At 38.0% G+C, this 72,089-nt stretch overlaps 1 protein-coding gene across 1 annotated transcript; it reads right to left on the bottom strand.

Moving 5' to 3' along the window:
- Window positions 1-23,252: 23,252 nt before the first annotated feature.
- EIF3E (eukaryotic translation initiation factor 3 subunit E) lies at window positions 23,253-62,664 on the bottom strand. The gene is made up of 13 exons (XM_056111156.1): window positions 62,524-62,664; window positions 56,679-56,793; window positions 54,814-54,931; window positions 52,230-52,272; window positions 51,257-51,361; window positions 45,052-45,177; window positions 43,883-44,007; window positions 37,834-37,960; window positions 36,897-36,998; window positions 35,413-35,522; window positions 25,038-25,140; window positions 24,624-24,758; window positions 23,253-23,435 (listed from the first exon to the last, which is right to left on the bottom strand). Exons 1-13 carry the CDS (start codon window positions 62,611-62,613, stop codon window positions 23,397-23,399), a joined length of 1,338 nt encoding a protein of 445 aa, XP_055967131.1. The 5' UTR covers window positions 62,614-62,664; the 3' UTR covers window positions 23,253-23,396.
- Window positions 62,665-72,089: the final 9,425 nt, after the last annotated feature.

Genomic DNA, 72,089 nt, shown 5'->3' with positions numbered 1-72,089 from the left:
TCCATAATAGCACTTAAAATAAAAATAAAAAAATTTATTTTTCAGTTCTAAGTGCAGGATCAGAGATAGCACAGGTAGGGTAAGCACACTGCCACGTGGCCTGGATTAGATTCCTGGCATTCCATAGCACCTCCACAAGTGATCCCTGATTGTGGAGCCAGACTTAAATCCTGGGCATCTAGGGCATAACCCCAAAGTCAATCAAAACCAAACCAAAATGAAGCCAAAAACAAAGAAATAAATAAAACGAACCCAATTCTAAGTGTATAATTTGATCTTAAAAGTATAGTTTTACAAATTTGAGTCAATTGATGCCGAATTTTTCTGTAAAGAGCATATGCCGAACAGGGCATGTAGTGATCAATGAATGAAATTCAGTATTAGAGGGCTTGGTCCAGAGAGAAGAGGACGCAATTTGATAGCAATAATGAAAACCATTACAGAGTACTAACCCTGTGCCTGGCCAGGGGAAAATCAAGAGAGAACAGAGAGAAAGAGAGAGGGGGGGGGGTAACAAAAATATATTAAAAGCCGGCATTGGGGTTTTGTTGTTTTTACAAATTTGCTATTCAATTATTTTTTTAGGGTGACTTTTTTTGCAACTTAAAATCCACTTACATTGTTCAACATATATATCCACCCCATTTAATAGTTATAACTGACACATAGCTTTGTATTAAAATATCTAAGCAAATAATCTGATATGTAAATATGTATATATTATACTGATTATGCCAGCACTGCTGCTCTTCTCTCTTTGAAGTCTTCCTTTATCATTTCTCTGCACTACTTTGCGAGCTCGGATGTTTGTTTACAGTTGCCTGAAGGCTTGCATCAAGCACATTGGCGAATAAGCTCAAGAGTTTTCTAAGACAGGCATTTTTTTGTGGCTATCTCTCTCTTGGCCTTCCTCTCACAATCATGGAGGTGCCGAAGCAGTTGATCATATTCCTAAGTCAATGTTATCAATGACGGTATCTTCCCATGTTGCCACAATAGTGCAAAAGAGCTCCCAGTTGGTGGTTGTTCTGGGAGTTCTCTTCTTTAAGTTTGCAGCCCTTTCTCCCCACTCTGTGAAGTAGAATTTTGCACAAAGGAGACGGTGGTCCGATACCGTTTAAAATTTTGGGACAACAGCGACATCAGTCAGGCAAAACAGTCGATTTAATATGATGTGGTCAATTTTGTTGTGGAACCGTCCATCGGGAGACTCCCATGTCCAACGTCTAGATTCGGCCTTCTGGAACTGTGAGTTACAATGGATGGTCTTGGTCGAAATGATGAACTCTCAGACAGTCTCTCACCCTTTTTGTTCCATTCTAGGCCATGGGTCCCAATGTGGAGTTCTTCGGCTGATCTCGGTCCTATCTTGGCATTAAAATTGCTGACAATGATCTTGTAGAATGTGTGGTCTTCTTTATAGAACTTCTCCAGCTCCATGTAGAACTTCTCAATTTATCCTTCATCATATTGGATGTTGGTGCGTAGACAATGAAGCTAGAAACTGCTGGCAGTGAGCCACATCTATTCAAGTGTAATCACCTGATTTGGGTTGTTAGGCATTAGAATGAATCAATGCTCAAGGCCAAGTTCGTGTTGACAAGGACACCGACACCACCAACACCTCTTTTGTCACATGTTCCGAGGAACAGTTCTTTTTCAGTGTCGAAAACAGTGTGATGTGATTGATGCCTTCTCGTCTCGTCAGACCAATGATGTCACATGTGATCTTTCTGCTTGTACCATAAGGTCCTCGATGGATGCATCCGATGCCAGTGTACATGGATTGAAAGTACAGACAGTCATTTTTGTCTTTCTTCGTTGTGGCAGCCTAGTTTGGCCTTGAGATTTTAGCAACCTCTCCTTCTCATCCTTCTTTACACTGCCATATTGGTGGCTCAGGGGAATGAGACCCATTGTATTTACTAGTTTTGGCATACTGAATACAGCACAAATAGCTTGCAAGGCTCTGCCATGTGGGTGGGATATTCTTGTTAGGTTGCTAGGCTCTCCGTGAGGAATAGAGGCTTTTAGGGCGGCTTCTAATCACCCCCTTGTAGTTGTTCCCATGGTTCAAACCACGTTTGAACCCTATCAAATATGTTTTGATAAACATACCAAAACAAACCAATCCTTTGTTGCACTATTGTGGCAACATGGGAAGATACCATCATTGATAATATTGACTTAGGAATATGATCAACTGCTTCAGCACCTCCATGATTGTGAGAGAAAGGCCAAGAGAGAGATAGCCACAAAAAAATGCCTGTCTTAGCCTCTCCATGATTGTGAGAGGAAGGCCAAGATAGAAACCCAGGAAGATGAGTAGTAAGTGTCTTACAATGTGTCACATGGAAGCTTTGCAGCTGTGTGGTCCGGAAAGCATCCTGTAACGTGGTGACAGCTGGGTATTGGAGGTAGTGGAGGTAGAGAAGCGATAAAGGAAGACCTCAAAGAGAGAAGAGCAGCAGTGCTGGCAGATGAGGCAGAAGCCGGGATATGCATTTGCAACGCCCACCTGTCCTTCGCCAACTACAGACCAAAATGACTGCCCTCCAACATCCTGATGGATCTATCACATCTACTAGAAGGGGAATAGAGAAGATTATACATGACTTCTACTCAGGTCTCTTCAATAGCCACATCCAACTTCCCATATACCAAATTCCACAGGATAGATATGTCGTTCCCAAGAGTCTCCCTTCCAAAATCCGACATGTCATTTCCTCGGTAAAGAAGCAAACAGCACCTGGCCCAGACAAGGTCAGACCCAGACACCTGAATAACCTGCCGTCCGTAGTCATCAATACACTGGCTCGGCTCTTCACATGCTACCTGTCTGAATGCAAGGTTCTGTCCCAATGGAAAACCAGACTGTACTACTGTACAAGAAGGGAGACATCCATGACATTGGAAACTATTGCCCAATCTGCCTGTTGTCTGTCGTCTACAAGCTGTTCACTTGAGTCATCCTGAATAGGATTGGCAGAACACTAGATGAAGGACAACCATGCGAGCAAGCCAGGTTCCGAAAAGGATTCAGCACCATCGACCATATCCACATGATAACCAAGTTCAATGAGGTTTCTTGGGAGTTCAAGATGCTGCTCTGTCTAATGTTCATTGATTTAAAGAGGCCTTTGATTCTGTTGAGATGGAAGCAGTCATTGAAGCCCTAGCCAAACAGGGCATTCAAACTTACTACATCAGGATCCACTGTTAGCTGTATGTATCCTGGTTCACCACCAGAATCTCACCATTCTACAAAGAAGTGATCATCCATGTCAAGAGAGGGGTTTGGCAGGGTGATACCATTTCACCGAAACTCTTCAGTGCCACCCTTGAGAACATCTTGCAACGACTGAAAAGGGAAGAAATGGGAGTGAAGATAGACAGTCGGCAACTACACCACTTCCGCTTTGCTAATGACATCATTCTAATAACACCAAACATTAGCCAAGCAGCACAAATGCTGGCCGACTTCGACCGTGAGTGTGAAAAGGTCAGATTAAGCCTGAATTTCATGAAGACAATGTTTATGGGAAACAGTTTCTTTCCTGATGTTCCATTCGTTCTCAATGAAACGAACATCTCCGAATGCAACAGTTATGTGTATCTAGTTTGAGAAGTCAACATGATGAATTACCTGGCACCTGAGTTGTACAGAAGGAAGAGAGCAGCTTGGAACGCCTTCAAGAGGGTCAAAGAAATAGCTACGAGATCGAAGAACCTCTGGTTCTGGGCACATCTCCTGATTCTACTGTTCTTCCTGCATTAACATACGCCTCAGAGAACTGGACCCTACAAAAAACAGGATGAGAACTCTACTCAGGTCTCCCAAAGAGGAATCAAAAGAGCTATGCTTGGAGTATCATGCTTCACTCAAAGGAGAGAAAGAATCTGGAGTTCCGACCTCCATTGACGGTCAAGAACCAGGGATGCTGTCTCATTTGTCAAGTCGTCGAAAATCAGATGGGCTGGACTTGTAATGAGATTTGGAGAGGACTGCTGGACTAGAGCTGTTAATGACTGGATTCCATGGGATGTCGAAAGATCGCATGGCCGCCCACATAGAAGATGGTCAGACATCTTCATCAAGACCCTGAACAATCAGTTTGAGGCTCTTCATGTTCCTAGAGCAAGCAGATGCCATTGGGCTACACTAGCATGTGACAGGGATGTATGGAGACATTATGGGTGTCCGCTCAAGCAAATTGATGAGTAACAGGATGTCAAGTGTTCAAGTGATACTGATTATGCTAAATTTGGTTAACTGTTCTCTCTACCTCCGTCTTATTCCCCTCCTCCACTTTCGTAACCTCAGCTATGTTGTCAGAGTCCAGGAGTTTGTTTTTATCACTCACTGTTCATTTCCTAACTCCGTTTCTTCATATGACACAGATGAGAGATCATTCAGCATTTGTCCTCTCTCTAACTTATTTTGCTTCTAGGACAGTGGTAGTGCGTTTGCCTTGCGCACAGCCAGCCCGGCCAAGCTAGGTTTGATTCCTCCACCCCTCTCGGAGAGCCCGGCAAGCTACTGAGAGTATCTCGCCCACACAGCAAAGCCTGGCAAGCTCCCTTTGACGTATTCAATATGCCAAACACAGTAACAACAAGTCTCAAAAAACGGAGATGTTACTGGGCCCGCTCGAGAACAATGGGAGGACAGTGATAGTGATATATCATGATCCCTCTAGATCCACCCAACTTGTAGCAAAAGGCAAAATGTCATCCTTTCTTGTAGTATCATAGAATATCATTTAATTATTTGTGTGTGTGTGTGTGTGTGTGTGTGTGTGTGTGTGTGTAGAACACTGTCCTTCCATTGTTCATCAATTTACTCGAGCGGGCCCAGTAATGTCTCCATTTTGAGACTTGTTGTTACTGTGTTTGGCATATCGAATACGTCACAGGTAGCTTGCCAGGCTTTGCCGTGCAGGCGAGATACTCTCAGTAGCTTGCCGGGCTCTCCGAGAGGGACAGAGGAGTCAAACCTGGCTTGGCCGGGCTGGCTGCACGCAAGGCAAATGCCGTACTGCTGTGCTATTGCTCCAGCTCATATATATATATGATCAAGTGAGATATATATATATCTCACTTGATCACTTGACATCCCGTTACTCATCAATTTGCTTGAGTGGGTGCCAGTAACATCCCCATTTATCCCTGTCACGTGATAATATAGTCCAATGGCATCTGCTTGCTCCAGGAACACGAAGAGCCTCAATCCGATCATTCAGGGTCTTGATGAAGAAGTCCGTCCATCTCATAGGTGGGCGGCCACGTGATCTTTTGATGTCCTGTGTGATCCAGTCAATAACAGCTCTAGTCCATTGGTCATCTCCAAATCACATTACATGTCCAGCCCATCTGATTTCTGTTGCCTTGGCAAACGAGACAGCATCCCTGATTCTCGATCATCGATGGAGGTCGGAACTCCAGATTCTTTTTCTCACTTGAGTGAAGCATGATACACCAAGCATAGCTCTTTCAAATCCTCTTTGGGAGACCCAAATAGCCTTCTCATCCTGTTTTCATAGGGCCCAGGTCTCTGAGGCATATGTTAATGCAGGAAGAACAGTGGAATCAAAGAGATGTGCCAGGAGCTGGAGGTTCTTTAACCTCTTTGCTATTTCTTCAACACTTTTGAAGGTGTTCCACGCTGCTCTCTTCCTCCTGTACAACTCAGGTGCCAGGCCATTCATCATGTTGAGTTCTCTACCTAGATTCTTGACATAACTGCTGTATTCGGAGATTTTCATTCTGTTGAGAGCAAATGGAATGTCAAGAACAAGACCGTTTCTCATAAACATTGTCTTCATGAAATTCAGCTACAGTCCGACATTTCCACACTCATGTTTGAAGTTGGCCAGCATTTGTGCCGCTTGGCTAATGTTTGGTGTTAGAATGATGTTATCAGCAAAGTAGAGGTGGTGTAGTTGCTGACCGTCTAACTTCACTCCCATTCCTTTCCATTCCAGTCATTGCATGATGTTCTCTAAGGTGGAACTGAAGAGTTTCAGTGAAATGGTATCACCCTACCGAACCCCTCTCTTGACATGGATTATAACTTCCTTGTAGAATGGTGAGATTCTGGTGGTGAATCCTTAATAGAGCTCCTGGAGTATCCTGATGTATTGAATTTGAATTCTCTGGCTAGGGCTTCGATGACTGCTTTAGTCTCAACAGAATAAAAAGCCTTCTTTAAATCAATGAACGTTAGACAGAGCTGCATCTTGAACTTCTGAGAAACCTCAATGAGCTTGGTCACCACTGGATATGGTCGATGGTGCTGAATCCTTTCCGGAACCCAGCTTGCTCTCATGGTTGTCCTTCATCTAGTGTTCTGCCAATCCTATTCAGGATGACTCAAGTGAACAGCTTGTAGATGACAACAGGCAGATTGGGCAATAGTTTCCAATGTCATGGATGTCTCCCTTCTTGTACAGTAGTACAGTCGTGCTGGTTTTCCATTGGGACAGAACCTTGCATTCAGACAGGTAGCATGTGAAAAGCTGAGCCAGTGTATTGATGAGTACTGACGGCAGATTCTTCAGGCATTCAGGTCTGATCTTGACTGGGCTGGGAGCTGTTTGCTCTTTACCAAGGAAATGGCTCTCAGTTTTTCCCCATTGAGGATGATGCTTGCTGTAGGCTTGTGGTAGATGGCTTTAATTATGTTGAGGAAGGTCCCCTCTATACCCATTTTGGCTAGGGTTTTCATCATAAAGGGGTGCTGGATCTTATCAAATGCTTTCTCTGCATCTATTGATATGATCATATGCTTTTTATCTTTTCTTTTGTTGATATGGTGGATTATGTTGATTGATTTCCGAATGTTGAACCATCCTTGCATCCCTGGGATGAATCCTACTTGGTCATGGTGTATGATCTTTTTGATGAGTAGTTGGATTCTATTTGCTAGTAGTTTGTTGAGGATCTTTGCATCTGTGTTCATCAGGGATATCGGCCTGTAATTCTCTTTCTTTGTGGTATCTCTGTCTGCTTTTGGTATCAGTGTGATATTTGCCTCGTAGAAACTGTTTGGAAGTGGAAATGGCATGTTGGACTTCAGAAGGGAGACAGTTGGGAACGACATATCCATCCTATGAAATTTGGTATGTGGGCAAGTGGACGCGGCTATTGAAGAGATCTAAGTAGAAGTCATGGATAATCCTCTCCATCGCCCGTCTGGAAGATGTGATAGATCCATCAGGACGTCTGAGGGCAGTCATCTTGGTCTGTAGTTGGTGAAGGACAGGTGGGCGTTGTAAATTCTTTTCCAGGTTCTTCCACATCAGTCAACCCTGCTGTTCTACTCTCTTTGAGGTCTTCCTTTATGGCTTCTGGGAACGGGTTTGTGAGCTTGGATGTTTGCTTATGGTTGCCTGAGTCTCATGCTAAGCCATGTTGGTGAATGAGCTTGAGAGTTTTTGAAGACCGGCATCTTTTTAGTGGCTATCTCACTCTCGGCATTCCTCATAGAATCATGGTGGTGCTGAACCAGTTGATCCTATTTGTCAATGTTGTGAACAATGGCTTTTTCCCATGTTGCAGCAATAGTGCCAAAGAACTCCCAGTTGGAGGCCGTTCTGGGAGTTCTCTTCTTAAACTTTGCAGCCCTTTCTCCCTGCTCTGTGAAGCAGAATTTTGCATGAAGGAGACGGTGGTCCGATCCCGTTAGTAATTCTGGGACAGCAGCAAGATCAGTCAGGCAAAAAATGACGACTGAATATGTGGTCAATTTCATTGTGGAACTGTCCACGGGGAGACTCTCCGATTCAGGTTGTTAGGCATTACAACGAATCAATGCTCATGGCCAAGTTCATGTGACAAGGACACTGACACTACTGATGCATCTTTTGTCACATATTCCAAATAACATTTCTTCTCCAGTGTCAACAATGGCGTGATATGATTGATGACTTCTTGTCTCGGTCAGACCAATGATGTCATACTTGATCTTTTGCGCTTGCACCATCAGGTCCTCCACTACCTCCAGTACCCAGCCTCTGCCACACTCCAGGCCGCTTTTCGGAATCTCTGGACAAGCCTAACCCATGAGTGAATCCCCACAGAACGAGGTAAGCGGAACTCTGTAACGTTGGACTCCAGGATCAATGGGACCTAGAAACAGAGATCCTCTGCCTGCTCCCACCAATCTCCAGTGACCCAGGGATCACACCCAGAAGCCCCACCCTGCTGGTACCAGATAAATACCTCATCAGCAGACCTCCACTACCTCCACTACCCAGCCACTACCTGCACTACCCAGTCGCCACCACGCTCCAGGCCGCTTTTCAGACCGCGCGGGCTCGACACATCATAAGACACTTAATAACCATCTTCTAAGATTACTACACTGTATTTGATGAGGTTTGAACCATGGTAATACCTGCAGGGGTGATTAGAGGCCGCCTTAAAAGCCTCTATCCCCCTTGGAGAGCCCGGAAAGCTACAGAGTGTATCCCGTCCCCACAGCAGAGCCTGGCAAGCTATCCGTGGCGTATTCGATATGCCAAAACCAGTAAATACAATGGGTCTCATTCCCCTGACCCTGAAAGAGCCCCCAATACTTCAGCATTAAGAAGGATGAGGAAGGAGAGGCTGATAAAATCTCAGGACCAAACTAGGTTGCTAAACCAAAGAAGGACCAAAATGACTGTACAACTGTACTTTATCTTTCCCTCTCCCTCTCCCTATCTCTCTCTCTCTCTCTCTCTCTCTCTCTCTATATATATATATATATATATATATATATATCCATTAATCTGTCATTGGATTGGACATCTGATTCATTTCCCAATCTTGGCTATTATAAATAGTGTTAGCAATGAACAAAAGTATGCATATATTTTTGTTTTTGTTTTGTGGCCACACCGAACTGTGTTCAGGACTTACTTTGGGCCATGAGTTCAGGAGTTAACCTGACAGAGTTTGAGATACCATATGCAATGCCAGGTCAAATAAAATTCGAAGGATCAAATTCAGGTCAGCTGCATGGAAGGCAAATGCCTTCCCTGTTGTATTATATCCCTCTGGTCACAATGTGCATATTTTTTTTTCAAATTGTTTTGTATTCTTAAGATAAATTACAAGTATATTAACTGGTTCATATGGCAACTATAATTTTAAGTTTGTTAGAGGTCTCTATACCGTTTTCCATAAAGATTGAGCTCAACAACAATCTGGCCAACACTGAATGCTTCCTTTTTCACTGCATCTGCAATAGCACTGGCTGCTTCAGCGGGGTTGATATAGGCCATTCTCGGAACTTCAGGATATATCACAGTCATTTTGATTTTCCTTTCCCTGAAAACAGTAAGGGAGAATACTTTCTTCTCTTTATTGGGGGTAACACGGTTTACCCCCATTTCCATATTAGTCTTTTATCCTTCTAAGACTCTACACTAGCCCCATCTTCAGAGTGCCAGCAACAACCCTTCACTACTGACTCAAGGTTCCTTCTTCTCCTTACTTTGCAGCCTTGGTTCACTATTCCGTTGGTGATTTATCAGGTTCTGTATTCATTGGGACAGTCTAGTCCCTTGCTTAATTTCTTTAGACAGGAAATATGAACAGCAGCATTTTTTTTTCCTTTCTGACTCACTTCACTTAGCGTGATACCCTCCAATCACATCTAGGTTGTTTCATCTTTTCTCATGGTCGAGGCACTATGTTAGTTGGTCCACATGTTTTGTTTCACTTAGTTCATAAACCTACAAAATAAATATACAAAATAAATATTGAAAACTGTCTTAGGAGAGGTTAAGTAACCTGCTCAAATACACAGTATATATCTGGCAAAGGATTCAAACCTAATTCTTAAACACTGTTATTATATATACTGTGGAAAGGGTGGGGAGAAGGGGTAGTTGTTTAGACAGAGGACACAATAGGGAATGGAGGAAAGATAGAGGTCTGGTATTTAAATGACAGAATCTGTATTCATGAGAAATAAGAAATGATGAAAGGTTGAGAGACAGAATAAAGAGTGCAAGACTTAATGCCCTTTTTTTTTAATGGCTTGATTTTTGCATTGCTGATGGTGATATCCAATATCCCCTAAGTAAAGAAAATTGGAACATTTAAATTAAACTAAATCAATCTCACCTTATAAAGGAATTGAACATAAAGCGTCAATATCAACACTTACAAGAACAAGTAATGTTCTCAATGTTTCCTTTGACTTGATTTTGATTTCTGGGAAAGTGAAATGAAACATAAAAGACAGCAAAAACACTCTTTTTCACGAAGGGTTTTTTTTTTATTTGTTTGTTTTCTTTTAAATTGCTCATTTAAGGGCACCTTTGCCTTGATTTGATAAAACAGAGTTCAGAAATGGTGAATGGATACTGTTATTTCCTTAAACGTACACACAAAGGTTTAGCCATGCTCTCTTCATGTTTAGAGACATGCAGCGTCTGACAGGAGCGCAAAGAGGATGCACTCTGCTCCTCCCACACCTGATTAAAGGCTACAGGATCAAAGAGAGGGCAGCTCAGAGCAAAGTGCTGCAGACAGGAGCGCCAGGCTGTGAGTGGAATTAATCGCAACCGTTTTAAAGGGTCATCACCATAAAGGGTGCTTATTTTTAGAAACAAGCTTTCCTTTGATACAAAGAAAAATGTTGGCCATTTCCCTTATGTTTATAACAACATTCCAATTTAATCTTCAGTTTAAAAATTCTTTAATTATTGCACAACAATGTTTTGTTGATTGCACAACACCCACATCTCTGTTTGATACTAAAATCTAGATTTTCCTCTGTGTGTGTGTGTGTGTGTGTGTGTGCGCGCGCACGCGCGTGTGCGTGTACATGCACATTCTTTTCCTTCATGGTAATTACATACATTAAAGCTATGGTTTACAATTTGTAATTATTCTCTTCGGGTAAGTTTTAAAATGAATGAAAGGGAAAAAATCTTATAAGGCATCATAGTTTGACTAGTCTTGTTACTTATCCAAATCTTTTTCTGATAATAGCAATGGAACTGGAAATTAGTAGGATATTGTACCAAAAATTTATTTTGAATCCACTCCCCTATTTCCTGCCACTTAACATCATGGACATATATGACTACCAGAGGTTTTCAACCAAAAGTAAGCAATAGGTGTTGAAGTTCATTTTAAACTAATGATTAAAATTCCATACAGAAAATTACATTCTAATCTAAATATCCCTTGCTGACCATTATTGTCACTGAGAAGTCTCAGAAAACATAAGCCAAAACACACAAGCACACTTCTTTTGGTCTAGTCATACATAAAAATGTAGCATAATTATTATCAAATTAAATTTTAAAAAATTTATAAGAGATCTAAGTTTTTTTAAAATACTGAAACCTCCTATAGTATTCAGTAGACAATAATCACTGTATTCACTTTTATTTATAGTGAAATCAAACATTGAAAATAGCACTACCAATTTAGATAAATCAAGTGAAAAGAAATTCAAATCCACCGCATTCTACTCTATACCTTTTTATAACTTTGCATTTCTATTTTGAGCAAATATTTCTCCTAATGCCAATTAACATTTTACTTGTCCTTATTCTGTACTGTTTTAGAAAATCTAAGTGTGAGCTTTTCAAAATAAACAAGCAAACAAACAAAAAACAAGTTTGTCTACTCCTAGAAGACAGAACCAAAAAAACATTGAGTAAATTTAAAAACACACACTCACATTAGTTTTGCTTCTCTACAATTTAGTCATTATAGTAGAATATAAGTTTCAAACACACAAAACCTCGAGTCTCCTGGTGCATCTTGTGTTACCATCTCTTATTCCACTGGCATTCCTGTGTTGGAGCAGAGTGTTCTTAGGATAATTTAGCTTAAAAAAAAAAAAAGAAAGTTACAGTTCTTCCTTGTTGTCTATTCAAATATCCTGAGATGCTGAAGGGAGTGGTTTTACATTTTTTTCCCCTTAGAAGCTCTAAAAGAAAGTAAACTGTTTTATTTCTTTTTCTTTTATAAAACTTTAATGAATGCTATTACATCCAAATTTTCATTGCTTTCTAATTAGAGGACGTAGTCTAAAGAAGATAATTTTGTTATTATGGAGCTATGTTATTATTTTTATTTAATTTACAGTGAACTGTTCTTCGCACAGTTCCTGCATCACTCATGGTCAGTTAAAAAAAATCAGTTGCCACATAATCAAATCATAAACCTGAAGAACAATATATAATTTAAAATGTTATTTTAAGATTATTTAAAATAACAGAAATGGAAATAATGTAAATATGATACATCAAAGTATGAAACAAACAAGAGGAATTATGATTGTTAGTGAACTAGCACTTGAGTTTTATAAGACATAAAAATAAAAGACTCCTAATCAGATCAACAACTGCTAGACAACCAAGTATTTATGTCATCTACTAAAATCTGAAGTATACTGAGTGGGGTGAGCTCTTCGGTGGTTTCTGAATGGAAGTGCCCGGACTAGTTCTCCCCAATAGAAACTGAATTTTTTTAGCTAGAAATGTGCAATATTCAAATCTGTCTTCTTGAGCTTTGTTGCTGTCTGAGTGGTGCTTGCACTGACAACAGTACCAGTGTACTGACCTCTGGATGTCCAAAGATAAAGTTTTGTGTCTCCCATTATGGAGTTCATGTTTTATGCTTTGTTTCTTTTGTTTTTAAAAGTTGTGATTTTAAGCTGATCTCTCTTCCAGGTCTCTGTCATCCAAAGGCATGTGCTTAGAAAACAGCTGGCGGAGGTTCAAGTTGCAAAACTTCAGATTGGAGTAGAGAAACTCTAACCAGCTTACACAGAGATGGACCAACAGCTCAGGCCTACTTAGCCAACTGCATGATGACGCAGCTAATCATGCGCTTCCTCTCTATGCACACCATTTGTTTCTAAAATAAAAACCATATATTTCTCCAACAGAAAACAGCACAAATCACAGTGCTGTTCATCACTTGTACACTAGAATGAATGATCGTGAAGAAATAAATGCCTAAGTATCAACTATTACACCTACTGATTTTTGACAACAAAGAAGAATGAATCACAGTTACTGTGTTTAAGGGGAATTGTGAAAGACAAGAAAAGAATGTCCACAAATAAATGCAATCTGATCATATTTTATTTCCCCAGAACAGTGGCCAAATTTTAACTCCTGATTAAACATCTTTCTGTGATATTTTCCTCCCTCCCTCCCTCCCTCCCTTCCTCCCTCCTTTCCTTCCTATATGCCATTCTCCACTTAAATCCTGTCTCTTATTCTCAGACAGCTGCTGGATAGCAGTGATCAAATGGAATCTCAGATGTACACCTTCCAGCAATCAGAACTGCATATACACACGTAAGTATATTTAGCATATTTACCTGGAGATGTGCCTAAAATGTCCAAGCTGTTTCTCAATGCAAATGTCAACTTCTCTTCACCCCTTAATTGTCCTCAAAACACTTAAAAACAACATTAATCAGTCTGACATTGTTCTCTCAAACTCATCAGACTAAATGAAAGCCTGCAGAAGAGTTGGGGTTTCAGAACCAAAATAGGAGATGCCTTAGATTAATGTTATTTCTTGCAGATTCTAACAGTCAAACAGTTTATTAAATACATGAGATGAAAAATTAACAAAATGTAACAGTGTTTGTGCTACCTCTCCAGGAAGTTAACACTTTTCCAGAGGAGGGCTTGATCTCTGTGAGGATTAAAAATGCATGGGATTAAATTATGCATGGAAAACAAACAGAACAGTTTAACAGCAGCCTACTTTTGAAGGGTCTAATTAAAGTCTCATTGGAAGCTTTAAACATTTCACTCTAGCAGACAGTTTGCTCCTAACCATGGTTACTTTTCTTACTGATGGTATTTACAGTTCAGTATTTTGCTACTGAACTTTGCAGCTGAGGAGAACCTGATTTTGGATTTCAATCATTTCCATGTTAGTAGTATCACTATTTCCAAATGTGTCTCCTTCCCAAGTGTTCTCTTTGAGATAGTTGAGGGTATTTGAGGATACCTTTGCCTCTGCCCTTGTCCATATAGCCACCAGCTGGAAAGCGAAACAGTGTTGATGCATGGGGATCAACAATAGGCTGGCAAGCATCAATATTGTGAACGTTTTAGAACTTTGGATAAATTGAAGAAACTCGATGATTTTAGTGTTTTCAACTGACATCCACTACGAAAAAGCATCTTAATAACAACCCTTCCTAAATCTGTTTTCACATATAACAATCATATGATGTTTGTGTATATGATGTTTTGTGTATCTGTATCTCAGACATCAGACATCAACTGTGACCTAGAGCAAAAAGGACTGTGACATTTTTAAATTTTCAAATAGCCAGAGTAGCTAATAGACTGGGAAATAAGAAAACAAGAAATGCATTACAAATCACCTGATTAGGTCGCAGAATTCAAATTAAGGGTTTTTGACAGGCAACATCATGTCAACTTTTTCTCCTCCAAATATTTTCCAATTACACCATTATGAAAAACATTCATTCAATAATTTATCAAGGACCTACTATGAGTCAGGAATCAAGGTAATGAACAAGACAGATATAATCCATAAACAAATGTGACAGTCTAGGACAAATATTAATAATTATAAAATCAATCATTAATTTCTAAGCGGGGCAAATAATGCAAATGAAACTGCCTTTAATATCACCATCCTCACTTCTTGTATTCTTTAGACTTCTATTTTTTTAATATATCTGCTTTTCTGTCTCCCTCCCTCCCTCCCTCCCTTTCCTTCCTTCCTTTCTTTCTTTCTTTCTTTCTTTCTTTCTTTCTTTCTTTCTCTTTCTTTCTCTCTCTTTCTTTCTTTTTCTTTCTTTCTTTCTTTCTTTCTTTCTTTCTTTCTTTCTTTCTTTCTTCTTTCTTATTCCTTTCTTTTTTCTTTTTATTTCTTCCTCTCAGCAAAACAGTTTTTATAGAAAGAAATTAACTTAGACAAGTGTGAGGGGAGAGAAAGAGAGAGCTGCATGTTCGAAAGAGAACACAGTTTTCTCCAAAATGGAAAAAACCTCTGTCACCTTTCTTGCCCAAGATAGTGACCATCACTTTATGAATGTAGCGGTTTCCAAATTATTCTCCTTATAACTATTCTAGATTCCCTAGTACCACCCATTTCATTTAATAGAACTCGAGTAATATTTCTAATGAAAATACATATAATTTTTTTAAAATTAGCTTCCCATTGCTCTAGCCTAAAAACGGAATCCTTTACATGGCCTAATCATTTGGTACTTGCTTTGTCAATTTAATTTTATGCCCTTCCTAAGCCCCACTGCTCTCTTAGTCCTTCAAAGAAATAACTTCAAAAGGCTGGAGCCATAGCACAGCAAGTAGGGTGTTTGTCTTACCTGGGGCAGATCTGGATGGGTCTCCAGCACCCCATATGGTCCCATGAGTCCCATCACTGGAGTGTCCCCTGAGTGCAAGTCCGGAGTAAGCTCTGAAGGCACCGGTGTGCCTTCAAAGCCAATAACAAAAAGTAGCTTCAAACTGATTTGGATGGTATGAAGAAAACCAGCTTAGGATGTGATAGTATGAAAATGTTGTTGCAAATGTGGATAAAACAATGTAAAAGGTTTGTAAAACAATTCCATAGCACAGCAGGTAGGGCATGTGCAGCCAACCCGGGTTCGATTCCTCCGTCCCTCTCGGAGAGCCCAGCAAGCTACCAAAAGTATCCTGCCTGCACAGCAGAGCCTGGCAAGCTCCCCGTGGCGTATTCAATATGCCAAAAACAGTAAGTCTCACAATGGAGATGTTACTAGTGCCTGCTTGAGCAAATCGATGAACAACGGGAGGGCAGTGCGACAGTGCTACCAAAATGTAATAGATAATTCTTATTATTCTCTTTTGCAATGGTGACTTATGTAAATTTTCTTGATAACCCACAAAATGGTATTCATCCACATTTGAAAAATCAGTGCTTTAAAGAGTAACAATCCTTTCTATACTTTGATGCTTGCCATACTTTCCCCTCTGCATAAGAACAGATTTTGTTTTCTTCCAACCCCACCTTCCATCTATTTCTAGTTCTTATTTTACTTATGCTTTATATCTCAATTCAGATATCAAGGAAAAGTTGACATTTCCTTTCCCAAAGAAATTTTTCCTTAACTCTAGCTTAGGCTTGATTTCTTCTGTTATAGTTTCAGTTTTATTTGCCCATTTGGAAATACATGATTAATTTTATAATTTTTCATGTTTGTCCTAGACTGTCATTTTCATTTGTTTATGGACGATATCTTCTTGTTCACTACCTTAACTCCTGGCTCATAGTAGGTCCTTGATAAATTATTGAACAACCAGGCCCTGTTGAGTCCAGAGTCAGGAATAGTCTCAAGCACCTCTGGCTATGGCTCCAAATACAAGTGAGACTACGGATGTGGCACTGTAGAGAAAATTTCTCTATCTGGGAGGCCTTAGGTAGCAGCAGCACACGCATGAATATTTAGTAGGCATTATCATTCTTTAATTTATAAAAAACAATCAGATTAAAAATATAACTGAAATGAGAAAGTTAATGGGTATTAAACAGAAAATGCGTTAAAATCATGAATAAACTCGAAGTTATACTGAGATTAACCAAAGTGAAATGTAGTAAATGTCAGAGATAAACAATATGAAGGGATATATATATATATATATATTTTTTTTAAATGTTTCTTGTCACGTCAATATTTACTTATTTTGGGCTTTTGGGGTCACACCCAGAAATGCTCAGGGGTTATCCTGGCTCTGCACTCAGGAACTACTCCTGGTATTGTTCAGGGGACCATATGGGATGCCGGGGTCCATATGGGATGCCAGGGACTGAACCCGGGTTGGCTGCGTGCAGGGCAAATGTTCTCCCTGTTGTGCTATCGCTCAGGTCCCAGAGATACTTTTAGTTTTTTCTTTTTTTAATGAATCACCATGAGATAGTTACAAAGGTTTCATGATTTTCAGTCATATGATGGAACACCCATTCCTCCACCAGCATACACATCCACCACCAATGTCCCCAGTACCCTTCCTGCCACCTTCATCCCACCTGACCCCCTGCCTCTATGGCAGACAATTTCCTTCTTACGCTCTCTACTGTTGGACACTGTCATTGTCACTGTCATCCCATTGTTCATCGATTTGTTCGAGCGGGTGCCAGTAATGTTTCCATTCATCCCTGTCACATGCTAGTGTAGCCCGATGGCATATCGGGGGTGGGGGAGAGGGGGCTCTTTCAGGTCAGGGGAATGAGGACCATCATTGTTACTGTTTTTGGCATATAGAGTATGCCACGGGTAGCTTGCCAGGCTCTGCTGTGCGGGTGAGATACTCTCAGTAGCTTGCCAGGCTCTCCGAGAGGGTTGGAGACTTTTGGGGCAGACTCTAATCACCTTTACAGGTGTTCCCAGTCAGGCGTATATGTGGGAAGGATATTTTCGGTAGCCTGCTGGGTTCTCTGAGAGTGAAAACTAGTCAATAAGAGGCCCATAGTTGGGCACTATGGTTTGTAAAACAGATACTGAGAGGCCATCACGTTTGGTTCTTTATCTACTTTCAGCACACATACCCCATTCCAAGCGATCCCCTAACTATCATTGATTTAAAGATCCCTTCCCGATCCCAGCTGCCTTCTCCTCCAGCTCGTGAGGCAGGCTTCCAAATGTGGAGAAATCTTCATGGCTCTTGTCTCTACTGTCTTTGAGTGTTAGTCTCATATTATAATACTTTACATTCCACAAATGAGTGCAGTCATTCTATGTCTGTTCCTCTTTTTCTGACTCATTTCACTTAGCATGATACTCTCCATGACCATCCACTTATAAGGAAATTTCACGACTTCATCATTCCTAACAGTTGCACAGTATTCCACTGTGACTTTATTCAACTGGTCGTCTGTTTTCGGGCACTCAGATTGTTTCCAGATTCTGGCTATTGTGGACAGTCCTGCTATGAACATACAGGTGCAGATGTCATTTCTACTGTGCTTTTTTGCACCCCCAGGATATACTCCTAGAAGTGGTATTGCTGGTGATTTGGAAACTCAATTTCTAGTGTTTTGAAGAATGCCCATATTGTTTTCCAGAGGGGCTAGATCAGTCGACATTCCCACCAACAATAAAAGAGAGTGCCATTCTTTCCTCATCTGCGCCAGCATTGGTTGATTTTGCTTTTTTTGAGGTGTGCCAGTCTCTGTGGTATAAGATGATATCTCATTGTTGTTTTGATCCTCCACATTCCAGTAGGCAGGGGTCACACCCACCAACTGCCCCTGACACCAGGTAATCCCATCAACGGCCAAGACCCAGGGACTATAAAACCCAGCTCCCGGAAGAGAACAGCGCAGAGTCTCCTGCCCCTGCACCTGGCTGTCCTCGCCAGGGCCCTTTGGAGGGGGGCGGGTTGAGTTTCCCTCCCCACCCCAAGCAGAGCCCCGGCAGCCAAAGACCTCCAGAACCAGTCACAACCATGCTGAGACAACTCTCCACACACATGAAGGAACCAGCAGAGGAACACAGGCTTGCAGGTCCCGGGGCTGAGATCTCCAAGCCTGCTCGGGTCACAGCTGAGCATTCTCCACCCAGATCCTCCATCTTTCAGTAGGCAGGGGTCACACCCACCAACTGCCCTGGCGTCATGTAATTCCATCAACGGCCAAGATCCAGAGACTATAAAATCCAGTCCCTGGAAGCACGTGGCCTCATTTGTAGCCACGTGACATCTTATTATCTCGTTCTTACTTTGGACCTGGCAGGCTACCGAATGTAACCTGCCCACACAGCAAAGTCTGTCAAACTCCCCGTGGTGTACCCAATATGCCAAATACAAGTAACATTGATGGGTCTCATTCTCCTAACCCTGAAAGAGTCTTGAATATGGCACTTTTTAAAATCTCAGGGCTAGGACGAAGGAGACCTTACTGGTGCCTGTTCGAGGCAATCGACGAACAACAGGATGATTGGGATCGTGATCATTTTGATTTGCATCTCCCTGATGATTAGTGATGTAGACCATTTTTTATGTGCCTTTTGGCCATTTGTATCTTTTTTGTGGAATTTTCTGTTCATTTGTTCTCCCCAGTTTTTGACAGGGTTGAAGATTTTTTTTTTTTTTGTACAGCTCTACTAATGTCTTGTATTCCTGGATATTAACTCCTTTCTGATGGGTAGCACTGGAGCATTGGGTAAATAATTTTTTCCATTCAGTGGGAAAATTTGATATAATATTTGTACCTGGTGTTAGAGGTCTGCGTTTACTTTTTTGCAAGTAGCTGTCCAGTTTTCCCAGCATAACTTGTTGAAGAGGCTTTTCCTGCTCCACTTCACATTTCTTGCTCCTTTATCAAAGATTAAGTGATCATGTATTTGAGTCTGTGACCAGATATTCAACTGTTCCATTGTTCTGAGGGTCTGTTTCTATTCCAATACCACACTGCTTTAATTACTACTGCTTTGTAGTAGAGTTTGAAGTTGGGGAAGGTGATGCTACCTATCTTCTTTTCCTCAAAAAATTTTTTAGCTGTTTGTAGGGGTTTATTGTTCCATATGAATTTAAAGAGTGTTTTGTCAATTTCTTTGACGAATGTCACGAGTATCCTTATAGAGACCGCATTGAATCTTGCTTTGGGGAGTACTGACATTTTGAAGATGTTAATCTTCCCAATCCATGAGCAGGAAAGGTGCCTCCATTTCCTAGTGTCCTCTTTTGTTTCTTGAAGTAGTTTTGTAACTTTCTTTGATAGGTCCTTTACCTTTTTAGCTAAGCTGATTCCAATGTACTTGATTTTCCTGAGGCACTATTATGAACAGGATCGTTTTTTAAATCTCACGTTCTTCTCCTTATTTGTATATAGAAAAGCCAGAAGGCTCTTTTGGGTGTTGATTTTTGTAGCCTGCTACTTTGCTATACAAATCTATTGTTTCTAGCTTTTTTGTAGAGTCTTTAGGATTTTCTAAGTATAGTATTATATCATCCACAAATAGTGATAGCTTTGACCTCTTACTTTCCTATCTGGATGCCCTGACATCTTTTTCTTGCTATGGTTCAGAACTTCCAGTACTATATTGAATAGTAGTGGCAAGTGGGCAATCTTCTCTTGTCTGTAATCTTAGAGGGAATGCTTTTAGTTTCTCCCATTAAAAACAATACTTGCTGTGGGTTTGTGGTAGATGGCTTTGACTACACTGAGGAAGCTCCTTCAACTCCCATTTTGTTGACTTTTTAACATGAAATGGTGCTGGATCTTGTCAAATGCTTCCTCTAAATCTATTGATATGATTATATGGTTTTTATCTTTTATTGATATGTTGTGTTATGCTCATTGACTTGTGAGCACTAAACCATCCTTGAATCCCTGGGATGAATCCTATTTGGTCATGGCGTATGATCTTTTTGATGAGTTGCTGAATTGTTTGCTAGGAGTTTGTTATGGATCTTTGCATCCATGTTCATCAGGAATATTGGCCTGTTATTCTCTTTCTTTGTGGTAAGGACAGATTTCTTGAGTGAAAATTCACTAACATTGTATACCAAAAGAATATTAATTTCCGTAATTAATTTACTTTCACAACCATGCGAACTATGATGCCTCAATAACAAAATTATTTATAAAAATAAAAACTTGAGAATAAGAAACACCTGAGATAATTTTCCAGAACTAATGCAAGACAATAGCCATTTTCATAATTGGAAAACCCAATCCCAGCCAGAATAAAGTAAATTCACACTTAGACCCATCATAGTGAAACATCAGAATACCAGACCCTAAAGGCAACCTATGTCATGAAATAACTGAACAAGAAAACTTCAAAATATTGTTTGAAATAACATCTAATATTGTAAAGGACAGAATATGAACAAAAAACAAATCAGAAGACAAATGTAAAAAAAAAAAAAAAAAACAACACAGCCTGTCCTCATGTGGGAGGTATTTTGGAGACACTGGAAGAGGGATATGGGCACCTAAGTGGTCTGGGTGGTGTTGGAATAATGTAAGCATGAAAATATCATAACAGAATTGTAAATCATGGTACCTCAATAAAAATGGAAAGGATAAAACATAATATATATGGGGTACATATATGTGTGTATATCTTTATATATCTATAGAGATACATAGATATGTAATGTTTTACACACACACACATATATATATATACATATAAATATATGTGCTATCTATCTATACAGATTAAGAGAACTGAATTGCCATAAGGTCCAGTAATTCCACTTTAGGGCATCCATTCTAAGAACATAAAAACACTCTCAAAGACATGTGCACACCAGTGTTCACTGCTGCACTCAGAAAAATAGCTAAGATACAGAATCAACCTAGAGGTCCAATGACAGATGAATGGATCATTAAGTGTGGTATATGTGTGTGTGTGTATACATATATATGTACGCACACGTACACACAATGGAATACTATGAAGTTGCAAGGTACGACGAAATCATGCAATTTGCTGTAACATGGTTGAACAGTAAGATATCATGTTGATATAAGTGAAGAAAGTGAAGTAAGCCAGAAGAAAGACAAACACTGGATGATTTCACTTATCCATGGAATATAGAATCCTGGTTGAGGAAATGTAGTAAAAAAGGGGATGCTTAAACCAAGATTGACCCCAGTGTTTAGAGAAGAGATGGACAGAGAAGAAAAGAGAATGAGAAGTAATGGGTGAATAGTCATTAGGGCTTTAGTTATACCAGGGATACGAGTGAGAAATCTAGCCATATATATACAAACACAGATTCAACTGAAAACAAGACCTAAGCAGCAACCACTGAAATTTTGTAATGTGCCTGCCAAGTTGATTGGGGTGAGGGGGGATTGGGAGGAGAGTGCAAGTTGGGGTGGGGAGAGAATCTGGGAATACTGATGGAGGGAAGTTGACACTGATGGAGGTATTGTGCTGAATTACTGTATGCCTAAAACTCAACTATTGGTTAACTTTGTAAATCAACAAACAATTCTAATGTTTAATATAACCATTAAAAACAAATATAGCATATTAGTGTGCCTTGGTTGAGTTAGTCATAAAGATATTTAATGATGCCTGAATTGTAACTTTTTGCCCTTTGTCACTAAGAGGAAAAACGTGAAAACATCACTCCCATTTTACATAGCCAAATTATTTATGCAATTCTATGTACAGTTCTATTGTAATGGACCTGTACTTCTTATGTATATAATTAGCTCTACACATGAGGTAAGTTTATTTCTATCCAGTTACTGATTTCCACTTTCCAGTGGAAATGATTTTTACTACTTGTACTGCAAAAAAAAAAAAAATTCATATTTAGCATTCTCACAAACAGTGGTTATAGATGAATAAAAACAGCATTGGCTTACACTGACCTGTAATCTGTCCCCAAGCTTTAGTATCAACCAGGGATCCAGAACCAGTATCAGAGAAATCTGAGCTGTATTCTCAACATCTTTCATTAACGTTAAAAGGAAGCTTGATTAGAGGTCAATGAAAGGGGAGCAGCACGTTTTCTTTCTTTTTATCACTATTTTAAACATTAAAATTTCTGTTGTGCTTTAGTTCAAAAACCAAAGTATACATCAGAGCAGTTCTGAGTAAATAATGCCCAATCACAGCTTATATATTTGGGTATCCAATATAAATAAATGCCTGCAATTTACAGACTTATGAAATTAACCTTATACTTGTATTTTAGCCTAAGGGACCAAGAAGCCACTTGGTTAAGTAGTTAACAGCAGTTTTGATAGCTCCACACTATAAAAACAAGCAAACAGCCTTCAATAGATACTGAAGAATGTGCTCTCTGTGCGCTCTCTCTCTCTCTCTCTCTCTCTCTCTCTCTCTATATATATATATATATATAAAATATAGCAATATTATATAGTTTGATGCAGCAATTAAAATGTATGGAATAGAAGCCTAAGTAACAACCTGTATGGATTTAAAGGGCATTGAGTGCAAAAGCTACCCTCTAAAAACCATAAATCTGAAGCCAGAGGGGTAGTATAGGGTTGATAAGGCTCTCGCCACGCATATGACTAAACCCAACTGAATCCCAGACAGCACACATGTTCCCCCAAAGCCAGGAGCAAGCTCAGAGCACCCCCAGGTGTGGCCTCAAGCCAATAATTAAATATATAAAATTGTTAAATTATAAAAATTATTTTTTAAAAGGGGAGAAAATAGATTAGGCTACATGGTAACTAGCATTTCTGCAACATCTTGTGACCTTATCAAATAAATTGCTGAAACAAACTTATGCTTACACACAAGAAAATTCACCAGATACAACGAAACAGCCAATTTTATTTAAATTTCCAAAATTATATTCAATATGCTAGTTTTTTTTAAATGTCATCCTTTATATAATGGTTTCATTAGTTCATCTTTCTTTTTTTCAGTTTTTTTTCATCCCCTTCTTTACAGGTCTTCAGTAAAAGCCAGAATCTTGAGTAGCCCAGTTTGGAGCCTAAAATATACAAAGAATCATTAAGGTGAAAACAAACATACTTTCTGAAAAAGCTAGCAGGAAAAGGTGATACTGGCATTTTCCTTACATTTTCAAGATTTTTAATCATCTCTGCAGTTACTGAATGTCAGATATCCTACTCAGAATAATATATCATCTAATAAAATTTTTGAATGATCATAAGCTGTAATAAATATGAACAAAAATGATACTGACATGCAGAAATATTCACACAAAAGCAGTTTTCCAGGGGCCAGAGATATGACAAAAGTGGTAGAGAACATTATCTTACATGTGTAAGGTTCTGGGTTTAATCCTTGACACAATGTGACCAACTCCCAACCACCGGCACTGCAGGATATGGTCCCCATGACATACTTTAAAAAAGTTATTTTCCAGATTCAATTATTCTAGACTTGGATGGAATAAGCATGACTCTTTCTTCTTATAAAACTAAGAACTGTTCTAAGGACATAAACTTGCTGCTGAAACCTCAACCAAATAAAGTCCTTGAATGTCCTACAACTGCTTCCTAAAAATTTCCTACCCTCTAGTTACACATAATCATAATGTCCTCTAGTTACACATAATCATAATGTCTAAAGAACTTTGAAAGTGGTTAGGATTCCAAGTATTATAATCACATTGCTTTAATATCACATTCCTTTAATACCTAATCACATTGCTTTATTATCTAACATGTAGGATAATTTCTACCAAAAAGGGGTACAGATATTCTGACATGAATATATATAAGATTAAATTTTATAAAATCCACACTGATATACACAAGATCAATATTTAATGAAAGTGGTTCTTTATATTTAAAAAGAACACACATCTAGAGCACTTGAGGAGATATACATGCAAGTTATCATGTTAGCATCAAAATGTATTGAAAACCCTGAGAAAACAAGTTAATAAAGTCAAAGGAAGAATTAAAGAAAAACTGTTACAATAAACTAGGAACACTATTTTCAGTTTCCTTAAAAATACTGCATAATACATCTAAGAAAAGATTTTCTAAGTTCAGTAGTTTCTAAAACAAAATGTTCATATGCCTAAAAAAATTTATATATATAAAAAAACACATACAACAGATATCAAAAGTTCTTATTTCAAGTCCCTGCAACATTTAACATTACATTAATGCTAAATATCAGAAAGAATAGGAAACGTGTTTCTTACCTCTGATCTACTATTCTGATTAAGTTTCTTCTCAATATTCATGGCCAACATTTGGCTTCTAAATGAGAGGCTTTTAGTTTTTTCAATCACTTGCTGATAGGGTGACACAGCATTGTTACCCATAACCACATGACCCTAAATTGAGATAGAGGAAAACAAATACTGTAATGTGAGTTTCCCAAGTCAGTCATGGGCCTGCCCCAACAACACACGACTGCTGCACATAGTCTTTATGTGATGTGCAATGATAATAACATTCACCCAACAACAAATAGTACACTGCCATTAACCACAAAGCAACAGCAGTCACTAAAACAAAGCAAGTAATAGAATGCCTAATTGGCTATCCCACCCAAATATAAACGAATTAGCAACTGATTACCTAGTGTGTCATGTAACAAGCATAATACTCACCAACTTAGAATCAATCTTCGCATCCAGTCTTGCATTTCTAATCAAATTTACAATCCATCTTTCAGCTTCTTCTGGAGTCATATTCAGTTTATCTGCCAACATACTAATGAAAAAGGCAAAAGATTAGTTGGTCCTAAAAACTTGTATGTACTCATGACTTTGACCCATATCCTGCATAAACATATATTCTCAGCATTCATATATTCAACTCAAAAGTTGGCAAGCCCAACACTCGGCTGTCACTCTCAGGATAAGCAGGAAGTGGTCATAATCCAGGTGAAATGTGCACAAGAGAGTCGCAGTCTCTACACAGACAGACTCCTGACTGAGCGCATCTAAGTCCCACAGAACAGGTTTCCTCTGAGACCAGGCACAAGCAAGGCAAGGATGGTCACTTTTTCTGTCACTGTCACTGTCCTCCCGTTGTTCATCTATTTGCTCGAGCAGGCCCAGTAACATCTCCATCGTGAGACTTGTTACTGTGTTTGGCATATCGAATATGTCACGGGTAGCTTCCCAGGCTTTGCCATGCGGGCGAGATACTCTTGGTAGCTTGCCGGGCTCTCCGGTCACTTTTTCTACTATGTAAAAGTTTTATGAAGTCCTTGCTATACCAATCAGTCAGGAAGAAAAAAAAATCAAAGCCATACAACTAGGAAAAGCTACTAAACTTGATGTTTACAGACGATATGATGAGACCCTGAATATTCCACTAAAAACTCTTAGAAACATGAAGTCAATACAACCAACCAGCATGGTATAAAATCAACATATAAAAATGTTGTATTTCTATATACAAATAACAAACAACAAACTAGAAGAAAATAAGACAATTCCATTTAAACTAGTGTTTCAAAACACCAAATACCTAGGAATCAACAAAGAATGGAAATGGTCAGTAATAACTGTGAAGTCACCATTAACAAAATAGAAGCAGACCAGGAAATGGAAAATATTGCCTATCCAAGGATTAGAAGAATAGACATTGTCAAAACAATCATGCTACTCAAAGCATCATACATATTCAATGCAATTCCTATCAAAATTCCAATGAGATTCTTCAAGGACTTGGAACAAACTACTAAAATTTGTAAGAAATTGTAAAACTCCCTGAATAGCTAAAGCTATTGGGGGATGGGAAGGATGGCATTTCTTAAATTGCAATCATTATATAAGGCATTACTGATTTAAACTGCAATGGAACATAACTGAGAGCCCAAAGAATAACCCTCGGATTTATGGACAGTTAATCCATGACAAAAGAGTTTGGTGCATGAAGTGGATCAAGAAAAGGCTCTTCAACAAAATGTGCTGGGAAATTTACAGGTGTGGAATAACTGCAAAAGTTGAGAAAACTGGAAAAAAAATGGATACATATCTCACACCATAGAAGTTAATTCAAAGTATGTGGAAGATTTTGCATTTTCATTCTCTCCCCCTCCTCTCCGCCCTTTCTTTCATTCTTTCTGGTTTTGGGGCCAGGCATAGTGGTGCTTATGGCTTAGTGCTGACTGTGCTCAGGGATCACTCCTGGCAGTGTACTGCAGACTGTTTGGGGTGCTGGGGATAGAATCCCTGTCAGCTATTTGCAAGGTAAGTGCCCTGCCCACTCACTGTACTCCAGCTGTGAATTAAAGAATTTCAGATCTGGGTCTGAGAGAGATCAAGAGGCTAGAGTGCATGTTTTGTATTCAGGAGGCTCAGGTTCAATATTACATGCTCTCTTAAGCACTGCAGAAAGTGACCCCGAGGAGTAAGCTGCGAGTGGCCCCTAGACACTCTTGGGTGTGGTCCAAGAAATAAAGGTTCCTTTTTCTCCAACATGTGTTCCTTTTTTGTTTTGACCACACACAGCAGTGCTCTGGAGGTACTCCAAGCTCTGTGTTCCTCTGGAGACCAAATGGTGCTGGGGATTCAAACCTGGGATTCCTACATGCAAAGCATGCACTGTATGGCCACAAAATTGTTTCTGTCAATGTAAGCCATCTTATTGTCATAGGTGTCATGGCGATATTTGATTTTCACTTATCTAATAATCTAAGCTATCTATTCAACCCTGTTTAATTTTATTTTTATTTATTTTTTTGCTTTTTTGGGTCACACCCGGCGATGCTCAGGGGTTGTTCCTGGCTCATGCACTCAGGAATTGCTCCTGGCGGTGCTCAGGGGACCATATGGGGTGCTGGGAATCGAACCTGTGTCGGTCATGTTGGCTGCTTGCAAGGCAAACACCCTACCCACTGTGCTATCACTCCAGTCCCCAACCCTTTTAATTTTTAATTGGGTTGATGTTTGTTGTTAAGAACTGTTTTTAACCTATTATACCCATGATGTGCAAATACTATTCAACATGCCATCTTTTCATTCTGCTTATAGTCTCAGGTTAATGTAGTTCATCTTTGCTTAAATTTCCCTTGTGATTCAGGCTGACTCTCCTAAGATATCTCTGATGCTGATGTCATGGAATTTTTCACGTATGCTTTATAGTTTGGGATCTTAAGAGTTAGGGCTTTAATACTGTGATTTTTATTCTTATAAGATAAAATCGCCCTTTCACTCTTATGCATGTAGCTGTCCAATTTTCCCAATATCACTGGAAAGGGCTTGCTACTAGGAAAGTCTGCTATTGAAGAGCTTTCATTTCTCTAGTGTATGATGTTGAAGTTAAATGTTAAAAAATATGTGGGCTTATTTTCAGGCTCTATGTATCTACTTTTATTTCAATACCAAATAGTCTTAATTACCATTACTTTGTAATCAAGTTTGAAGTCAGGTAACTTTATTCTTTCATACTTTGTTCTTCCATTTCTTTTCCACATAGGATTGCTTTACACTACTAGTCTGTTTGTTGGATTCCACATAAGCCCTAGCATTTTGGGGGTTCAATTTCTTCCTAAAATGACGTGTCTTTTATGTTAATTTTCCCCATCCATGCATAAGGAATGTCTTCCCATTCCTTTAGTATCTAGTATACTTTATTATGAAGATCTTTCTTTTTTTTTGAAATCCCTGTATATTTTAGTGTACTGCAGAGTATTTGTCATGGATGCAAGTGTCACTAACTGTATATAGGAATGCTAGAAATTTTCATATACTGATAATACAAGCAGCTATTTTAGTATAGTCACTGTTTCTAATAACTTTTTAATGGAGCCTGGCTTTTCTACATATATTACCATATCATGTGCAAACGATGCGTATCACATGCAAGTGAGCTCTAATCTGATTTACTTTAATTTTCTGAAATAAAAATTAAATATGATTCCTGATTTTGAAGAAAAATCTGTTTTTTATCAGTGAGTATGGTATTAGACCTAGTATACAGCTCTTATTATGTTGAGATACGCACTTTCTACATAAACCACCCTTTTTTTGGGTGATGCTGGGAATAGAATCCAGGTCTGACAGGTACAAAGCATGCATGTGCTTTACCACTGAGCCACATCCCTGGCCCTTCTATCACCATTATTGCTAGGAGTTTTAATCATGAATGGTTACTGAACCTTGTCAAATACTTTCTTAGTATCTAATGATAGAATCATGTTGTTTTTCTCTTATAACAGTGCATTTCATATTGATTTGTATAGGCTAAACCATCCTTTTGTCTCTAAAACAAAACTCATCCACTCGTGACATATGATCTTTTTGAATTCAATTTGCTAGTAGTTATTTTGAGAACGTTTGTATCTAAGTTCAGAGATATTTGTATGCAGTTTATTTTGGAGTGTGTGTGTGTGTGTGTGTGTGTGTGTGTTTCCTTATCTGATTTGGCTATCGGGGTTATAGAAGTCTAATAAAATGTATTTGGAAGTATCCCTTCTTGAATTTTTTGGGAAAAAGTCTGAGAATAGATCCAAGCGTCTCTTAAAAAAAAAATAGAAATGTTGAAGCTGGAGAGAATACAAAGGAGGGAAGATGCCTGCCTTATACACGGCCAACCCCAGTTCAATCTACTGCATCACATAAGATACCCTGAGCACTGTGGGCTTTGTGCCTCCTCCAACACGCTCTGTCAAATTAATCCATTTTCAAAATTTGACTATTGAGCCAGTATGTGGCTCTGTGGTCTTGCATGCATGCAAAGCTCAGGATTAGCACCCAACAATGGGGGTGGGCATGCTGAGATAGTACTTTAAACAGAAATTTTATTTCTAAAAATAAAGTCTGTTTCAAATGTTGTCCTAATAATAACAACACTCTGTTTAAACATACAGGATTTTTCTTTGTGCTTGCCATTTCCAACTCAATAAACAGCACCATCATAGTCTTCTTAGATGCCTCTTCCCAACTGTGGCACATCTCTGAAATTTTCGTCTCTATCTTTCTTAAAGCATTTATATTCTGCACTGACTTTCAGTATCATTCACCAAAATCTTTTTGTTGACTGATATGAATCAAACAACTGATGTACCACACACAGAATGCAACATATTATATACTTTTAAATTAATACCCAGGGAACATTCTAGTTGAAACTAGATTTAATTATGATTTTCTAGTTTCCTAAATAATTTACTTCTTAGACTCCCATTATCTACTTTATCAGGTTAGTCCTACTACAATCCACTAAGCAGCTTATCCTCAAAATATTAACAAAACCTTTCGAAACATTAACAAAACTCTCAAAAGAAAAAAGTAAAAATTCCAACTTCTAAGTTCTTACTCATGGTACTCTACAATTTAGCAACCATCTAGTTTTCCAACCACCCACTAATCTCCTCTATGGCACAACATGCCAGCCAACCAAACCAATTCTCTTCTTTCTGTCATTCATTCAACAAAATATAAACCAGGTTAAACTGCTAGTGATAAAATACAGTCTGTTCCCCACTTCTACCAAATATGAGTTGAACCTCAGAGACTGGAACAATCACACAATGCCCAGATATATAAATATTTTAAGAGGGTGATGAAAAAGTTTAAGAAATTACATAACACACACACACACACACACACACACACACACACAAACACACACAGAGTTAAGGGACGATTTCAAAAAAAGTATTTAATTTCAAATTTTTTAAATAACAGAGCTTCGTTTTCTTAAATATTTCCAGCTATTAATGCCGATTTTTTTCCCCAAGCTTCAATCTTTCATAACCTCTGTCTGCTGGACCATGCCATAGGTCCTTATTCTTTATACCTGTATCTTAAGCAAATAAAGATTTGGGATAGAGCATCTGGCATGACCCTGAATAGCCTTGCTTTCCAGATTTAACTTGACAGGCTTCATTAATCTCAAATACTACTGAGGCATAAAGACATGGAATCTTCTGCTTTTCAATGAAGACTGTGACCAAATGCTTATCATATCCAAAGTACTCTCATCCTTTATAAAGACATACAATGATAAAGGTAAGTGTTAAATGTAGACTGTCCTTAACTATAAGATTAGGAGGAACTGGGATAAAATTTAGAAATTTATCACTAAATTTTCCATCTTAAGTAAAAAGTAAGAACTATACTAATTTATAGTCAGCAGAATTGTGATAACTCTTATCTCCATCTGAAAATAAATCTTCATTTCTCATTAATATCAGAGAGCAAATTAAAATATTAAGCTGCCATGAGGCAATAAAAAATAGAAGAAAAATATAAATTGCCATTTAATAAAATAAGCAAAAAAGCAGACTTCATAACTTAAAAAAAAATATGCAAGAGTGCTGGCAAATACCTTCCATGAAAAGCCAAAACTTAGTCCCAGTAGGGACATAATATTAATGTATGCGCTAACATGTTTATCATACACATTCAAAATATTACTTACACACTATTTTTATCTACAACTAAAAGTTGGTCCAAGAATTACTCTAGAACAGCTTTGCAATTTCAGAAACACACCATATCTGATAAACTATTCAGCTACACTAAATTAAATCCTACCACAGTAATGTTTTGTGACAGATGTTGCATACTTTATGATAAACAGATTTGTAACTTATCCTACTAGTCTATAGGCTTGTATATAAGTGAATAAAAACATTTTTAATATGCATGTTATAAAGATATGACTCTCATATGTACTTACAGCCATTTAGTCAAAAATCTATCATCAAAATGTTCCAAATTGCAAATGGAAAGAATTGCTTAATAAACAATCACAGATTTTATAATACAAATCTAGTCAGAATTTCATATGATTCCACTGGGGCAAACAATGGTCAGAGATAAATCTTTCCCCCATCCCTATTAAAAAAAAAAAAAAAAAAAAAAAAGATCAAATGCTGATTCAGAGAGACCAGTACTTCAGGTAAGGCTCCTGCCTTGTACACAGGCAACCTGAGTTTGATCCTTGTATGTGTATGGTTCCTCAATTCCCAGAAGTGACCCCTAAGAATAGAGCTAGGTGTAAACTAAGCCCTGAGCACAGTCAGGTGTGGCCCCCAAACAAAAGAAACCAAGACCCCCCCCCCAAATCATGTACTATTAGCTAACCTGAGGCAAAGATAGGCCAACATAAGCTGGAGTATTTTGTTTTAATTAGTACAGAGTTACAAGTCTTAGAGTTTAAAGTCCTTTAAAAATCATCTGAGTTTTCTGAAACTATCCATTTAGACCCCCTTCTCTGATTTTCTAATCTATAAATTATGTCCATATCATTCTCTCTTCCTTCTTCAAACTGCCCTTCTTGATCTTTCTTCAAAATACTTAATTTGCAACTTTATATCTACTTTCTACGTTTTTCTAGATTTTAAGCTCTATGAGGGAATACTTCCTACTTTCATCCTAAAGCCAGGACTGAAGGTCACTCATTCACATTGCTGTTATTTCTTTATTGAATAGTTATAGTAGTTCTGCCATTAATCATAGTGTGACCGCAACACACAGCACATTTTACCTCTTTAGGAAGACTGAACAACATCTTTAAAAACAGTTTTGATACATATTTGAAATGATAAAATGAGAGAAGTGGAGACTAAATGAGTAATGTTCTCTATGGACAGCAATGTTCTGCATTTGACTTGATCAGTATATGGTTTGTCAGATACTAACAATGAAGGAAGCCTTAATGACATAGGAGACCTGTATGTGACTCTATTATAGGCTCAAAATTGAAAGTATAATAAAAAAATGCAAAAAAGAACCAAAAAGAAGCTTTAAAAAATACAGGTCTAGGACAGATAGAACAGCAAGTAGGGAATTTGCCTTGCACGCGCCAATCTGGATTCAATCTCTAGCATCCCATATGGTCCCCCCAAGCCACCAGGAGTGATTCCTGAATGCAGAGCCTAGAGTAACCCAAGGAATAACCCCTGAATACAGCCAGGTATGGCCTAAACAACAAATAAAGGAAACAGAAAAAATACAGATGTTTGATATTCCCTCAGAAACATTTAGGACTTGGGATGATTTATTCACTTCTGAATTTGCATTTAGAAGTATGAACCACTAAGTTACATCAATGATTACCCATACCTAACTGCAAAGAATTACTAGAGCTTTAAATGTGGATTTTACAGATTTTTGACTCCAGAAATTTTAATTGGGAAGATCTGGGATAAAGTCAGAGTTATTTCTTTTGTTGTAAAAAAATTCTCCAGATGATGTGGGTGTACAGCTATGTTTTAAAAGCTCAAATTAGGGAACAATGATTTTTTTCCGATATATTTTTAAGACATTAGCTTTTGTTGGTCACTCCAAGACCGACGATACATTATTGTGGATTTCAAGTCCATCTAAGTAAGATGTTTGCTTTAAAAAGTCCAATTTAAATGGTTAATTATTTTCAGCCATATTCCTAGCCCATTAGGGAAGTTTTAAAACATGAAGATGCTGTCAATGTTGTCCTTTGGATAAAGTCTGACTGGACACCTTCCCCCAGCTCTCATTATTGCTTTAAACACTCCCCCCCCCCCCCCCACTAACTTTCTGTTCTCTTTACCTTCTGAAAGCATTATAGTTTAAAGCTATCAAAATACTGATTTTCACTCTATTACTCTAGCAGGCTGTAACCATGTACTTCGAAATGTTCTCAATTCCAGATGTGCTTTCGGTTTAGCACCCTTAAAGCACAGCATAATACAGCATCATGGCATAGCATATTTAGAAAATCTGGTCCAGAAAGAGTTTGTGGTTGCTTTACAGAACATGTATTTCTAAAATAAGATAATACAAAGTCTAAAGCAGAGTATAACAAGGTTTCTTTATCTTCTGGTTCAAATAATGACTAAAAACTTGACATCTGTAGATACAAATTACTCAGACTGAAAAAAAATTAGTAGAGGTGTAGTAATTAATAATGCCAAAGAACTATCAGCCTAGTCTCTGTCATTAAGTAAGATTTAAGCTACTCAATTTCTCTTAGCCTTAAGTTTACTGACTATAAAGAAAGAATTACCACACAACAGTGCTCTACCAAACCAGATTTTGTAAAATTGTGTTTCTTTATAAGCCTTAGGGTTCCATAAAGATGTCTGAACAGCTGGGAGTTGGGGGTTTAAGGAGTTATAGTGCAGACTCCGCAAAGTGAAGAGGCTCTAATTTCATCATCAGTCTGCCTATCTATATACTTTATATTTGCATTCTTATATACCCATGTCTAACATTTCATTTTGAAATAATGTGTTCACAGGCTTACATTTACACCACTTTTTTTTTACAAATATGATTTAAAAACCATGATTTGAGCACCTTAGATCAATGAGTGCTCAACAGATACATGTGGATACTGGAGACTGCACTGAAAAATGCAAACAGAAAACACTGACATCGCTGCAGAAAGTTCTACTGCAGTCCTACTGTAAATGATTAAATGATTCAGTAACTGCTTTTAGGTTATAAGCATCTTAACTTCTTCCCATTTCAAAAATTTTCAGTTATCAGTTGAAGAAAATGAAGCCATCTATGTATTCAAACCATCTAATTTAGTAAATTATTTCTCAACTAGCCAGAAGTTTAAACAACCTAAGAACCAAGACTATCACTAGGAAGTACACAATTTCTGAATTTTAGAAAGTCACCAGAATTTTTGTTTTTGTGCAACTCTGGCAGTGCTCAGAGCTTACCTGACTCTGCACTCAGGAATCACTCCTGGCTGACTCAGGGGGACCATAAGGGGTACTGGGGATTGAACCTAGGTCCGGCATGTGCAAGACAAATGCCTTACCTGCTGTACCATCACTCCAATCCCCCCTCCCTTTCCAAAATCACTACAATTTTAAAGCTACAAGAAACAATCCAAACTCTAAGAACTAGAGAGCTATCAAATAAAATGATCAAAACCCACACTGAAATATTTTAACTCTGAGGTAATGATATATCACACAATAGTTCAGGATAAATGCCAGTGACCAGATTCGAATAAGAAACAGGAAAAATGCAGCAAGGAAAATCAAAATATTAGCACACTTCTTTCACAAGCCCCAATTTCACAGAAAGAAGGGACGGTGAGAAAGGGGAGGAAAGAGAAGAGGAGAGGAGGGAAGAAGAATGCTAGAATTCACTGAATTATTTTCTATTAGCAGACAGAACTAGCTCTATTTTCACTGCTAATAACATACTATAAATCTTCATGCATTCTTTAAGAGATTTCCACTTTAAAAAGTATATGTCTGCTAACTACAGTAAAGTACTAACAAAACTGAAGTCAACTTTCAATTCCCATAGTAATATTTCTATGATCACACTATCCTACCAGAATAACCACTTCAATGACAACCACTAAATTAGGCAAGCAAATCTGTATGCCTTAGCAAAAAGAAATGACACTAAAGAAAACTAGTCTACACACAATTCCTAAGAGGCTAACATTAAAGTAGGTTTTCAACATTTATAGAGTATTTACTGCTTGACTTCATCTGTAGCCCAGGGCATTAGTAATTATTCAAATTCTAATATATAAAATTAGTTTCTAATAAGTTATGTAAGTTTCACAACTTCCCCCCAATAATCTTCTCACACAACAGAGAAAATTTCAACTAAAATTCACTATAATTTTTCCATGTTTCAACATTTTAGGATGTCATAGAACTTTGCTATAAGAGAATTCAAATATATAATTAAATAAAACAAACTCAATTAACTGAAATGATTGCCAAATGTGGTCTTTCAACAGAATTTCCGATTTACTAAGGACTAATTCCTTAATTTGAACCCCTACAAATACCATTCTAAAACTGGTTAATCTTCCCCCTGTCCCAAGGTGTCTTAAGGTTTTCGTTTTAAAACATGCTATGCCACACACAGGAGCTATGCCTCTACAAACCTTTATCTCTATATAAGATAGTTAAATTAGTAGAACATGTCACAATTCAAACAAAAGTTAGCACTTACATACTCATCAGATTTGTTTCAATTAACTGAACTCCTATGTACACGTAAATTTACAGGACTGTAAAAGCAGAAAATGTAAATCAAACCAAGGTGCTCTTACTTAATACTAATACACTGGTGGATGCGACAAAAAGTCTCAAATATGAAGAGACGAGCGTTTTCTATGAAATCCTCGAGACAAGCCACCAAGAAGAAGTCATTTACAAGCACCTATGTGTATAAAACAAAAGAAAATAATGACACAAGTGATTTTTAAAAATTACCACATTTTATTGTTCTATTTCCAATTCTGTCACAAGTATCACCATTTTCACACCACTTTCTAGAACACTGTGTTCAGGTCTCTTATATTTTCATCAATAAGTTATATAAGGAAAAAAAAAACCCCTAATATTCACAATATTTCTCTATTCCATTGAAGACTTTAAGAACTTTGTGACAAAGCTCTCTTGTCTAATTATTCAAAGTGATACAAAGATAACCTATCTTTTCTATTAAAAATAGTTATGAATGAACTAAGGACATATATTTGTTGATGTGGCAGTAAGTAGACAACAAAAGAAAAAACTTTAAGGGATAGCTCCTATTTCACAGACAGCTGTCATAACCAAATGTCCTAACTTCAAGAAAAACTACCAACTGTCCTTCAGTTTCAACTAGATCTAGATACTTGGGGGAGTGGGGGGAGCAGTATTACATAAGTCAGACACGACTACATTAACACGAGGTACCTACACTAGATTCCTATTCATATTTTTTCAATGTTCAAAACTTAACTCTCCCTATCTTCACCTTAGAGAAGTAATATTAGACCTTGATCAAACTCTGCTCATTTGCCTACTAACATCTGAGCTCAAAACTAAACGTAAGTGGCCAATGATTTGACTCAAATGATGGAGCAAAAGTCCTTCCTGTCTGTTCAAGGCCCTGAATTTAGTGTCTGACACCACAGACAGTGGCCCTGCTGGCCCCACATATGGCACCCAGACTTGAACATCCAAGAATGACTTCTAGAACAATAAAAAATAAAATTGATGAGACTTGTGAATTTGGTAAACGTATTAAATATAAACAAATTCTTACATTTACTTAAACTTGCAAATTTATTAAAAATAAACAGCCTCTCAGTTGCTGAGATGCTTCAGTTTCTATCAGAAGATACCAATTATAAAACTCATACTTTAGTAAGCTTGATGGTTTATAATAAATGCTAAATATGATTTTAAAAAGTCCAAAGATGTATAACCCACTTAATTCAATAAATTGAGAATCAAGTCCAAAATGTGCAATTCAATTGTACAACCCTGTCCAAATAGTTGAAATATTTCACAATATTTAAATACAAAATTTATGGGTATAAACTACAAATTTTATAATACATCTAATGTTTCAATAAACTGGAAAAAAGTGCACATGACAACAATATGAAAAACTATCAGTACGGCACATTTCTAAACAATCTCCCATTTTATGATTAGTACTTCTGATAATCAAATTATTTTTTAAAAAACAGTGTAAAGTTAATTTTTAAAATATCCAGAAATTTAAGAGTATTATTAATTTAAGGTCAAATTTTATACTTACTGATTCACATTCTCTCAGCTTTTTCTGAGCCCCATCAAAGTCAAAGTTAACATATAGGCATTCAACAAATTCAGTAATTGGGTCCTTGTATGTATAAGACTCCTATAAAATTACATAAAAGGTCAAGATCTATTTGATTCTAAATTGTTTTAGTAGACCAGCCCAAGAACATACCAATATTCTTGTTTTCTCCTATGTTCCCATTAATTTCTAGTAAACTGTCTTTTATTCTCAAAGCAATTGCTCATATCCTGATTCAGACAACACTAAGCATGCAAGGCCTTCCATAAAAAAGTTCTCTAATTTCTTGTTCTACAGCCTCTCTAAAAGCTTTCATATTTCATTTCAGAGAATATTGTTTCCCTTACTCAATAATCAATGATAAATAGCTCACAAAGAGGGATATTCATACCCTCTGGGTGATTTTTTTAAGTGAATTCTCTTTGTACATAATCTGTTAAGTCAAATATAAAGTTCCTTTTTCTACCCACAGCTATTGCTAAGAAACACTGAAAATCAAAGAGGAGGACTGCAGCTTTTACAGAATTTAATAGACTACTAATGTTGCATGTAAAAATTACTCCTCTGGAATAAAGCAGGTACGGTCATTTCTGGCTCCAGATTCTTTTACTCTTTGTAAGAGCAATACTAATATGCAATGTGTATTAAGTACCCACCTAGCAAGGGTAATACTCATTGATATCACATCTAACACAAGCATATTTTGCACTTAAAGATAGCAAGAGCCCACTGGGGGCTTAATTTTTTTGTAAACTTAAAAAAAGTACTGTATGTCTGAAACCCAATCATGAACAACTTTGTAACTGTGTATCTCACAATGATTGAATTAAAAAAAAAAAACAACTGAATCATACTTTAGAAAAAAAGTTTAAACCTCAAATTTAAAAAAAAAAAGAATGCCAATTTTCATTGTTACCTGTTGAATAACTTTGACCAGATCTTTTAGCACCTGCCGTCGTTTCCGAACATCCTTGTTTGTTATCACTGCTGTAGTCAAATAGCGGAGAATATGTGGACACATTGTCTGAATTGCATTAAGATACCTAAGGAAAAAAATGGAAACCTATTTAGTACTAAAGATCTAATAATCTTATTAGTACTAAATAAACTTATTTAGTACTAATTATAAATATGTTACCTAAACTACCAGTGATACTTAATAAGTTAAATAAATGAGAAGAGGAAATGTCTGACTAGTCTGTTAAGATTGTAATCCATGATTGCAAACACTTAAGAATATCTGAAGCCGGAGAGATATAAGTAAAGCAAGTAAGGCGCTTACTTGACTAGCACAGGGTTGATCTGAGCTGGGTTCCATCCTGGATATCTCATGTGGTCCCCCATCCCACCAGGACTGATTCCTGGATATAGAACCAGGAACTAAGCTCTGAGCCAATACTGAGTGTGAACCCCCACACCAGCATCACCACCGCCTTTTTTCCCTAAAGCTTGTAATTCCAAGGGAAAAAATGTTATCTGGTCCATGGAATCTAAATGATAAGGACAATGCCAGATGTTATTTATTACTCTGGAGTAATAAATTACTCTGGAGTACTCAGGAGATTCATAGAAAAGGCTAATAATCCTGTTATCAATGTTGAGTAAAAGAATTTTAGAAAGTCTTTAAATATGCTATTAGACTGCTTAATACTATGATAATTTTCAGTCACTCACCTAAGAGAAAAAAAAGTGAAAACTTTCTCTGCAGAAATTACTCATCAAAATCGGGTAACTGAACATGTACATTAAGGAATCAAGGGATAAAATACTGAAAATAAGGGAGAAGTAAATTTTAAGACTGCTAAATTAATTGGTAGTGCTTGAATTACAACAATAAATATAGATGTCGGGCAAATGTCAACAACAGTGCAGGGGCTAATTATTCAGCAAATGTTACTACGATTAGCTGGCCACCTTACATCAGAAATGCTTATCCTATAAATTATCCTACTCCATTACCTAAGATAGCTTTCAAATTTTTGTTCAATAAAGAGTAAGTGAGCACCTTTCATGACCAGGTCATGTACTAGGCTTAGGAAACTTTGTCTATTTCCTCATCTAAATATTTAAGTTTCTAACTGCCCACCCAGGTTCCACCTTCTATCACATAACCACTGCCACTTCCTCTTTCCCTCTTTAATTTAAAAGCTCATACCACATCTCCTATCATCTGTACAAACACCGTAAAATGTTTACCATTCAGGTGACCTGAGAATTTTGGTAATTACCTCACATACAATACTATCTAGCTACCTTTGAATTTCCTTGAAACAAGTCTAGTACTAAATAAAATATTCACCCGGGTATGGCAGATTGTACAGGGTTAAAGAGAGAGCACCTAAGTTTGATCCCCTGTACCACAGGGCTTCCCCCAAATATTGCTGTGCACTGCCAGTGTGGTCCAATGGCCCTGGAAGAAAGGGTCCAAGAAGCACCACATCCTCAGGCCCGAGGGCTGTACTGCTGGCACAATAAGCTGTGCATAATCATGAGTGGCCTTCACACTACATACGATGTTTCAAACATGACCAGGAGTAACCCCTGAACAGAGCAAGGAGCAACCCTGAGTACTTCTGGTTGTGGTCCAGCCCCACCCCAAAGTAGAAAAAACAAATTTTTAGAAAAAAAAATTTTTAGAAAAAAGATAACCTAAGCACATTAGCTAACAATTTCATCAGCTGAAAAACTAAGCCTGAGTTTAAAGCAGAATCTTCAAACTGCAATGTTCATTTGGCACAACTTCTTGCCAGGGATTTCACAAACAAGAAAGAATAAATGATTTTCTTAATGTGTTTAAAAAGTTTCCTTGGGGGGGCTGGAGCAATAGCACAGCAGGTAGGGCATTTGCCTTGCACGTGGCCAACCCGGGTTCGATCTCCAGCATCCCATATGAGTCCCCTGAGCACCGCCAGCGGTAGTTACTGAATGCAGAGCCAGGAGTAACCCCTGTGCATGGCCAGGTGTGACCCAAAAAGCCAAAAAAAAAAAAAAAAAGTTTCCTTGGTATTCATGAAATCCATTCATCATTTATCCCAAATTATACAGGGAAGCTCTACGTCAGAATTTCTTTTGACTTATCCTAACTTTATAGTATGTCTTCCTTGTTTTCATTGAAGGATGACTTCCCTGGGAAATAATTTTTATCTGTGAGTATAAGGTTGGGCTTAGCAAAATAAATGATAAAGGTCCAGCAAGTAACTTAGGTTCTGCATGCCTCAATTCAAAACCGAGATTATAGAGGAAAAGTTCTACTTTTAGAAAAAGAAAATAAATTTTTCTATTTTATTGATAAAACTCAAAAAATGTAATAATTGAGTATAGTCTCTTGAAACAAGGATATACTAATGAGGAATACAATTCTTTTATTGGGATAACTTTGCTTTGTGTTCAAAGTCAGAATTCTATTTCACTTGTGTCTCATACAACATTAGTTGCCATCAAAATGAACTCCTGCAAAGTAACATGCCCTGGTATCAGCCAATCTGTTAGAAGAATCCTTGCCAGTACACTGCTTGGCAAGTTGACTCCCCCCACCCCGCCCCACCCCGCCCTGCCCGCTTTAACCCTCTCAAGATACTAACAAAAGACAAATTCCAATCATTTTCATAGCATTTCAAGGGTAGTTTTGAATTTCTTTCATTTTTTGTCACTGTTTGCTCTGGGGCCACACCCAGCTCTGATCAGGGCTTCCTCCTGGCTCTGAAATCACAGATGACTCCTACTTAGCACATGGGACCATACGGGTGCTACAGTTGGAACTCAGTAGGATGCATATAAGGCTAGTACCCTACCTACAGTACTAACTCTCCGTCCCCACCGCTGGTAGTTTTGAGTTTCTGAATCCAAAGAAGTTTCATTTAAACTTTGTTCCTGTTAACCTTCCAAAATCACAAAATCCGTGGACTGACAACAGTAAAACTCACAGGAATAGATAACGTTTACTGATCACACTGCTGATTCAAATAGTAAACCATGAAGTGTTTTCCATGAAAACATAAGTGATGAATAAAGCAATTAATTTCATACTCTAAATGAGTTACACTTTCACAGGCTTTGTAAATTTGTACTATAAACCTTTTTCCTCCACATATATTCATCGTCAAAAATTTAGACACATCTTAAATCCCAATGTGAATTGAACCCTCTACCCTGCCCAGGAGCCACTAGAACAATCTAGAGGAGTTACAGTAGTCTTATGTGCATTCTGGGAGGAACTCAGTTCACTTAAAGGTGGTCTTGGGGGGAAGGGGAGGAATTCTGAGTGCCTTCTGCTCTGAAAAGGGCAAGGTGGGTCAGTAAGTGCAGGAGCCTCTGACTTTTACAGTACTAAATGAGTATGTTCTCAACTTTGAAAGTATTTTTCCTTGCCAGTTGTCCTATATTAAGGTTAATGAATAAATAATCATACACAGGGTAGACACAATATACAAAGCTTTAGGAAATAAACCTAATCTTGTCTTAAAAAAACATTGTATGAGACTAATACCCAAGGACAGTAGAAACGGGCCAGGAGGATAGGTCCATGATTGGAAGCCTGCCTCAGGTGCTGGGGAGAAGGCAGGTAGGATAGAGAGGGAACCACTATGGTAATGATAACTGAAAATGATCACTATGGATAAGAATTGCATGCTAAAAGTAGGTAAAGGAACAAACAAGATAACCTCTCAGCATCTGAATTGCAAACCATAATGTCCAATAATGAGGGAAGAGAGGAGACAGATCTGGGGGGAGGGAGAGAAAGGGAAATGAGAGATGCCTGCTATAGAGGCAGGCTGGTGGGATGGGGTAGCAGGAGGGAAACTGGGTCATTGGTGGTAGTAAATGTACACTGGTGGAGGGATGGGTTTTGGAACATGGTATGACTGCTGAAACCCGATCATGAACAGCTTAACTGTGTATCTCACGGTGAATCAATAAAAGATCATTTCTTTTTCTTAATTTTTTTATTTTCCATTTTAATGAATCATCGTGAGATACAGTACAGATTTACAAATTTGCATGATTACGTTTCAGTCAAAAAAAAAATAAAAACCCAAAACCAAAAATGTAGAAAAAAAGTGAAAGACAGACTAAAAGATAACACATTAAAAAAAAAAAAGACACTGGGATACCAGTAGATGAATTTTTAGACCAGACCTTCATATTTCTTAGGAGATTTTAATTATTTTTAAGGTAAGGTAAGGTAAAGGCCCTCCCGTTGATCGTCGATTTGCTCGAGCGGGCCCAGTAACGTCTCCATTGGAGACTTTGTTGTTACTGTGTCTGGCATATCGAACACTCTCGGTAGCTTGCCGGGCTCTCCGAGAGGGGCGGAGGAATCGAACTCGGGTCGGCCATGTTGGCCGCTTTAAGGCGAAGGCTAAATTACACATTATCTTGCTAACTGGAGTTTTTATTTTATGAGAGAAAAATTCACCTCCAAATTATTAGAATCTTCCATCTCTCTTTTTTTGGGTGGTGGGGGTAGGGTTCTTGGGTCACACCCAGTGATGCTCAGGGGTTACTCTTGGCTCTGCACTCAGGAATTACTTCTGTTGGTTTAGGGGGGAGGTGGGAGGGGAGAGTGTCCATATGGGATGCTGGGGATCAAACCCAGGTCACCCTGTGCAAAGCAAACAACCTACCCATTGCACTGCCCTAGCCACCATTTTCCCTATCTTTAAAACTTCTATGTTAATTTAAGCTGGTAAATTTGCAAAAATGCTGACTGAAACAATAATATGGTCACTTTTAAACTCAAACATATTTAAACAAATACCTCGGAAGAAGCTCAAGATGTCATCATGGGTTCTTCTCTCCCAACATCCTCAGAAATCAGTAACTGAGGTTTTCAGTGTCACGGGGTTAGAAAACGGAATAGGGCAGAAAAGCCGCTCATGCACCTTGGATGCAACCATGTCAGTACCTAGCACCATGCATGGTCCCAGAGGACTGCTAGGGGTCACTCCTGAGCACAGAGGCAGGAATGACCCTGGTGCACTACCAGGTGTGACCTAATTCCTCTGGTTGAATCCATGGCTCAGCAGCTGGTTGCCTGAGATAGCCAGGGGGAGCTTCTGAGCACTGCTGGATGAGGCAAAAAACTCAACAAGACCAGAGAGTTCAAGGTTCACCACCTTCTTTACAGAAGAATTTCATGAGGTGACAAACTGTAACATATAATCATCTATTCCATCAGAAAACCAGGTAGACAAATATAAATCATAAACTTAAGATGAAAAGTAGCTACCTCACTTAAACATGTAATCTAGAAAAACTGCTGTAACAACAAACTTTTAAAGTCTATGGGGAAAAAAGTCAGAATCAAGAAAAATAAATTAAGCCACAATGAAAGTCAAATCTTAGAAATGCCACCAAATGTTATATATGCTCCCCAAGCCATGATCACTGGCAAAAATACTGTGAAGATGAATATGCTAGGGCAACAAAATTTGATGCTGGGTGCCATTAAATAGAAGAAGCAAGAAAATAATAAATCCATACATGTACAGTAAACTTAAGAAAAGGCAAGAATTTATAACAGGAATGAATAGTCAAGAAAAGATTCTGGGTAAAGTCAAAAGATGCTAGTCCCCAAAAGATGAACCTCAACCCTTGTATCATAAGAGCATATACGTACCTTTATAGAAAACAAAAGATTAGAACATAAGGCCTGAAACCAAGATCATAAAAACCTTAAAATTCCTAGAATTACATTCACAAATCACGACCATCCTGTTATTTAGTGACTGCCTCGAGCAGGCCCCAGTAACTTCTCCTTCGTCCTAGCCCTGAGATTTTTTTTTTTTGAAGTGCCATATTCATGGCTCTTTCAGAGTTAGGAGAATGAGACCCATCATCATATTTTCTAATTAACAGCAAATCGAACATGAAAAGAAACACCAGACCGCCAGATAAGCTCATGGGGGGTGGAGAGGACAAACATTCACAATACAAAGCCAAAATTATACAGAAAAATAACTTACTGTGGCTGGTAAAGGAAAAGATCAATAATGTTATCACGCCCTTTGGGGTGGTTGAAGAAAACAAAGAGAGACCAGTGAATGAGCCATGTTCGCTGCTGCAGAGACTGGAGTGGAGAACTCACAGACTGAAGGATCAAAAACAAAGTATATGGGGAAAAATTAATATGAGAAACAAGCAAGGACAAGAAACATTGCTGATCTCATAATTCACTTAAAACAGCATCTTTAGGGCCTGAGCAATAGTACAGTAAGGCACTTGGCCCGGTTCGCTCCCTGGCACCCCACATGGTACCCTGAGTACCACCAGGAGTATTCCTAAAACCAGAACCAAGAGTAAGTCCTGAGCATAGCTGGGTATGGTCCTCAAACAAAAGAAAACAAAACAAACACAAAAAAACCCCTTCTTTCTTCTAAGATATATACAAGAGGTCAGAGAAAGACAGTACACTGGGAAGGACACTTGCCTTGCATGTGGCCAACCCAGGTTCAATCCCCTAGCACCCAGATGTCCCTCAAGCCCAAACTGTTTCTGAGTGCAGAGCCAGAAGTAAACCCTGATCACCCTCTGGGTATGGCCCCAAACCAAAATGCAACAAAACAAAACAAACAAAAAAAAGACAACACCCTCGCCAGCCCCTGAAAATTTACACTGGAAATATATACACTGTAATCCCCTCAATCCTCCACTCTGCCTGATCGCCATCGTTTGAAATTATTCTACGGTTCTCAAGAAAAATTTTCACCAAGAAACTTTTAGTCTGCCACAATTATAAAGACCTCAAGACACTGAAAGACTGAAATTTTTCAAAATATGTGCCCTTAATGAGGCATTAATTTAACGAGAAACATATTTTGTTTAAGATTTTAATAATGGGTGGCACAAACACTATTGTGTCATTTTCATTAAAACAATAAAAAAGGCATTAAAAAACATACAAAAGAAATAAAAACAATATTCCAAAGTCAGAAGAAAGTCTAACGATTTTCTGTAAGGAGAGGCAGTGAAACCTGCTTCTCCACTAACTCACAATGCTATTTTCATAGGACAACATCTAATCCTTTTTGTTTCTTTAGCCTGTTCTTCCTTTCAAAAAGCACAAAATGTATCCTTCATCAGAGATCAAGGACATAGAGAACTTTCAGTAACTGTCTGAAAAAGCAGAACTCACATTATTATCTATGGTTTCTTTCAACCGGGTAAGGTCTTCCATGGCTGCATCCCAATTCTGCATTAAGATTTCAGAAGCCAGTTTCCCCCAGAGTGAACTCAAAGCATTTCTATCTGTTGCTGGAACCTGTTTAAACAAGCATAATTAATTATATTCTGAGTTTTCAAAAGAAAAAATGACAAAATATATTTTACATCCTCTGACAGACCTGTTCCTCTTTCCCCAAAACGTGAGTTATCTAAGTCCATACTGCATCACGTTAACTCAAACAGCTCAATTTAATTCAATTTACTAGAACTGCGAAGGTCTTTGACATTCATTCTAAACCAGAAATTAAAAAGTAACTTAAAACTCAAACAAAACACACCAGTGTTTTAGAATTACCCATTTTGCATAACATATATAACTAAGCAAATTTTTAGGCAGTGAAGTTAGTTATAAAAACAAGATAGTTAAAATATGTTGCTAAAATCAATAGGGTAAGAAATCAAGACTCATAAAACTCCTCTATCATGTCAAGAGAAATTATTTCCAGAAAAAAATTCAAATTAAGACACAAATGAAAGGTAGGCATAAACAGATAAAAAGGTTATCATTAATATCAAAGGAATATAGGGCAAAATGATCTGTCAAATAAACTTAAGAAAAAAACATAAACAACATTTTAATTTTCACTTAAAAATATTTAAAAATGAAATTTAATTTGAGCCAAACTATTCTGTTTGTCATAAAAATCACAGAAATCATACAATATCTCAACAGATAATCTAAGTTGAAACTTTAAATATTATACTAAAACACAGAGTAGTATAATTATAAAATGCTATTAAAGATTGTAATTACAATCTAAATAAAACTTTATAGACAGGATTGGAAATCTTGCACCAATAATATTGCTTTCGATATATGCTGAACCAAACATTTATACTTTAGCTTTCTACATACATAAATGAGGCTAGTTTGCCAGTTATTTCACTCAGCAATGGACAAAAAAATTTAAAAAGGGCGGGGTAAGGGTGGGAAATCCACTTTTTAACAACTCAATACAGGGATTTCATGCACAGCGGGTAGGGCTTTTGCCCTGCATGTGGCTGACCCAGGTTCAATTCCCAGCATTCCCTGAGCACCGCCAGGAATAATTCCTGAGTGCAGAGCCAGGAGTAACCCCTGTGCCAATGCCGAGAGTGACCCAGAAAAAAAAAAATTCAGAAAATGTAAGTTATTATTAAATTAATGTGAATAGAAATTTATTTTTAGAATCAATGTGTTAATAATTAATACAATTATAATGCAAATAAAAATAAATATTTTAAAAAATTCTCTGAATTTTGAGAACAATACTTAGATCTAATTCAGTCTCTATCCATATATTGATAGACTACCTTTGATGGCAGTAACTGAAAGATATTGAATCAAGTTCAGAAAATAGGTAGAACAGGCAAATAACAGAAACTGAATTTTAAGTTTTAAAACACAATCATGAAATGATTACTGCTGTAAAAGGTACGGGCTGGAGCAATAGCACAGCGGGTAGGGCATTTGCCTTGCACACGCAGCCAACATGGCTGACCCGAGTTCAATTCCTCCGCCCCTCTCAGAGAGCCCGGCAAGCTACCGAGAGGATCTCGCCCGCACGGCAGAGCCTGGCAAGCTCCCCGTGACGTATTCGATATGCCAAACACAGTAACAACGAAGTCTCATGATGGAGACATTACTGGGCCCGCTCCAGCAAATCGATGAACAACGGGAGGACAGTGACAGTGACAGTAAAAGGTACACAAATCTTGTACATATTCAATATAACTGTTATAAAACTGGGCGTAATCCAAATGTTCACAATAAACAAATCACATATTTTTGTAATAGACTACTAGTCAGCAATAAAAACGATCAAGCTTTTGATATATACAACAGCATGAACAAATCTCAAGGATTTGCTGGTCAATTTCATGACTTCATCCTTTATAACAGCTACCTAGTACTCCATTGTGTAGATGTACCAAAGTTTCTTTAACCAGTCATCTGTTCTCGGGCACTCTGGTTTTTTCCAGATTCTAGCTATTGTAAATAGTGCTGCAATGAACAAACACGTGGTACTACATGGAAAGTATCATGCTAAGCGAAATGAGTCAGAAAGAGGGACAGACATAGAAAGATTGCATTCATCTGGGGAACATAAAGTAACAAAATAGGAGACTAACACTCAAGAATAGCCAAGATAAATACCAGGAGGTTTACTCCAAGGCTTGGAGGCCAGCCGCATACTCTAGGGGTAAAGGCAGCGCAGAGAAAAGGGAGCACCAAATAAAGGGTGTTGGAAAGATCCGCCCAGGATGGGAGATGCATGCTGAAAGTAGACTATAGACCGAACATGATTGCCACTCAATTCCTCTTTTGCAAACCACAGCACCCAAAAGGAGAGAACAAAAGGGAGTGCCCTGCCAGAGAGGCAGGGTGGGATGGAGGGATGTGGGGTGGAAGGGACACTGAGATTAGTGGTGGTGGAGAATGGGCACTGGTGGAGGGATGGGTACTCGATCATTGTGTAATTGAAACCCAAGCACAAAAATTTGTAAGTCTACAACTGTACCTCATGGTGTTTCACTAATAAAAATTTAAAAAAAAAAAAGAACTTGCTGGTCAAAATAAGTGCAGTACAGCTTACATTATTTTAATATTATACACATATAAAAATCTTAAAGAAAACTATATACACAAAAAGATTAACGTATGAATAAGGTGTAGAATGTGACTGTTAAGAGCTTTAAGAGGTACTTCTGAGGCAATAGAAATATTTGATTTGGTGACGACAAAAACCCATAAAATCAAATTATAATCTAAACAAAAAATTTGAGTATTAAAATCACTGTCACTGTCCTCCCATTGTTCATCGATTTGCTCAAGCAGGCACAGTAACATCTCCATTGTGAGACTTGTTACTGTGTTCAGCGTATCGAATACATCAGTTCGCTTGCCAGGCTGTGCCATGGGGGCGAGATACTCTTGGTAGCTTGCCAGGCTCTCCGAGAGGGGCGAAGGAATCGAACTCGGGTCGGCCATGTTGGCCGCTTGCAAGGCAAACGCCCTTCCCGCTGTGCTTTTAAATTAAAATATTTAATCAAATTTAAGATGACATAAATTTTAAGATATACTATTCTTTTTTTGCAGAACTAATTCCTACATCCCAATTCTGGATTTTTTAAACGCACTAAATTATATAAAACAGGTATCATTTTCACTGACAACACTGAAGACAGTTCACTGATAGGTAGAAAACGTTGGTTCAGATCTTAAGGTCTGGGGCTGGAAAAGTGGCCGAGTGGGAGAGCTCATGTCCATTAAGCACAAACCCCGTGTGGCCCCAAGGGCGCCGTTGTTACAGACCACAGTTGAGCTCTACTTGGTAGGTAAACTCTGGCAGAACTGATTTCCAGCCTGAGCACAGCTGGGTATGTTTCGCATGAAAAAAGAAAAGGTCCTTCAGAAGTTTGCTAAAGTTATCATTACTCAGGCTTTCTTGGGCAGCCAAACAGTCAAGTCCAATACAAGTAGCGAGTATTAGATATATTTAACCAAAAACAATTACAAACAACTGGGAGAAAAAAAAAATCCTAAAAAACAGCAACCTTGGTGTCAAACAGCAATCTTGAATCTTAAAAATCACTTTATTTCAAATAGTTACTTGAAGGGGAAGAGTTTTATTTAGGAGTTAGTTCAAAGACAACAGTGATGAAAGAATTAAACAAAATCACCGCAATACAGTCAAACAACTTCTAATAACAAAATGTGTTTAAAAATGAATACCAAACTTGCCCAACTCTTCATTTCAAATTAAAGTATTCCTTAGAGCACAACTAAAGCTTCACAACCAAACAAGTTGCATCGAAATACTCCTTGGTATAAGACAACAAGTTCTTATAAAAGTAGATCCTAGGGTCACACAGCTTTAATTTATACAACACTGACCTACAATAGGTCACTTGGAGAGTCAAATTCTAATCTCAGAACATAGTTACAATGGTTCTTTCATAGCTTATGTTTCCCTAGCCATAGATTTAAAAGAAAAATGAACCACCAGAACAGAATTTAGAAAAAGACTCTTGAATTAAAAAAATTAAAGGAATAAAATTTTTTTAATATATAATTCATCCCAAATCCAAACAGACTTTTCACAGTATTTCAAATATACATATTTTAGCATAGTACCTATATCTAAATCAAGAGAATAATCTATTTTTTTAAACAACAGTTTAAATAGCTTTTTAGAAGCCTCTATCAATATGCCACATGAAGTGGTCAGCTCCCACCCACCACAAATGTTTTGTGGCAAAAGTGGGGCAAAAATTTAAAAGCTAAGTGTTCATAGTTTGTAAGCACTTATCAGTAATTATGACTTCTCTAAGTGTAAAACTTTTGCATTCAAATCATGGTACTTATCCATTTAACCAAACATCATCTGAGTTCCAGCACAAGGTTTGTTAGGCAAGGCAAAAAGCTTAAAATGCCTCTAGATTTGTTTAAAGACAGAATCTGAACTGGGATATTTATATTACAAAAAAAAAAATAGTACAAAATCACTGAACTTTTAAGTATATACCACTCACTTGTGAAATTTGCCAGACTAACCATATTACTTAAACACAGCGATACTATTAAAACTGAAACGTTACACATGATAGGGTAAAAGCTCTTTGCAGCACACAGCAAGTTTCTGAATCCCTAAAGGTCTGTGAGCTCTGGTACTGCTCTGGCTCCAGTCCATGTCATTACAGTTGGCTCCTCATACCAACCGGCTTTCAAGGGAGGATATGCTAGAAGAGTTTCAATATCTGGATTTCCAGCAGTTACCTTAAGTTTCCATGTCTTAGCAAAATGGCACATTCACTCACTGACCAGCAACAATAAATTTACTGTGCTAGAACGCTAACATGACACTAAATCTTCATTCTCAAAATTCACTCCCAGCATTAACAAATGATATGAATAACCAACTCTTTTCATGTACCTGTAATCATATCAGGCTTCTGATTTTACAATCCTGGTTTAAGCTGTTTACATTTCCAAAGTAATCAACTTTTACTCTCCTAAATCCTTCATAATATTCAAAGCAAAACTGATGGAATTTTCTGATAAGTCACAAGTTTAGCACTACCGATCATTTTCAATGCACCTGCAAATGAACCCCAGCTTGTCTGTACATTAAGTATTTACAAATGAGTAAGAAAAATAATTTCATTCAACTCAAATGTGAAAATAAATGAAAAATCTAAGAACACATCAGCAGTCTAAAAAAGTGAAGTGAAACGCTTTTATTTCTAAGTGTAGAAATTTCATGTATCAGTAACACCAATGTACCTACTCTCTAAAGCGGAAAATGTATAGGAGCCACAAGTCTTTTATGGCATGTGCAATTCAAAAAAAAGACACCTAAACAAATAAATAAGAGGCACAAAAAACACCTCTTTGGAACACAGAAAGTCTGAGTTTGACATGTAAGAATTCATTTTTCAACCTCTAGAATTAAAGAAATTAATTCACACAACTCCCTTTATCTAACGAAAGCATAGAATCTAAGGTGTCAGACAAATGTAGATAGCAAACAGGGTACTTTATGGTTAGCAATTTTCTGGAATAGTGGTATGTAAATGCATTTATCCCCTTCAAAATGAACAAAAAAAAAAAAAGAAAGAAAACCAATCCACATCACATTCTGACAGCTGAAGTAATAGGGATGTTGCAATAAGACTTAAAATCTAATTATCATCAGACTTCCATAATTTAAAACAAATTCAAGGTGGACAGCATTAAAAAAAGTGGAATTAGGATTAATATTTATTTAAGCATTTAGAACTTGCTGCTCACTATGCAGTTCAGCAATATTAAATGTTGTAACAGAATAGACTTATTAAATGGTGGAACTCTAGTTGATACTAAAACCATAAAATTACAAAACAATAGAATACATACAATAGAGATAACAAACTGGCCAGAACTTTTGGGGAACTCCAGGAATAAGTTTAAATCTCCCTCCAAACATTGAAGCCTTAATACAAGCATCCCCCGTTTCTACTTGTCTTTTGTTGGAAAAGCATCTTTCCCCTCCTCTTGCCAACAATCAAAATTTGGCATTTAATGAAAAAATCTAAACCTAAAAATATGTTTTAAGTAACAGAGTGTCTTACAAAAGAGAAGAAAAATTACTTACCAAGACTCTAAAGAAGTAAAGATATTCTGCTGCTCCAGAGTAATTTCCACATTCATACTGGAACTTTGCATACCTGTAGAGTGTATCTAAGTATTCTTGCCTAAACTAGAAAAACAAACTTTCATGAAATTCTGCTTTTCAATTTTGACAGTTTAAAAGTTAACCCATTTCCCTTTTAAATGCCCTTTGTCTCCCAAAATTGCCACCAAAATATAAGTATCATGATTAAATCATTCTATGACCCTTAAACGTACATTAAAAACCTATAGATTCAATATTCCTAATTCTGTCTCAAAAAATTAATTTTATTGCGCTGTTAGCTTGAATTACAGCTCCAAGTATGACATGTGAATCTCTTAGCTGGTGATTAGCTACCAAGCATTATACATTCCTATATAATTTTATGATTTAAATTGATATTAGGATCTCTAAGAAAACTGGCACCAAACTAGAGTTACTGATGAAAGAAAGGTGAAACTAAAAAAATAAGGGCTTAAAATCGAATATAACACCAAATATTCTATAAGGAAATAATCTATATAACAGTAACATGAGAAAATGAACTTGGATGCAAGTTAAAGAATTAAAAATATGCAGTTTCAAACTATGAACTTATACAATGGAGACAAAAATTAAGAGGTGCCAAAGAAAGCCAATATTCCTTTACTTGGGTTTAATGAAGGTTTTGATGTCAAGGACTACTATTTTTTGCCCAAAACAGTTCTAATCCTAATTTAGTTCTTTAACTTATTTGCAAATACATGACAAATAGGAAGGTAATTATTCTGAAACTATCTTTTATTTTGAAAACTAAAAACAATTTCCTAATAGGACCAATTTCTAAAACTTATTTTTTTTAAAGTATCTAATTCAAACATCTGAAAATTCTATGTTGTCAAGTCACAAATCTAACTGCATCACATTATTTTTAAGTTAGCTGCATGACAACAAAACACTTTAAAATGCCACTTACACCATGTTTATCTGCCAGGTAGTCAAAGAGCATCCGACCATCCCTTAATAGTAAAAAAGAAGAATTACACTATTTTAAAGGGTGTAAAAAGTAAACTTTTAAAACTTATAGCCAACCTAAAGGGAGGTTAATTGAAATATTTCAATATTAAATACATATAACACCTCATACTGAAATAAATAGAACACTGCATATTTTGAACATAACGTTCAGAAACTTGGGGCCTGGGATGTGGTTCAAGTAGTAGAGCAGTTGGCTCCATAGTAAAAGAATCTGGGATTGGGGCTGGGAAGATAGTTCAGCAGGTAGGAACATGCCGTGTACTGCAGAGTCAAGCCAGGTTTGATCCCCCCTACCCTATGAAGTCCCTTGAGCTCAGTCAGGTGATCCCTGAATACAGAGCGAGGATTAAGAGCCGAGCAACCCCAGATGTGGCCTAAAGACCAATAAGAAACAAACAAAAGAATCTAGGTTTGATCCCCTACACCAGCAGAAAATAAAAAGGGGTGCAGGGGTGGAATCAGAAACTTAAAAATTACAAACCTAAAAATTCACATCCAAAAATAATTAAATGAATTTCACTCAATTCAGACCTCTATAGCTTTAATGAAAATCACAGGTTCTTTTCCACCACATAAAAACTTTGGAAGCTTTAAAGTAATAAAATCAAAATATGCAAATTATAGTACCTGTTCTCTTTAAGATTAAAAATTTACAAATCATTCCTAATTTGAGTGCTTGGCTATGTACTCTATAAATGTGTAGATTCTAACATAAATATATACTTCAAAAAAATCTACCACTTATGTGCAAAGATAACAAAGACACCTCAGGTATATAATCACCATTTGATGCCTCACTGGGTACCTCCTGGGACACCATGTGCAGTTCAATATAATACGGTCAATGAAATTTAAATATGGAAAACTGGTGGAAAGTCATTTACTATAAAAATAGTTTATGCTGGGCTAGAGTGATAATATAGCAGATAGGATACATGCCTTGCACACAGCCAAATAGGGTTCATTCCCCAAGACCCCATAAAATCCAGAGGTAATCCCTGAGATGTGGCCCCAAAACAAAACAAAAAATTTTATGCTGCAGTGTTGCGAGAGATAGTACAGCAGGTAAGGCCACCAGCCTCACAAGTAGCCCACCAGATTTCAATTCCCAGCATCCCTTATGGTCCCTGGAAGCATGCCGCATGCCAGGATTGATCCCTGAGAGCAGGGAGTAAGCCCTGCGCACTGATGGGCAAGGCACAAAAACAAACAAAAGTAGTGTGTGTGTGTGTGTGTGTGGGGGGGGGGGGGGGGCTGAAACATATTTTGCATGAAAAAGACCTGGTTTTGATCCCTGGTCTTATATGGTACTCTAAGCAGTGACCAGGATGGACCACTGAAAAGGAGCCTCTGAAAATGCTCCAGTAGTAGCCCCAGAGCACCACTGGGTATGGCCCAAAACCGAAGGAATAAAGCAGCTTATAGGCTTAACTAAACAAGTTTTCAAATTTAGTGCTTACTAAACTATATGGAGTCCCCTCATTTAGTGATCAAATCTACCATCATCCATATTCTTATCTCTGTATGTGTAATTGTGAATATGACATAATACAGTACATCACACTATGCCATAATGTAGTAAAGGTAAGTCCTTACTAATTATGTTTCATAAGCTTTAAAAATTTCAGGTGTAACATCTTATATTAAAAAAAAAAAAGCAGACCCTCAAATCTCCTTTTGTTCGACAGCCAGGTCACCTAAGTTAAAATGAAATAACTTTGAAAGAGACGAGAACCTGGTATCTATCTCATACTCAAGGATCTGATCTTAAAAAAATATTTGGCAGTACTTCCCCAAATCACAACTGACAGATTAAATCCAATCTTAAAAAATTTCATTTGATTTTATGTTCTAAGAACTAAAGGTACAATGTGTTAGTATCAGCCGCTCCTCAGCGGAGCATTATAGATTGTTCAAATATATCACAACGGCAACACTCAACTTTAGATTTTGTTTTTAGACATTTCTAAAAACAAATGGTTTCAATTAGAGATATATATATTAAGAGAAAGGAAGGGAACATGGTTTTTCTGGGAGCCAAACAGTAAATCCATTTCCACTAAGGGAGAGTTAGTAATAGAATAACCATATCAGTTTCACACTGCCCTCCTAGGGATGGCATCAAGGCTGGAAGAATATGAGAGAATGCAGCGAGCGTATGATAAAGGGAGCTCAGGTTTCTCTTGAACAGAGCAACAGGTTTAACTAAAAGTTAGATAATTATTATTGGGGGATGGGACACGATTCAACACACTACAGGATGTTTAGCACATTCATCTTCTCTCTTCCTAGGAGCCAGTACAACCCATAGCTTAAGACAACCATAAATTTTCAAGACAATGTCAAATGACCCCAGATGCAGGGAAAACTGCTACAGTATGATCGAATTTGGGTAACTGGTAAAAAAAAAAGTTCTAAATGAGAATTAACATACCACAAACTTTCACAATGAGATATCAGGTAAGTTTGAACTGACACTTGTAATAATTTAAGAAAGAAAATTCTTAAAAAGAAAAGTTCACCTGGTTGACTGCATTTGTCTTGTAGTTTCCGGGTCTTCAAACATCTTCACAATTGGTTCTGTTTCTGCCTGAAGTTGCTTCAGTTGTGCAACAACTGTGGTCCTTTTTTCCCTCAAAGCTAATTAAATGCAAAGAAGCACTGTATTATTAAACAGAGCTGCTCACCCCAAGGAAGTCACTGGAAAGCTTTTAACTTGAATTATGTGTAAATTTATATATGTCCTCACAACTCAGTTAATACCTACAACAGTTTCTTCCTTCTAAAGCTACAAACACCAGTAAAGGAAGTAGGAATCCTGGTCCTGCTCTTAGTTTACCTAAGGGACAGCAGGTGGCTGGAGGGAGGAAGGGGCTGTTGGCAAGAAACAATATATATATATATATATATATATATATATATATTTTGCTTTTTGGGTCACACCCAGTGATGCACAGGGATTACTCCTGGCTCTTCACTCAGGTTATTACTCCTGGCGGTGCTGGGTGACCATAAGGGATGCTGGGAATAGAACCCAGGTCGGCCGCATGCAAGGCAAACATCCTACCTATTGTGCTATTGCTCCAGCACCAAGAAATAATAATCTAATCATTCTTCTACTTTCATCCCACTTCTTTTTATATCTGTTCTGACTCCTCTCAGATAACTATTAATCTACGTATCATACCACAGGTTTTTTTAAGTAGAACAAGTGGGATTTAAATCTAGTACGTAACTTCTATTTTCCACTATAAATGTAAATTTTATACTTTTCAAGCCTATTTCTTTTTAGTATATCATGAGGCCAGAGAAAACTTACACATAACCTCCCCTGCTAGCATGTTGGTTTTAGTTTCCCTCAGGAATAGCTGACCTTTCCACCAAAACTGAAATTTAAAGAGTTTCCCTTATTAAAGTTTCTATATGGGCTAGAGCTATGGCACAAGCGGTAGGGCATTAGCCTTGCACGCAGCAGGACCGGCCGAGCCGGGTTTAATTCCTCCGCCCCTCTCGGAGAGCCCGGCAAGCTACCGAGAGTATCTTGCCCACACGGCAAAGCCTGGCAAGCTCCCCGTGACGTATACGATATGCCAAACACAGTAACAACAAAATCTCCAATGGAGACGTTACTGTGCCCGCTCGAGCAAATCGATGAACAATGGGAGGGCAGTGCTATATGAGAAAGTATAAACCAGAACAATGTTTGTCAAGTACAGTAAGAGACTGTGAATTTTAATTTAAACATAGTATATGAGTCTTCAGAATCTTTTTAAATACTATGTAATATAAATCATGTATTTTCTAAACTTATGGGATATTTTGGGGAGGGTTTGGGAGAGGGGGCTTTTTGGGCCAACCCACCCAGCAGTGTTCAGGAACTAATCCTAGTAGGACTCACTGGACTTTATAAGGCACTGGGGATTGAACCTGAGTTGGCTGTGTACAAAGCAAGCACCCTACCCACTGTACTATTTTCTCTGGTAAGAACCTTCAATTACCACAGCAAACAGGACTTTGGAAAAACTATACCACACCTGTTCTTCAACCTGAGTGCTGAGCTTCCAAAAACTTGCTAATTAATAATTAAGTAGATCTGGAGATGGCCTCAGATATGTATTTCTTAACTGTTCTTTCAGGTAATATTTGTCGTGGGAACAATACTTTTAGAAACTATGGTTATACCCAGAAGCTTCAAGTGGAAAACATTATTTTTCAAAGGCATAGGAGGTACTAAATGACCTCCACCCATATTCAAGATATTGTCAGTAAATCTGATTTTTAAGAACAACTTACAGTCTCATGGTTTTTACTGTGAGAATATAACTTAGAGGCCCATAACTTTCAACCAGAGAATCTGATAGGCTTTAATACTAATGACAAAACTTACCATGAGGAATATCATCAGAATAAAGATTTTTGTACACATCCATAGCAAAGTCTACCATGTTGGTATCACTAAGAAGATCCAATTTGCCTTGTAGTAATTCCTTTTCATTATATATCTGGAAAAAAAAACCCATATAAATAGATGTACATATTGATGTTCCCACCAAAGCTCAACACAAAGACCTTTTACATGAAAATACACTACCTAGATGGTGGAGGGATAGTAACAGCTGGCAGGGCATTTACCTTGCACACATGCATCTGACCCAGGGTCACTATATAGCACTTGCTACATAGAGAGAACACTTAACACTGTCCAGTGTGAAGAAACACTTTTTAAAATACTACTTTAAAAGTACTACCACTGGGTTGGAGCGATAGCAGAGCGGGTAGGGTGTAGGTCTTGCACATGGCCGACCCGGGTTCAATTCCCAGCATCCCATATGGTCCCCTGAGCACAGCCAGGAGTAATTCCTGAGTGCAGAGCCAGGAGTAACCCCTGTGCATCAGGAGGTATGACCCAAAAAGGAAAAAAAAAGTGATTACCATTACCCACTCTCTCATAAGACAAGCAATAAACCTCCACTTTACCTAATAAAAGAAAAATAAAGACACAATCACCCCCACCTACTTGAACACTGTTCCTAGCAGCCTGGAATGGGGAATAAGGTGTGAAGGATCTAACACAAGAGTCTTGCCCAGAAAACACATTTTGTACCATTTCAGCTGCCTCCTAGTCCTCTACCTTTTTAGAATTTGTTTCTACACACAATCATACCTTCTAGAACAAGATTAAGTCCATCAAACTACCACACACACTCGGTAAGCACCCCGAGTTGTCTCTTCACACACAGGTAAATGTGGTAAAGGTAAAGGTAAAGGCCCTCCCGTTGATCGTCGATTTGCTCGAGCGGGCCCAGTAACGTCTCCATTGGAGACTTTGCTGTTACTGTGTCTGGCATATTGAATACGTCACGGGGAGCTTGCCAGGCTCTGCCGTGCGGGCAAGATACTCTCGGTAGCTTGCCGGGCTCTCCGAGAGGGGCGGAGGAATCGAACTCGGGTCGGCCATGTTGGCCGCTTGTAAGGCAAACGCCCTACCGCTGTGCTATCGCATCGACAGTTATTCAAAGCACTTTCACATCTACAAGATGCAGTGAATTAGCCTCTCCTTTACCCTTTCATATTTCTTCAATATACACAATCTCCTCTAATGCTTTCCCATCGTCACCCCTGAAATAAAACTAGCACATCATGTAAGTCAAACGTATTATATTTTCAAGGAACACAGAACCAAGTAAAGCAAACTCACATAAAATGAACTGTATTGATAAGTGATCAGATATTCTACAAAATAATACTGACATTTTTTGATTTAATCAGTTATCAAGACTTCAGAAAAAAACATTTTTATTAAAAATAATTTTGCCGAGAAAAGAAACTTGTATGAAGAGTCGCTATCCATGAAAAGGTGCAAGTGGTTTTACAAGACCAAAACCAAATTCCCTGAACTCTGAACTCTTATAAAAACAGCAGAAGTTCAAGCGAAAAGATGTTCGTAGGGAATTCACCAGAAGTGTAGCAAATGGCAAACATATACTGAAAAAAAATTTCAAGATCAAGAATCATGAAATAGCCTGGTTAAAACCACATCAAAAAACCTTTTTTAAAAAAGCTTAAACAATATCATGTAAAACTAAACATACTTTTCAGCAAAGGATAACTATTTTTAATTTCCTCGAGTTCAAATACTATTTGACCCAGCAATACTCAAGAGAAATGGGTGCATTTATTTAAAAAGCCATTTGTAGAGCATGTTCACAGCAGCATTACTTGTAATAGCTGAAAAAGTATAAGCAAGCTATGGTATACTTGTACAGTGAACCAAAATGAATTTACTACTATTGCTACAAATTACAAAAATGAATGAACTATTATTATCGTTAACAACCTATGGGTTCTCGTAATACTGAAAAAAAAAAAAAGCTATTCAGTGTAGTACATGGTGGTGAATGCCTGATTAGTTTTCTATAAAATTCCAAAGGGGCAAAAGTAACCTACCAGCAGATGTGCCTTTGAGCCATGAGAGGAATGGCGCAAGGAATCAACAGTCAGATTTTTAAGATGTTTGTAAAGTAAGTAAAGTAAAGGCCCTCCCGTTGATCATCGATTTGCTCGAGCGGGCCCAGTAACGTCTCCATTGGAGACTTTGTTGTTACTGTGTTTGGCATATCAAATACGTCAAGGGGAGCTTACCAGGCTCTGCCGTGCAAGATGTTTGTAATGTTTTATTTATTGATTGGGGGAATGGTTGCAAAACCGTGCTTACTGAAAAAAATATACTAATTCACTTTTCTATGCATAATAAGTTGGCTTTGAAAGGTTAAAGCTGAGTTTCAGTCTGCCTCATGAAAACTCTGAAAACATTCTCTTCCTGAAGCATGCCATCTTTTCTTCCCACCCAGTCAACTGCTTTTATTTGCAATGTAGTAACAGACTTCAAAACATGACTCTTGCCACCAGAGCTCATTTTATATCCACATCAGCTTATATCACCTTCTCTAAAATCTGTCCCACAGGTGTTCTGTAAAGGGCAGATAGTAAAGAGTTTAGATTTTGTGCATCAAGATCTCAAAATCACCTTACTACAATGGAGAAACAGGTTTCAAGAATTTTCCTTTCTGAAATAAAAACATAATAAAGGAGCTACATTTCTTGTAAATACAGATTTATTTGAAATTCAGTTTCTTCAGAGAAGGAAATATTTCACTTATTTCAAATGTTTGGCGAGGCACAACGATAATGTTTTATAACAGAAAATACTTGCAAATATTACGCTAAAACTTATTGGGGGCAGAGACAATACAGTAAGCAGGGCATCTGCCTTGCATGCAGGCAGCCTGGGTTCGGACCCAGCATATCTGGCTCCCGAGCCCTACAGGAGTTTTTCCTCTCTCCTCATCTCTAAAACATTCAACTTAACTCAACACCTCTTCTACCATTAAAACCATCATCGTATCTACTCTGCTCTGTCATATAACTCCTTTCTGGCTATCACTTTTTACTAAGGATCATTTTTAACTATTTCAAGGACTTTCTTTAGCAATACCACTGACTCCATCTATTTTCTCCAAATACAATCCAGTGCCAATTTTAAAGTTTTGAAAAAAGTGTTTTACATGCTTAGAATGATTATAAGTTGTTTAAAAACTGGTTATTATCATCACATTTGTGCATTTTTTGTATTCACTTATCAGTAATCCTTCCCCACTAATCTCCACTATTTACTTAAAAGTCTATCTCCATACAGCCCCACTGATCAACTGCCTGTTTCGAGTCAGTCTTCCCTGTCACCATTTCCAGTTCTTAACTAAAACCCATTGGTTGTTTCACTTCCCTAGGATCCCCTAGGCTACCAGTAGAAAACTCAAAAGAGCACTTACTGTTTACTGTTCCAAAAGGTTAAGTGTTATATACTTACTATTTATATCATTCTAGTAAATACCCCTTGAGGTTGGTAGTAGTAGTAACATTTAGCTAGTCAGGAATGAGACTGAGAAAAGGATGCTTAGGAATAAACTGCTTTGGGTAGATGGGGGGTGGGGGGTGGGATGGAATCTAGAATGGTGCTGGGGTCTTGGGTGGGGACGCAGGGGCAAGTGCCTGGGATGGAATCCTCAAAGGCTGCATTGTAGCCCTCAGAGTCATAGTCATAGAGCAGGATCCAAATTCATCACTCAAGCACCAAAAAACCATGTGGTCTTCCTCTCACATAAGAATAAAGAATAATATGACAAAAATATCCATTAATTCACTTATCTTAAAAATAATCACTGAAAGTCTTCACAAGTATTTTATGTGCCAAGAACAGGGAACAAAAACCAACCTGCTGTGCTCATGGTACAAACATACTTCAACACAGTTGCAGTAACAGAGTACAAATGTATCAATGGAGCTTTGCCCCTTCAGTATAAAACCATTATGTGTAACAGGCACTGTTTCTATCCTAACCACTAGTCTTCACACACTTAATCTGCTTCTCAAAATTATTTGTGCCAACTGAGTAACAGCTCATTTTTGACAGCACCCTGCTAGTACCATTTTTTGTTTACACATCCTCAGCTCCTAGCAAAGTTGGGTTGAATGACTGGATTTTATTTTGGAATAAAAAATTCATGAAAGCCCTATATTTAGTCACTGAAAATCATATCCTCCAGGAAAACTTTGGCATAGGAAAGCCATCTTACCAACATTCATGGAAGACAATTGGAAATGAGTTTTGTCCCACAAATCCTAGCTGACTTTCAGAGAACAATTTATAGTTACATATTTCAAGCCCTTTCATCTCCCTTGAAAAAACAAAATTGTTCACATTAAAGTAAGGCTAGTTTAGAAGCATTTCTACTCGTAGCTGGTAAAGAATTTCAAAATTGATTCTTCTAATCCTTCATCTTCAGTGAATTGTCCTCTCAGAAAACAGAAGTTAATGAACTACTTCGTGAAAGCACTAAATTATGGGTTTAAGTAACATCCTAAATACACTGAAAAAAAAAATCAAGGCCAAAACATATCCTTTAAAAGCTTTTTATGGAAAGACATCTTTGAATATTTATGAAAATGAACCTGCTGTTTGCTAGCATCTGTCTATAGTGTTTAGAAAAGATTCCCATCAACTAATGTCTACAAGGGACATTAGAAATGTTATCAAAACAATTTATAAAGTCTCATCTTTTACTGCTGTTGGAGCAGGAAAAATCTTCTTCCCAAATGAGGGATGCCCCTAAGTAAACAAGAACAATAATCTGAATAAAAAAACAGAATTAAGTTATCTGGCAATATGCCAACCCCCTAACATAGAAATATCACTTAATTTTTAACTTTCTAGAATAGTGAAAATACTTTACTGATATTATAACTAAGGACATATGCTTTTATACACTGGTCCAAACCCACACAACGTATAAAACCAAAAGTGAATTTTACGGCAGGATACGGATACTGAGTCGGCATGATGTCGAGAGGTTCTCTGATGACAACAAATAAACCACTGTAGTGAGTAGTGTAATTACAATTATTGAAGTGCACCAACAACTGCCCAATACACTCAAGATGCAACTCAGCCCACGATTTTCAAAACTTTCAAAACTGAGTTTTTCAAACGCGTTACCAAAACCGCATAGGAAAGATAACTTCAATTCAGATCGGCCACAACCCGTGCATCTATTCATCAGAAAACATTTTTTTGGTTACAATGAATCAGTTGGGTTTTCTTCCGGGGCGAGGGGTCGCTCCAAGCCACCCAACGCTTCCGGGCTGCGGCTACTTGTCGAAACATCGTTCCAAAAACATAAATAAATAAATAAATAAAATGCAATACGGGAAAACTCGCAACTTGACCGAAGTTCCAAGTGTGAGCAAATTACTCCAGCCGGCAAAATCATCAAACTACCCCTTTGCTATGGTCTCCGATTCAGCAAACGCGAAACACTCTTCCAACACTCCCATCTGCTTTCACAAGTCGGCCCCAAAGTCAAGCTCGAGTGTCTTTAAACGAGAAATACAAGCGAAAGGGACGCGGAAAGCCCCTCGGGAAGGGATGCGGAGACCCTGCCCCCGAGGTTCGGGATGTCAAGATGAGCAGCTCTCGCCGGGCCTCACTCAGAGACGCCCCCAAGCCCCGGACGACGCGCAATTCCCGGCGGCGCCTTCTTCCTGTCCTACTCTTGAACCGAACTCGCGGCTGCCTCACACGTGTCGGGTCTCGGGCTTCCGCCGCCGCCGTTCGGTCTCGCTCCGCATCTCGTGCCCTCCCCGCACCCGCTCCTCGCGCTCCCGGTGCCTCTCACCTCTTTCACGGAGAGAAACTCGAGCAACGGAAAGACTAGATGCCTATCCAAAAAGTGCGCGATGCGAGTAGTCAAGTCGTACTCCGCCATCTTGCCAGGGAAAGGAAAGACAGCTCTCGCGAAAACTTTATTGAGCGCGCCGACAAACGGACACGCTCTGTACTGCGCATGTGCGGTGGCTAAAGTTCTCGCCCAGGAAAGGGCGGAAGTTCAGCCTCGGAGCGCTCAGAGAACCACTGCGCCTGCGCGCGCGCGCGCGCGCGGTCGTTTCCTCGTCCTGTCCTAGTGTCTCTCCGGACTCGGGCCGAGCCGCAAATACAATGTTTTCGCCACTTGTACAATTGTTCGCTTTCGCCCTGCGGTTCTTTCCCGTAATAAGTATTTAAAAATGAATGCGGAGGCAATGTTTATTGTTGTCGACTGCGACTGAGGACAAAATACAAGGCTCCCCCCCCCCCCCAGGAAGTTTCACAGAAGGAATTACTTCAGCTTACAGTGGGCGTATAGTCATTTTTGTAAGCGTTTACTAATTTAAGGTGAGATAGATTTCTAAGCAGAAACAAAGGAAATGGCAGAAGAACCACAGTTTGGAGGGTGGTAGTCAGGTTGAGCCTATTGGAGTCGTTAGAGAAAACTCGGGTAGGAATTGGTGGTGTTCGAGAACATTCGGTAACCTTGAAGCTGAGACCTGTGCAGTAAGTAAGACACCGGGTAAAATTCCACGTTCAGAACTCAGAGGCCCTTGGAGAGGAAAGAATTTGGTGTGTTTCATCTAGCAGGCGTCTTGGAGCACTGGTGAGAGAGATTAGAGATGTTGCAAAAGGGCTAGGTCATGACTCAGTTAATAAACGCGATTTTTACTCGCATTGCTCTCAGGTTTTGTTTGCTCGTTTCTTCTCGTCTTTCAGGCTCCCTTATTTGCGAACAAGAGGTACCATTTTGGATGAGAGGTACCCCTGCTTTTTGTAAACCCGAGGGTTCCCAAAGAGTTGGCTGTTTTCCCCTTTTTCAGAAAGATTTATTCTGGAAATTTACCTTCTTTAACTAACCAATAGAAAGTGCATCCCGCTCTGCCCCTTCTCCCCACCCCCTCCTCTGGAGGCTAATACTGCCCACCCACGCCCACCCCAACCCATGTTTAGGAGCCCCAAGGGGTATACCCTATTTGGGGAAAGAGTGAGCTAAGTTAATGCAAGTAATTAAGCTTAAAAACTTTAAATGAATCTGCATGGATAACTCCCAGTTAGTGTTTCTTACAAAGACTATTAACCTCTAGACTCTAAATCCAGCTGCCCTCTCAGCACCTCAGCATCGATTGTTCAAAAGCGAACTCCCCGTGTAGAACAGGCTTCTTTTGCTCTCCACTTCATCTCAGTAAGTGATAAGACAACTCCATCTGTCCACTTCCTCAGACCCAAACTTTGGAGACAGCCCTGACTCTTGACTTTCTTAGAGTCTAGGTTGAATTCACCAAAAGTCCTTTGTTTCTAACAATTAGAGTATACCCAGCTCCAAAGCTACTTCTCTAGGGACAAAGACATTGTACAGGGGGCTCAGATGCTTCCCTTGCACACGGCTGACTCTGTGCTCAGGTTTATATAGTACCCTGAGCACAGAGTGAGGAGCAGGTCTTGATTACCACTGTAAATGCTCTCCACTCCCTCAACCCTCCCACGTTTCTTTTTTCCAGGCTATGTCCCTAAACTACCAAGTCTTCCTTTGATTTTTGGAAGATTCTATATTTAGTAGCCATCTGCTCCCCCTCCTTTTCCTCCTGCTATTTTATTCTCCATAGAAGGGTCGTGGCGACTTAAAAGTCACACTCAAAATCACCAAGTTTTGTTACTATATTCAGAGTAAAAGACAAATGTTGTGGACTATAAAGCACTAGATGATCTGGACCTATATTTTTTGTGACTTGATTCCTCTTGTTCACTCCACCCCAAATTTAATCAACCACTAAACTACTTGCAATTTATGTAGACTTTCCTATTCAGGGCTTTCATACAAATAGAATCATAATAACATGTGACCTGACCTTTTCACTTTGCATAAGATTTTCAAAGGTAGTGCAAGTTATATTATGCGTCAGTATTTGAATTTTAAGGCCTAGTAATATCCCATTTGAAATGGGATGTGTTTATTCATTTTTCTGTTTGATGGACATATGGGTTGTGTCTATCTTTGAGCTGCTATGAATAATTGGCTATAAACAGTCATGTAGAACTTTTTGTGTGGACATATGTTTTCTGTTTTTCTTGGGTATAGACCCAGAGGTGAAATTTCTGGGATCTATGATAACTACACATTTAATTACAAGAGGAACTGCCAGGCTTTACAAGATTTTGCAAGATATTATCACTGACCATACAGGATTACCCTGTACTGTGTTTAATAAGTACAAGTGAATTTACTACCTCAGATCAGATTTAATGTTAAAGAACATGACTTCTAGATTTAGGGCACAAAAAACTGAGGGCTTCCTGGGATTTATATGGGAGGAGATAATGACAAAGAAATAAGCATGCTTAAAGCAGAAGTTCTGCTTCAGAGAGGATGAGATCCCTATCAGATATCCAAGTGATGATTTCTCATGGGATTAAAGATACTCTCTAGGATCTTGCACGTAGTGGTCAGTCACTACTTGCATGTAACCTTATTCAAATGTTATTGATTTGGGAGTATGACATGATTTCTGCCATCATTATGCCATTGGTAGTATTGTTTAGAAAGCAAGGCTAAATTCCCATGGAGCAGAAAATACATGACAGTATAGGCTAATAATAGACTGTGGGGATTGTGATAGTTTTAATTGAATGTTTTCTAGAAACTCAGAGACTAAACTTGGAGAAAATATTGACCAGAAAAGAGGACATTAATGTGAGAAATAGCAAGTACTGAGGTTTCTAACAAAGTGAACTGCAGCAAAGGGAAGAAGAATCAGGGACAAGTATGAAAGTTTGCCAGAAAGAAATGGAGAGCAATTTGAGAAGCACAGAGAATTATATGCAACTCAAGTTGACAAACATTTCGAACTTTTACATATGCAAGGTACAAGCTATGTGCTAGACAAGGTACAAGTTAGGTGCTAATGGGAATATGTCGTGGGTAAGAGATAGACCCTCATCATAGGTGCTTTCTATTTAGTAGCAATTGTTTAGTTACTCATTCATCATAAAATGAAAACTTACATTGTTTTAGATCCTAGAAATAGAGCTCCTTTAGAGAAGCTTATTTATGTTCAAACAGATGGAGACAGATAAAAACATCAATATTTGCTTTGTTAGTGATAGTACTATGAAACTTTTATGGTAGAAGTTAGAGAAGATTGAGTTGAGGCTATTAATTTATATAAAATGATCAGGGAATGTCTCACTGATGAAATAATTTAAAAAGTGATGAAAGTGAAAAGGGTTCCCGTGACTTTCTAAAGCAAAAATTTTCTGGTAAAGAAATATAAAATATAAAGTCAGTGGAGCAAAAGTATGCCCAGCATCCTGGAGGATGAGAAAGGATAACCGGCTTATGCTTCAGAAAGTATTTGGTACATGTGTGTTTTGGGTGGAAGTGTCACAGAAATGAGTCACGGCTATAATTAAAGTAAGAGAACATGATCTGTTAGAGTGGTAGCAGTGAGAGTAGGGAAATTCTTAATTTATTTTGCATGCAGAATAAGCAAAAGTTTGCTAGTGAGTTGTATAAAGCAGAGAAGGTCATAGAAGGCTGAGGTTTATAAGAACTGTGAAGCCATGTGCTAAGATGAGAAAGGAGGTGACATGAATATTTTTGAGGTGTGAAATCAAGAGTTTGGTTTTGAACATAGTATGTTAGGAACACTTATATGATATCTAACTTGAAAATATTGATTAGGCAATGGTTTAGTGGTGGAGAGGAATCTGAAATTCAAGAGTTGGAGATAGACAATGAGATGTTATCAACCAACTGGTGAAATTTGAACTGACGGAGCTAGATTAACTCAGACTGTACATGTGTTTGAGGAAAAGAGTTAAGGGTCAAATCTTAGTCATTTAAACTTGGGTCAATTGAGTGAATATGACAGAGAAGAGTTGGGCAGAAAGTGATAGAGAGAAGATGAGAAAGAAAAAGTGGTATCCCAGATGTCAAAAGAGGATAGTGATCCTAGCATCATAGTGCAATGAACTAAGGCCAGAGAAAATTTTATGTAACCCTGAGTATTTAAGTGTGTGTCTGTATGTGTGTGTGTCTGTGTTGTGTGTATGGGTGCGCACATGCACTTGCACACATGTTAGGTATACAAATCAACCATTTGCTGATAATAATAACTTCATTTTATTTGACCCCTATATTTAGTTATGTGGCTCTATGTGGGGATAAAAATTCAGTTTAAGAAATGTAATGTGAAGAACTGTAAGAATTATAGGAAGAACAACATGTGGTCCCAATTGTACTGGTCCCACAGATTGGTAGCAATAATTAAAAAAAGGAGAAAATTTTATAGATTGGATGTTTTGTACCAGTATTGATAATTTTTACAAAAGATACAGAAGATATAGTATTTTAGGTGGTTCAGGAACAACTTGATCACTATAGACATATACACACACATATAAAACATGCAAATGTGAAACATATTTTAGAAAGATCACTTGGGAAGTTAAAAAGTTAGTAAGTGAAGAGTATAGGGAAGGATATGCCTAAAAAAAATTCCCAGGATCAAATTGTAGAAAATTTCCATTAGGAATTTGACATTTAGCTAAGGTCATGTGACACCTAGAAGTAGTTTTGAATCTGAGCATGAATTATCCTATCTCTGATTCTAGGAAGGTAATTCTGAGAGTTGTGTGAATAGCGGGTTGGATAAGTGAAATGCATCCAGACTGGGGAGAGCTTCAAGACTAGACTGGGAAATTTGGATTTTAAAAGATAGGCAATGGGAGCCACTCATTAAGTTTTTAAACAGAAAAAGTCATGGAGAAAGTGGCATTTTGTCCTTTAAAATTAAACTGGAAGTGATTTACAAGAGGGATTAAAGTGGTGACAGATTGGAAACTGCTGATTTGCCTGGCTTTCCCCCTGGAATTTTCCTCACTGGTTTGTGAAAATATCTTGTTTCTTTTTATAAGAGAGATTTAGCCCCAAATATGGAAAATCTAACTTACTTGCTTTAGTCTCTTCCTAGTGTTTTAGTGCAAAGGAGAGATTAGTGCTGAGGAAGGTGAGGTAAGAGCACATTAGTTTAAAAGACTGATTCTCAAATGTTCTTGGAATATTGACTGAATACTTATATCCAAGTATTGAACTGGATATCCAAGGGAGAAAACAACTGCCAGGAAAAGTTGGGGCTTCATGGGAAAGGTAACATTGTACTGCCTTTTCCTGTGGAGGCATTAAGTTGACTAAGAAGTGGGGGAAGAATGTTTCAGGTGGAGGGAAGAAAAGACACAGAGGATTGGCCTTGAGGCAAACAGTAAGGTGTTATCAGAGAAAGCCTTTACACCTAGACAATAGCTAATAGGCCCATGAGTTGTCTGCCATGGTTTTGCACTGAGGGTTAGGGCTAAACTGTCAAGGATGTTGTGAATTAATACTTTGAGGATCAAATTAGATTTTGCATGCCAGTTTTCCTGATGACTCTCTTGGTATTTATCTTAGCCACACTGCAATGCCTTCTTTCTGATGCACCCTCTGAGCCTCTCGCATGGACTCCCTGTACAGACCCTGCACCCTCTATATTCACAGCCTGTTCACTTTAGGAAATCTCAATGCAAATCTAACCCTACGATGAATAGGACTATGCTTTTCCTCCTCAAATTCATCTGTTAAAGTCCTAGTCCCCAGGATCTCACAATGTTTTGGAGACAGAGGGTAACCATCTAACAAACTAGCAGAAGGCTCAAAAGAAACAGCATTTGTGTCACTTTCTTAGCCTGAGAATCTACCACTGTGTATGGCATGGATTAGGGACCAAATAAATGGGTGTCTAATAAATGAAATGGAAACATCGCTAAAGAGGGCAGACATTAAAATGCTGGGTTTGGGGCAGGAGAGATAGTAAAGTGTATAAGGCTTGCTTGTGTGTGTTTGACCTGGGTTTAATCCCCAGAACCACATTAGGTCCCTTGAACCCCACTAGATAGATTTCTGAGCACAGAGCCAAATGTAAGCCCTGACTACAACTGTGTGTGGCTCCCCCCGCCAAAAAAAAACCCAAAAATTAAAATGCAATAGGCAACTGCATATCTATATGCAGCATATAAAAGGTAATGTGGGTTAGTGTTGCTTGGAAATACCTAACAGCTATTCAATCAACAGGGATTTCTGATTAACAGCAAACTACTTCAGAACTGTGAGAAATTAAACTTGTTATTTAAGTCATTTTATCAATGATACTTTGTTATGGCAGTCCTAGCAAATTAAAACACTTTACATGTCCTGTTTCTTGTGTTATGAGGTGAAAAAAAACTCAGCAGACAGCCGCAAGTTCTTTAGAACCTCCTTGAGATTCACTTATACTAACCTCTACCCAGACAAGTAGCAAGTTTACTCTTTTTTCACTTGCTAACCAGCAGCTCCTTCAGGCTGCAATGCCCTTCTCTCCCTTACCACCCTGTTCACCACTTTTTAAGACATGAATGAAGTCTCTCATCTTCTATTTTTAAATTTTTTTTTGGCAGGGGTTGGGGAGGTCACATCTGGTGATGGTCAGGGGTTACTCCCGGTTCTCCACTTAGGAGTTACTCCTGGTGATGCTCCGGGAACGATAAGGGATGCCGAGGATTGAACCCTTGGCCACATGCAAGGCAAATACCCTACACGTTGTACTATCTCTCTGGCTCCATCCTCTATTCTTAGGTATCATTAGCAGAGTATAAATTAAATAATCTCTCCATCTTTTTGCCTCACATTCCTGACAACACACTTTTATCTCAGAGCCTGTAAGGTTTTAGCTTTTATAAACATTTTTTGGGGAGGCCACAAAGCCCAAATAACATTGGATCCAGTAGCATTAAACTACTGGCTGGTTGGCAGAGAATCCTGAGTAGGGCTCCTAGACCTCCCTTTCACCACTTGAGATATCTCCCCTCAATTGATTTTTATATATTTTAAAGTAGAAATTTGCATAGCTATAAAATTTTATTATATGTTTTTAAAGTCCCAAGTTCTATCTCATTACCTGATAGATAATATACAGTAATAAAGGGTCTAGAAATAAGTAAGTATGCATAGGATTTGGATAGTCAGTCTACATGTTCTTGAAAGAAATTCTCTATCTCTGTTTTGGAGAAAGAGAATACTTATCTTGTGGACACATTTTTAAAAACACATCTGTGCTGATTAAATAGCCCTCTCTTAGGTATTTCAAGTAACACTAAAAGACATTGTTTTAATTCTGTTATCCATTTCTGTGCACCAAATATGGATGCTTATTGTGTTTTCATAAGTTTAGTTATATTTCTAGTTCATTTATTCAATGCACACTTATTTAATCCCCAATCTATGCCAGATACAGAGGTAGATTTTCAGGGCAAGAAAGTGATATACATACTGTTCCGGCGTAAAGGAACTAACAGCAAGGCAGTAGACAGAGACATAAACCAGCTATTATACTGCAGCATGTCAAACACAATGACAGAAATAGACTTGCCATATTAATAGAGTGATACAGAGACATCTTACATCTAGGTGTTCTCTAAATCTTCCCCACCCTCACTTAATTATTGTTTCTAGGAGTATTTATCTTTTGAAAATGACTTTTTCTTGACTTTATGCCCTTTCTCCGGAGGGAACTTATTGGCAATTCTTAGGTGTTGATTATACCTAATGCCTGTGTGAGGATTTCCAGAAGCCTCAGCCCTGACTCCTTAAAGAATCACCCAAAGAGAAGGCGCCTTTGTAGAACATAAATCCTCTTCTTTCTTCATGCATCATCTCTTTACAACTAGCATTGACACTAATTCTACTCTAGTTCTGAGACTTAGTTCGGTATAAAATAGAGCGTGTAGGGTAAAGAGAATCATCACTGCTTTTTCTCAGCTGTCCCCAAGCTCAGCCCTGGAATGTAATTATTCCATTCTTGGGAGGTACATACCAATTCCCAGTCGTTGGGAATATCACAGAGGAATCTAAAAAGAATAGTGATGAATTTAAAAGTTGACAAGCTAATATAAACCACGAGCCACTTCGAAACACAATTAAAATGCCTATATATCCAAATGCTAATTCTGTGTGTCTTTTATTGAACATTCCGTCTGTGCTGTCCTTAAAATTTTCTATACTACAAATAAACATTCATTATGTGATTATCACAGCTATGTAGTTGGTTAATGTGCTTCCTACTAGAAATGCACTGATATAGTACTAAAGACTTCTAATCATGACAACAATCATAATCAAACATTCTCTTGTATTGTAACAATGAGCTTCAGTGATCTGGTCAAAAAATCTCATTTACTCCTGAGTGCTGAGCCAAGAGTAAACCTGGATTATGGCCTTGAAACTAAATCAAAACAAACAACCAACAACAAATTTTATTTACTATTTACTTGAAAACTTTGAGGTAAAAAATAAGGGCACTTTGGGAGAATACTTTTAAAATAATTTTTTCATGTAGAAAACTAAGTTATATAGTTTAATTCAATGCTAAGATCTATGGACTATGAGGGAATTACGCTAATTTTGTATACAAGTCAAGTTACTTCTGATCTGGAAAAAAAAAAGAAAAAGTAAAGTAAACATTAAGATGATATAGAGAGGTAGGCAGAATTTTCAGTCTGGGATCCAAACAGGAAAACTGGAGTTTACGGGGACTCTGGAAGTCGAAGGTAAAAGTTTACTAGGAAGAACAGTAACCCTGATCATATTTGGAGAGTTTGTCTTGTATTTACTCTTCTGTTACATGTCTGTCCTTTTCACCAAAGTACGGGTTCTGCTAGGTCAGGAGTGAGGCACATTTGTGCACTCGGTTCACATGTACCCATGGAGCAAAGGAAGATAAGGAAAAGTAGGCCTATATGTAGCCCCAAAGGGAAATAGGAATTCATTTCTGGGAAAACACTTGGGTGTTTTAATATTGTCAAACTAAGATGTCACACGACTATGCATATATTTGGTGAAATCTTCCATTGATAATTCTATTTAAAATGACTTCTCCAACTTTTATTGACTTATTTCCCTTCTAGTTCTTATCACAGTCTATAATGACTTTCTTTGTTTTCTGGCTTACATCATTCACACCTCAAGGTAATTTTTGAAGGCTTAAATTCATACTTTTATTCATTACTGCTCCAGACACCTTTTTGTTGTTGCTTAATAATAATTTGTCGAAGGAATCTTTGAAATGTGTTAATGTTTGATTAAGGCCAAATGGAATATGTTTGTGTCCTGTTAATTATGTGATAGAAAAAAACAAACTTACAATACGTGCCTTCAGCATACAGTGGGAAGAAGAGGAAGTAAAACAATCATTTTATTTCTTTTTTATTTAAAAACAATGTTTTGAAGTAAAAGAACTATTGAAAAAGAACATAAAATGAAATATGAAAAAGAACATGAACCTTGTATGCTGGTTTTTAATTTCTAAAAGA

The sequence above is a fragment of the Sorex fumeus genome, unplaced genomic scaffold (assembly GCF_029834395.1).
Source record: "Sorex fumeus unplaced genomic scaffold, SorFum_2.1 ptg000002l, whole genome shotgun sequence".
Taxonomy (NCBI): Eukaryota; Metazoa; Chordata; class Mammalia; order Eulipotyphla; family Soricidae; genus Sorex; species Sorex fumeus.
This window is presented reverse-complemented; position numbering and strand designations above follow the sequence as displayed.

Bases quoted from the DNA above. Each gene is read 5' to 3' on its own strand.
- EIF3E (XM_056111156.1), bottom strand. From the start codon at position 62,613: ATGGCGGAGTACGACTTGACTACTCGCATCGCGCACTTTTTGGATAGG. The intron at 37,961-43,882 runs GTAAGTTATTTT...TTTTTTCCTTAG, and splicing joins CTTTTCCTTTACCAGCCACA to GTATCTTAATGCAATTCAGA. The intron at 23,436-24,623 runs GTAAGAAACACG...TGTATATTTTAG, and splicing joins ATCAGAATAGTAGATCAGAG to GCTCCAAACTGGGCTACTCA.